Below are 72,089 nucleotides of genomic sequence, written 5' to 3' on the forward strand. Positions count from 1 at the left end.
ATGTCCCGTTGAGTTATTGATAGAGCGCTTTTATATGCCAGAGGCAGTAATCACCACAACTATGCTTTGATTTCAGTCAAAATAATATTTACACAATGATTTAAGCCGTTTCGTTTCACCCACGTACTTTTTTAGTAATTGTCTCAATATTTAATTTGTTTTTCTTTTACCGTTTCGACTTTCGAAGCTACACATGAATAAAACATTGTAATTTTACAATTATTAAATATACCTACGCCTTTCGCAATTCAACAGTACATTTTTTTAAAGTTTTCTTGTCGCAACCCACGATCTGAGAAAAGAAAAACAGTTTGATTGTTACATAAGTCCAACTTTAGCTAAGCCCAACGATTGCCTTAGGCCCATAACATTGCTACCCCACAATTTGGACTCAAATCCGCTACGAACGTAATGTGATTAAGAGCGTTACTATAAGCAAACTACGAGGGAATCGCTAAGGAAAACAAGCTTTCAAATTACGCAGTACCGACGGCATGTCAAGCTTAACATTGTAGCACCTTGGGTAGTTGCAATAGAACCGATTTTGCAATGAAAATGTATAGTCTATGTGCGGCCGAACGGAAAATCCCGTACGAATGAACCTGTTCATAGTTATATCGTTTAGTTCGGGTTCCGTCCGTTTATATTTCGACTATTTAACGTAATCACGATCAGTGATCGGATTCCAAAGGTTGTTTACCTGAATTTCAGACTTGTTAAGGAAAAAATAATATGGACATACCTACAGCGGAGTAAAAAAGATTCTATACAAAACATTTTATATTTTCTAATATACACTACTAGTACAGTAGTACAGTACCTTAACCTTTCATATTATTAATATTTCAAGAAACAAGTAGGTATTACGAATTGATCCGAAAATCAAACTTATGACGGTGAATTTTACTCCGAGCTTTTTAATTTCAAAATTGTAATTAAAACTCCGATTATCCAATCTCTAACCGCGATAAAATCTGTATAATGCGGTCTACCACCGTCAACTTTGGTAACCAACGAAAAGGAATCACCACAAACTTACTGGCAGCACCGTTAATGAAATTATGTCATTTATTTAATAGCCTATCTTCGAGTGACTCTCCAGTATCTTTAGTGCAATCTTAACTACTTCACTTTATGAAGTGACCAACAAAGTTAGTATTAAAATAAACCATAAATTATTTTGCTTTCATTTTGGTACTAAAAATGCGTTTAGTTTTACGTTAATAAGCTTCACTAAAATAAATATTATGTAATCGAAGTGTACACTCAAAATTGAGAGGTATACTAACTAAAGTATGATTGAAAGGTGACTGAGTTTTTCCTCCACTATTCTTCTCAGCACCAGCCCATATTAAGTTATCCCGAAGTGGTGGCAGGCCAAGCTATATTTTTGGGAGGAGTATAAGCGCCCTGTAGGCCTAAGATGCGCGCCGTGATAACTTTTATCGACGTCAAAATGTATGGGCAAAATCGATAAAATGGCGTGATAACCGTTTATCGCGGCGCGCATCTTAGGCCTACAGGAAATGGCCTAAATACTGAATAAGAACCTAATTTTGTGTAATTAACAGAAACTTTACTTTTATTTTCTGAGTAAGTAAGTAATTACGTATTACTAAAGGCAACAAATTAAATTACTATCTCTAGACAAAACCGTATCAAAGCTGCCTAATATTCGTACAGTACTAAACTTGATAAAATATCTGTAACTTACCCGTAACTGAAACCCTCGGTTAACTAATAGCTCCAAGTTTATCTCTAAACTGGATCAGTATTCCGACCTTACTGGAATATTGATCAAGTATTTTATCACAGCCCTTCGAGGGATCAAAGATCACCTGTCTCGGTCTTCGGTCCCCGATTTGTATTGTTCGATGAAGCTATCAATAAGGCGACGGAATTATCATAATATTCTCCGGATTCGTATTGAGGAATTCCCAAACGTTTATCATGGCCGCAAATATTTTCTCTCGTCGGACCTTTTTGGTATTTTAATTTTATACACAAACATCGGGATGGATTTGAAAAATAATGACAAACTTGTGAAATATAAATACATTATTTTGAGATTTTTTGCGAGTGCGATTATTTAAAATTCAGTGATTTGGCGCTGTTGATCAGTACTTACTTATTAATATTCCCGTACAAGGAGAAGATAATAATTTCAAAATAAGCAGGATTTCTTCGAAACATTTTGATGGTTGATATAATCATCACATCAATATTAGATTTATTCATAGCTGCTTGTTACGTTTTTCTGAATAAATTTAGATTGTAGTTTTATTTCTCAAGCGTACTTTGAGCTTTGTATCCAGAGATTTATGTCAAAAACAGTGCTCCTTTATCTTCACATAGGACAGAAAAGGACAGGCTATCTGTAATAGCCTTGAGGAGGCGGGCGCCTATAATTTTCAGGCCATCTGTGACGCAAAGATTTAGTGCCCATCTCCCGACGATAGTGCCGAGGTCAACTATTATAAGGCGGGTCTATTAGCCGTGGTTAATTAAATTATAGCCTCTAGTTAAACATATTGTCAATAGATATGTTGGGCAAGCCTTTAAAGGGTTAGTCATGAGATTGAAAATTTGAAATAACAAACATCAAACAGATCGACTAAAAGAGTAGACTTAGATTTTGAAATATAAATCATCATAATCAATCTTGAAAAATCTGCCGGTATTTCCTTAAACTATGGAATAGATAGGTAAATAGTAATTTCAGGATTAATTTAATTCAAAGATCTCCACAAACTAAAGAACGGGATAGTCAGTAGGTACAACGAGCAGGCGTTGGATTTTTGACAAAACATGATCTCTATGAACTAGATTATTCCACACTTCGTGGGTTCTGTGACAGATTTACCTACTCGTATAGCCGATATTTTCATAGAAAATATTTAATTGAAAATGAGCCTAACTCAGGTGGAAGTGTGAATCATTGCGATATCCCTTATCACGATGAGTCACACTTATAAGGGATACCTGGCAGTGACAGATTATCTGAAAGAAGATCCAGACGACAGCATTTCAAGTTAAACACTGCAGCATCTTATGTAGTTGTGATAAGTGCTATGTTGCAAAAAAAATCTGTTAGTCTGATGTGCTGTTGTCTGTTCATATCTGTAACTGACAGGTTCATACATTTTTTAAATATCTAAACGCTCAATGCTTCAACCACACCAACGCGTGAAGATCGCCATCGCTGACGCGATCACGGCGCGATCATAACTGTCGTGGGTCGCGCGACCTGTCAAGTTGTCAAATATCAAATGTTCACACACAATGAGGTATCTATATGTTCTGCTATTCAATTAAATAATATGGATGGGTCTTGATTCTGTACCAATGTCAGTAATTCAATCACGAACGGGCTTACTTCGAGTGCTTGTTTAGAAACTCGATTCTTTATCGGTATTCCCACTAACTTTCATTTAAACCTCAAAGTCAAAGTCAAAATTTCTTTATTTGTTTAGACTAATAAATAGTTCTTACAAATCGTCATTTTGCTCTTAAGGAGCCTCTACATGTCTCATAATCTTTTTACCCTACCAGAGCGCTTCGAGACCAACATTTGGCAAGCGCCGCAACAAACTCAGTCACCACTGTCTGCCGGTTAATATAAATAAATAGAAATAGCAGTAGTAGGTACATTCGATTCAGGAGCAGTTCACTGAATTTACCATGCATTCTTGTATAGTGTATCTTATAAGAATGGGTATACAAAATTGCGTGGTATCTATATTAAACAAGGTAGTGACGTGCTAATATCTAGACTTACAGATTACTTAAATACCTACTAGTAGAAAAACTCTCTTCCACTGTAGGTAAAGCTAACATTACTCTATAGACAAATGTAATTTTACTACATTATCCGAGCAAAATGCTTTAAACTAAATTACTTTATATTCCCTTGAAATAATACTTAATTTATTCATTGACTTCAATATTCAATTTAATACTAACATTTAAAAACTTCAAAATGACAGATTAGTATCATCCAATAAGCTCACGATAAAATTAATAATTTCTCTCGCTACTTTACTCTTCGAAACATTTTCAATAAAATTGTGACTGACATTTTAGACTTTAGCGTGACTATCAATCAATACTTTTACTTGCCATTTCATTGGTTAACTCTGAAAGTTGTGAAGCCACCATCATTTTTCAAATTAAGGCATAAATTAATGTCCATGTAACAAGAACTAACGCTTTAAAAAATGACTTAGTTTTTGCTTCAAGATGCAAACACGTTTGTCTATTTTATGCCATTGGATATTATGCTATTCGGGTAATGTCTGCATATATTGGTGGGCTCCCACGATCCAAAGGTAGATTTCAAGATGGTGGTTTGGGAGGGTACTTGTGATTTAGTAAGAAGGTAAGTAAACGACAGCACAGCAGACTCAATAATTTTGGCTACGAAACTACAGTACTTTTGGTAGATATGATGACTACAATGTGCCATTGTCCGAACATGCCTACGTATTTGTAACCACTAATTTTACAGACTAAAGCCACCGTGTACCAGGTAGTCACTGCCTAATTGCCCGAATACGCCCAATCCACACGATAAAAGAAGAAGCTATTTGCCTTTGTTTGTTTTTATACTGAAACTCTTCTTTCCACAGCCACGTTTTGTAAAGCAAACAATTCAAAATACACAGATAGTATAATCCCATAGCGTGGTTGAGTGAGAATAACAAAGTTTGGAGTGTTAGACAAACTTGGGCAGAGGGAAGTAGCAAGTACTGGAACCTAGCTAAAACATTTACCAAAATTAGGATTACTGGAATTAATTTCTAACTTTGAAGCGCATTTTGTGAAGCGGCACGTAGTAAATTAAATGAACGAAATGGCACTTAGCAGATATCTTTTGTTAACATTATTTTCAACACGAATATTTCACGGTACACAGGTGTTTTTGTTTGAGTAATTACTGAATAATTTTTACTGTAAAACGTTTTAATTAACGTTATTGAGTGTGTGAAATATTTTACTACATTGTCAGTATCTAGTCATCTAAATTTGTGAATTATCGGAAGAAATAAAATATTTTAAAACAAAAAGGTACGTTACATATTTCAGATAATCCAAACATCTGCAAAACAATCTGTTATTCCTTTATTCAACTTGTAACGTAATCTTATCAACATTTACTTTCTTTCCGGAAAATGAAAAACCATGGGATTATGGATGGCTACAGAAAAAATGCTGGCTTCTAAAACATTGTGAACGAAATTCTCGCGTTTTCGCGCAGCTCATCTTATCGTGTAGGAAGTGACGAGCAATTTTTTATCACGATGACACACAAACTTGGGTGCTTTGGGTATAAGTGTTGTATGTCCTAGCTAAGGGTTTTCGCGTGTAATAAGGTTATCACGAGAGATATTCCAATTTTATAGGCGTCTTTTGGTGACAGGATCTTAAAAATGCTAAGAAAATTTTAAACGCCTGACATAAGTACTTTGTGATCCACGTACTGACTGTTACCATGAAAGCTGCAGTGTTGGGTTTGTGTTACATATTTTGTTTAGTAAGAAGAATAATTTTCTTATCTTGAATAATACATGAATAAACACGTCACCTACGTCATTTCCTTTTCCACCATAATTCGTTTCCTTGTCGAGTTTAATGCTAATCGAATGTACGAAACGCAAGGAAATAAGAAAACTTTATTATATGCCATAATCTTTTATCTTTTATTTGTCCAACTAACTTCAAGTGCATGTAAGCACCTGTTTAATGTTTAAGCTCACTTAAGTTGATATTATAATCAGCCAGTAGTTCAGTTTTCCAAATCATTTTTAAATCGGCTAATTTTGTTCATACATTTAATTTTGTTATAATGACTTATTTCGATTTGATAGAGTCTATATTCCTATGGGAACTAAAATAATATTGTTTCACGTGACGCACTCCCTTGATGCTATTAGTAAAATCGCATAATATAACGCTTCATAAAATACATACAGCACACTATAGAGCGACAAACTGAAAGCGGAAGCTTTGTAAATAGAGTTGACACCGTAGAGTACGAAACCCTAAAAATCAAGTTGTAAATTGAACAGAAAACAGCTTGTGGTTGATAATTTTATCCAGTGTAAGTCTGTGTGGTGAAGGTTTGATTTTGAACATATTTTTACCAAAGTGAATCCGTATCCAGAGAAGTAAATGCAGCTCAAATTTTCTTTTGAGTGAGAGGGTGACAGTCGATGTAAGACGCAGTCTGAGAGACATTGATTCACAGCAATCACTCTGGGAATGCTCGAAAATAGCTTCCACATACTTTGCACCAGTGAAAACTAAGAAAACTCACCTTTAGAGGAATCTCAGCGAATAGCTTTTAAGAAGTTAGCTGTATTATTGCGCTAAGATGCCACTTTCGCTTCGTATTTTGTCTTCGTTTAACCGTTGGGTAAATCGCGTCACGTTTAAAAGTAATCTAGATTGCAGCATGATAGTATATAAAGTAGATATAAACGCGGCGTTTTATGACCCCGCGGGTTCGTCGGATAAGCGGGTCACACACTTTCTGTGTGTTCTAGTAGGTGTGTACTTGCTATAAAGATCACTTTGTTACATTATGTAAACGTTTAAAAGCTAATTAGGTACGCATTTTTATAAAAGAAGGTTGTGAAATGGATTTTGCGAAAATTTTGTGACATTAGACATTACATCTTGATGCAAAATACTTAACAGTTATCACAATAAAGTAATTAAATGTCCCAGTATTTAGCTCATTGAGCACTCCCCGTCAACTGTCACATTTTAAATTACGATTTGAAATTAATAAAATGTAAAAAACAAAGAAAATGCTTTTGCTAGTGAAAAATAATTTGATGCCAAATTCTGAATTAAACCCATTATGCGACAGACGGAGGTCGGATAACAGCAAAACCATATTATTCAAATTAAAGCGGTCCGGTCCAGAAAAGGACCACGAACACATTCAGTTCAAATGGAGCATCCATCAAAATAAATCACTATTGTCGACGGAGGGTCGTAATATCTATTCCACATCTCTACGAGGCGTTCCACTCCTCGTCCCCTAGGGACTCTAACCAACAAAAACGAGTGGCTTCGCCTAACGCTTCCTAGCGACCTTATGGAAATGACACCCGCGACCTCGACTCCGTAATTCGGAATATTGCGGGCAAATGATAATTCAATCACACGGAATTCAATATGATTTCTTCGATCTGACATTAAATACTTTTAGGGCTCCGTACTCTAAGGTGCCAAAGGGAACGGCAGTAGAGTGGGGTCAACAAGCAAACAACAAAATTTTCACAGAATGTAACGCCCACCTTTAATAACATATAAATAGAATAAAAATTTAAGGTAGTAGTATCTTGTACGATGATACGGATTCCCTCGTATGCAAATCTGGCTCGCACTTGCCCAGTTTTTCCTATTAGATTAGCATATCCATTAGGTAATTACACTTTTTTGGCACATTACATAGCATAACTTTATTTGAGCTTTCGTTTTGAAGATTTATTCGAGCGTTGAACTTTAAATGGTTTTACGGAACTTCTCAAAGGTTCCGAGGCAATAAAAACAAAGTGAAAAGTTGACCGCTTTGTTTACAAAAATGTTTGTAATCTCAGCGTTTTATCGGACGATGCCTTTGTTGAATGGCCACTAACTCAGCAAAGTATGTGGCTCAAAAAGTCTTCCACGTTTCCGCCAAGTGCTCGTTTCGGACTTTTTCCACGATTTCTTTCCCTTTCCTTTGGCTAGAAAGGTGCAGCGGCTGACAAAAGCGGAAAGCTATTTCACTCTTGTATTAAACTTTCCAAATTGAGTTTTTATTCTCACCACGGCAGCTTGTTTCCTATTGTACACTGACACTAGCTTGAGGAGGAAAAACTTTGAATAGAAACTGATTCAATGAATTTATACGGAGACCGGAATAAGTAGCTGGTTTATCTTTTTGTTATGCATATAAATTGCTTTGTTTTGTTAACAAAATAAGTTAATTGAGTACCTATATGTAAAAGATAATGTACGAGGATGAAAAATGGGGTTCAAGCACAAAATACAGAGGTTTGTGGACACAGTCATTTACAAATAAAAAAATATATTATCCGGAGATGTCAGATTTAAATTTAAATTTTGACCTAGGTACATACGAAATATCATAAATCGTATTCGAGAAAATTCGCTTGCGTGTTGAAATTCTAATGCTTCAAAAATACGCCTCGAATGTGAGAATCTAGTGGATAAAATCCGATGCGCCTGACATCGGCTTTATGGATTCAGTGTTATTTAAGCTACAGCTAGACTGCCGAATTGGTCGGCCCATTCCGACGTTTGTACCGGCATGTCGACTGCCACCAAAATCGGAACAACATGGCCAAACTAGATTGAGCTACGTCCAGTTCATCGCATCAAATCAATGGAAATATTTTGATGCTCAAATGTTTGTAACAGAGTATTGGAGAGGAATTTCAATATTTCATAGGTATTTTTTTTTGCTATCAGTATTTTATGTCGGCCGTTTGGTGTAGTGGTTCGAAACGGACTACTATTCCGGAGGTAGCGGGTTCGATTCCCGCACAGTACAAACATTTGTGTTCATGAACATATTTGTTTGTATTGGACTGGGTGTTATCTATGTATAATAAGTATGTATTTACAAAAAAAAAGTATTTAAGTAGGTATGTTTATATCCGTTGTCTAGTACCCATAGTACAAGCTTTGCTTAGTTTGGGACTAGAAGCGCAGTGTTAATGTCCAAGGATATTTTGATAAACAATAACTTAATTTTTTCACATCATACGAGCAAGAGTTATGTTGAGCTAATTCCGTCCGTATTAATTGAGCTCAGTATTTCTGCTTTATTAATATTTTTCACACAAATTTTTAAAATCAAACAAAATGAAAAAAAGAATCCTCTTTTAACTTGTCACTGGCTTGGTGAGAGTTAAAAAATTTCTAAGATACAAGTTTGTTTCAACCCAGTTGTCCAAAACTAGCGCCACATGCGAGTAAGGTACACTTCCAAAGTGTCACACCTTATGCCAAATGGGCAGACAAACAAGCCGGATTCTGCGACGCCGTAAATATTTCGACCGGTATTCCTGTGGGGGGCTCAAGTTTGCCCGCCGTAAACCGAGTTGACGCAGTTACGTGAAATAACGCCCTTGTTTTTGTTTCATGTCTAACCCCAATATGCTGGCAACACACTCCACTGGTTTCACTTTGACTGTCTCGTCTCACTCAGGGACGTCACTTCAACTTCAACTTGATAAGCTATCTCTTTTATGGATAAAACTGTTCTGAGAAAGATCCCTCTATCATAGATCGTACAGACCCGTCGAGCTTTTTTTCTGAGATTGAGATCAAGAGTCAACCCATTCAATATAAAAAATCTGCAATAAGATTGTATTTTGTCTGACAATACTTTGTTTAAGAGTTAAAACTTCTGTGTAGGCGTCCTTGCTACACTAGACCATTGGGGTATTATTCCCTAAACCACTTACATAACATACGACGCGAGGTGCGTTTTCCTTATTTTTTTATTATAGTAAAAAAAATGGCTGCATGATTTATGTTATTTTGTCTTTGCCTCCTTGATGTTGATTTTTGAGGGTTGTGGTATATACCTAGTACTACTAATTAGCATCAACGCTGAAATTCTAATGCTTTTTGGTCAACGCTAATACCAAAGTAGAATATTCAAGGGAAAATTTAAAATACCCTTTCCTAGCCTTTCACTTGTATAGCTAAAATGTAAGGATGTAATTTCTAAGGGTATGATGGGTCATTAGGGATAGGAATTACTAATAAGTTTTCACCAAAAATGCGAGAATTTAACAGCTTCAAATGAAATTAAAGGCCGTCGCCTAAAAATTCTTCAGTAATTTTTATAAAGTGACTGTTTTCAAAAGTCCCTTTTATAAATTGGAGACGGATACCTACTTTTTGTTCTTTCCTAACCTTATCTTTTTCAACCCGCTGACTTCAGCACTTAACCAAGTAATTAAAGTGTCCGACGCTACAAAACGTTTTTTGCTCCACAAAACTCAACCCTAATTAATTGTTAGCCTAAGTGTTAATGATGATATGCAATTAGTTGAAGTGTGCCCGCAAATTATGGGGCAAACAAACCCGGATTGAATCATTCACGTCAAGTGCGGGGTTTGACGAAAATGGCTATTCAGCTTTAATTCTAGTCGTTAATTGAGAAATAAATATTGTCCAATGTTTGCCAATATTGACAAGGCCAATGTGGAAGCCAGTGTTCTGGATAATCCAATAACATTAGGTATATCGAAGACGCGGGCATTGTTTTGAGTATCCATTGGAATAGTGCCAAGTTGTGATCTTTAACAGTATTACCTTATGACCTAGACTGGTTTGCATTTACTTTGTTACTAGTAAGAACAGATGATTAATTTTACCACAAAGATAACGTAATCTGTGTTTTTCTTATACGTGATATTCATGACATAACTGCTACATACCTACTCGTAAAATTGAATCCCATGCAATAATATATATTTTTTTTTTTATGTGATAGGAGGCAAACGAGCAGACGGATCACCTGATGGTAAGTGATTACCGTCGCCCATAGTCATATTATAAGACTTATCTTTCAAATGATACTACTTACCTAAGTTCATATCGTTATTACATGCAAATCCATTTCCAAACGGCGATAAGAACTTGAACACAAATGTGAACCTGCTACTTAACCAAGTTTAATCGGGCCTTATCTTAACTCGCTATGTTTAAACATTCCTAATGGCATGTACCTTTCAGAACGACCACGAAAAGAAAGAAAAACAAAATAAGCATGATCGTGCAGCAAGATAAATTATAGGTTAATGATTTTCAGCCGCAATTTTGGAGATGGAGCACACATAAAAAGAGAAGCATTTACGTAATTTGGTGGTGAAGCAGCGATAATTTCACGGGGGAAATACGACTGCGCACTGGCACGTAGCTTTCTATTCTAATTACGTTTTTGCTCCGCATAATCCAAATTAGGCTGAAGATCTGCGGCTCATGAATTCGTTCTTTCTAAGTAACTATGTAACATAGAATATTGTTCCTAACGATGTTGAATATCGTAGCGTAGAGTGTTCCATATTCTTTGACATATATTTTTTTAAGTAGTTGCTACTTTGTACTTGTACTTACTGGTGAATATTATACCTAGCTGAGCTACAAGAATCTCCCTAGAATCTCATACTTACGTTCTCTATTACGAATAGAATTTGTTTAGAAAAGTAATATGAAGTGCGATACGTGCACGGCGAGCGTGTTAGGAATTTTCTTCCTCAGAAAGTACGATTCAAATCTACGATTTTAAATTAAATCGTGATCGTTCCAGACCGACAATATACTCCGCTGGTCCTATTTGATGCACAATATTGTAAAAGTACTACCTGCAGCGATATTTCAAACTTTATTTTTAAAAGAAAAAATCTAGACTTTCACAATCTTCTTCATAAATACTAAGGAACAATGTGCAAGTTTGTACCAAACACTCGACAAACTTTCAACGCTAAACAATAGGAGTTTGGAGGTTGACCAGCATCTGAAAAGATGCGGCGTTATGATAAGGAAAGATTGGTGAATAAAGCTCTACATTTTATGGGGGTTATAAATTTGGGCGTACGCATCTAACTCGATATGTTTGGATTAACCAGACTAGTTTGCGTCCACCCAGCGCACGGCTACTGATTGCGCCCATGTTGCAAAATAGCCGATTCTTTTTTAGGGTTCCGAACCAAGTGGAAAATATCCGACACTTCTTAGGAATCCGTTCCCAAGGACCCCTTTTTCTAACAATCACTGTATGTTAGTCGTTCATCTAACCGCATTTTGCAGGACATTAAACATAATTTCTATCATTACTATGTTGGTAAAAGCATAGCAACAAACATTTTAAGAAATAAGAACAATTTAAGACAGGTCCCGTGGAAGCAAATAGATGTTTAGGCTATTTAATGTCCCCCTTTGCTTGCAAGTATGACTCTCACTTGGCCGGTATTTTGTAATGGCTAGATATTTGTATCATAAAATGCACACGCGCGAAAAATATTGCAAGAATATTTTTAACAACGCTGTTCAGGCACACATGCTTTCAATGAGCACGGTACGATTGCGCGGGACCTATTTAAATCTGCCGCCAACTCCGTCCCGCCAAAACTTACACGGCGAGCGCGCGCGACTACCAGCAGCGCCGCGCTCCACGACGGCAAACGAACGAAAACTATGCAACGCGCTCTCTCGCGTCTGGGCCGGCTTCGCGAGTGCCACGCTTATTGTGTGCTCCAACGGAAATGTGAAATTTGGTGACTTTTTGGAAATTTTGTGTGTGAGGCCTCCACCGTACTTTGCTTGAAGTTAGTGACTCAAGTGAACCACCGAAGACACCGGGCGAAGCCCTAACTACCGGCCGGCGGAGTCCTACAGAGTACCTACCAGCAGCGCGGCGGCAGACAAGGTACCTGTTCGATTGTTTCTGTGTTTTGTTGATTGTGTTGTGCCTGGACGACACTGGGGAACTCATATTCGGATAAGCTATCGAAGTAGTTAACATAATTTGGCCCATCGATCCGGGATTTTTGAGGTTAAGTAGGTACCTATCGGCCTTTTCTATCGGTAATTTTTCGGTTTTACGTAGTAAGTATACATATTTCGGCGGTTATAAACTAATTTTATTTAGTACGGTACGGTTATCGGTTTATTTTCTTGCTTTCTACGTAATTTATAATTTTTACACGGTGTTGTGAAAAGACTTTGTATTTCAATATGGCGGCCAAAGTTCAAGAAATTAAATTTAAAATTGAATTTGAGTGGTTTACACACACGGTTGATATGATCAAAACAAATGAGTACTCATCGGGGGTTTTAACTGCGCGTATTCGTAAATTGGATGATCATTTTAAGGTTTTATCCAACTCCTATGAGAGTCTGTTGAATGTGTTAGAAGACGAGTCGCAAATTTCCAAATATGGCGAGCAATTTAAAACGGCTACAATTTTTTATAACGAGCTCGAGGCAATTTCACTAAGATTCCCACAAAAGGATGGTTCTCATGTAACCACGGAAAGTAGTTCAGTACATACTAGATTACCAGCAATTGATTTACAAAATTTTGACGGAGATACTTTCGAGTGGTACAGTTTTATTAGCATGTTTAACTCCATAGTATTATCACGAAAAGACCTCTCGAAAACCGAGAAATATCACTACCTATTTACACACGTACATAAAGAACCACGATCTTTAATCCAACATTTATCAATGACTGACGAATCTTTAGATACAGCTCTCGAGATATTAAAAGGTAGATTTGACAATAAAAGAATGTTGATCGATCGTTACCTCGGTCGTTTGATTAATTTACCTACTTTGACAAACCCAAAAAACTTGCGCGTAGGCATTTTGAACCCCGTGCTTGAATGTACTCGGTCACTTAAAAACTTGGGTTTATGTGTCGAAGACTATGTACTTTTATTTATTGTTTTGTCAAAGTTACCTTCCGATATAAAAACTCGATATGAACAATTACACGGCGGCTTACGCAATACCTTGCCAGAATTTGATACTTTTATTTCATTTCTTCAAAATGAATGTCATTTTATCGATACCGCTAACTACTCGGACACGGTTGGAACAGCTGATATTAATATTACGAGGTTTCGTAGGACAAACTTTGACTCGGCGGGCTCACGTAAACAAACCGGCGGCGGGTGCCTATTCTGCACGAACTCGAATCATAAAATATTCGATTGTTATAAATTTTCAAACATGGCTTGTGACGAACGACGTGCTTGGGTTAGATCAAAAGGCTGTTGTTTTAGATGTTTCGGTAACCACGCTGCGGCTTCTTGTAACCGTAATATTCCGTGTGCATATTGTGGCAACTCGGGCCACCATAAACTGATTTGCTCAACAATTAATAATAACAAAGAATTTGTCAAAAATGCTCGTCACGTATCGGTAGGAATATGTGAAGACAACTATAGGTATTATGATGACGATTTCGAGCGATCCGTTTCGCGCCCGGTCGAATGTTTTGAGAATAACACCCCGGCGCAGTCGGCGTGCGTCGAGCCGCGCGAGTGTTCATGCCGAGCGGAGCCGAGGGCCGCCCGCTCGCTGCCGGCGGCGGCGCCGCCGGTTACCGCTTCGCCCGCGCCACATCGTCGCTCCGCTTCGCCCGCGCCACTTCGTCGCTCCGCTTCGCCCTGCTACAGACAAACTCGGGAGTCTCGGGATGCTTGCGAATAGCAATTAAGTAACAGTAATGTCGTTTCATCCGAACCTAAGTTAACCGAAAATGTTTTATTACCTACTGTTATTGTTTACGTTAAAACGGCTCACGGTAATTATGTTCCAGCTCGTGTTCTATTAGATTTCGGTTCTCAAATAACAATAATTCGGAGTGACTTTGCTAATTCATTGTGCTTGAAGCGACATTGCTGTTTAATTTCTATTTCGGGTGTAGGTGGTAATAATAAACTTAATAATCAAATGGTAGTATTGAATTTTAAACCTAAAGATAACTTGAATAAAGATTTGTCTTGTTCGGCGGTGGTTATGAAAATACCTACAACTTATGTAGTAAAAAATCAGGAAAATTATGATTTATCGGATATTACGGGTTTGACAAAAATTGATATCATTTTCGGATGTGATATTTTGGGGGAGGTTATTAACGGCGGCAAGTTGACGTTGCGACCTGGGGGTCCGTATGCGTTAGACACTATCTTTGATTATGCGGTTTTCGGTCCGGCAAATAATGACGTCACGGTTTCGGTTTTAAATGATAACACGGCGGTTTCGGCTTTAAATACAAACTCGGCGGTTTCGGTTTTAAATAATAATTCGGCGGTTTCGGTATCAAATGATAATTCGGCGGTTTCGGTATCAAATAATAATTCGGCGGTTTCGGTATCAAATGATAATTCGGCGGTTTCGGTTTCAAATAAAAATTCGGCGGTTTCGGTTTCAAATAAAAATTCGGCGGTTTCGGTTTCAAATGAAAATTCGGCGGTTTCGGTTTCGGCAGGCGATAAGTCTGAAAATATCGGTTTACGGCAAATCTCGGCGGCGGTTAATTATTCGGTTAATACATCTGGTATAACACTTATTGAAGCGGTTGAACGGTTTTGGGCTTCGGAAGAGCCACCTTTGGTTAAAATTATGGATCCCTTGAATGTGGAATGTGAACAGCTGTTTGTTAACACGACAACTCGCGGTGCGGACGGCAAGTACACGGTGCGCTTGCCGCTTATACCTACTCACGATCGGTTGGGTGATTCTAGGCAGATGGCCTATCGGCGGTTTCAAGCTTTAGAGCGACGGTTTAAAATACAACCGGAATTTCGGGAAAAATATGTCAACTTTATAAATGAGTACATAGAACTCGGACATATGGAAAAGGCTAATTTTCATAGTTATTCGGATGAACATTATTTTTTGGCACACCACGGCGTTTTTAAATCTTCGGGAGACACTTCTAAAATACGTGTGGTATTTGACGGCAGCGGGAAGACTTCCAACGGGGTCGCTCTCAATGATTGTTTGTATGCGGGGGAGAAGTTACAAAATGACATAACTAAAATTATTTTGAATTTTAGATATCCCAACTTTGTTTTTACTACGGATATAAGGATGATGTTTAGACAAACGTGGATTCACCCGGATGATCGGAAATATCAATTAATACTCTGGAGAGAGCATAGTACGGATCCCGTAGGTGTTTATAGCCTCACCACGAATACTTACGGTCTTAAGTCAAGTCCATTTGTTGCCATTCGGTGTTTGCAGCAGTTAGCGGCTGATGAAGGTTCGGTTTATCCTAGAGCAGCTAAACTTTTGAAGCATAATAGTTTTGTCGATGACCTAAACGGAGGCGCAGACACTATTGAGGAGGCGATAGGCGTTCGTGACGAACTTATTGCATTAATGTCCACGGCAAATTACGAACTTCGCAAATGGTCTGCGAATGACCCACGGTTGTTACAGGACTTGCCGTCAGATCATTGTGAAGTACCTAGTAGTTTCGATAAAGAAGATCAGTTTGGCTGTATTAAGGTATTGGGAGTTCAGTGGGAACCAAAGACGGATTGTTTTACATATAAGGTAAATGTCCCTACCGAAACACAGGTCACGCGACGTACCATCTTGTCGTCGACAGCTAAGTTATTTGACCCGCTCGGGTGGATATGTCCGGTAATTTTTCGCGCGAAACTAATATTGCAGGAGTTGCTAAGCACGGGAGATAGCAGTAAAAGTGTTGAATGGGATGCACCTGCACCCGAGGCCCTAGTACAGAAGTGGCGCGATCTTCTCTCAGATTTACCTAACTTGACTCGGCTTACAATACCACGACGTTTACGGATACACGGAAGTAAAAATAATACCTACTCCTTACACGGATTTTGTGACGGATCATCGGCGGGCCACGGTGCGGTTGTTTATTTGCGGACAGTAAATGATACCGGTCATGTATCTCTTCATCTTTTATTGGCTAAATCACGCGTATCACCACTTAAGAAAAAGGTTACAATACCTCAGTCGGAACTTAACGGTGCGGTTTTGTTGGTAAATTTAACAAAACATGTTTATGATACACTCGCGAGCGAAGTGGGTATTCGCATTGAGGATGTTTTCGGATGGTGTGATAGTACTATAGTGTTGGCATGGATTCGGACGCAACCACATAAATTACAAGTCTATGAGGGAAATCGGGTAACAAAAATAATAACATCGGAAGTCCCAATCACATGGCGGCACGTACCAACCGACAAGAACTGTGCCGACGCGGCCTCGCGTGGCACATCGGCAGCCGAACTGCTTAACCACTCCTTGTGGTGGAACCCTGACTGGCTCTGTCTTCCTTTTTTTTCGATGTACATACCCGTGTGGGGTATCAATGGAAAGGTCTTTTAAAATGATATAAAGTTTTCTAAAAAACATTTTTCTTAAAGTGAACGGTTTTTGAGATATCAGCTCTCAAAGTCGTAAAAAGTATGTCCCCCCCCCTCTATTTTTATAACTACGGGGTATAAAATTCTAAAAAAAATAGAGGTGATGCATGCTAATTAACTCTTTCAACGATTTTTGGTTTGATCAAAGTATCTCTTATAGTTTTTGAGATAGGTTGATTAAATTGACATAATAAGTTTATTATATTTGCTGCTACGGAACCCTTTGTGCGCGAGCCCGACTCGCACTTGGCCGGTTTTAAAAATTGATTTCATACTCGTATACTTGTTAGATGCGTCATAAGCTCATTTACCTCTGGTGTCAGTGTGACGTGCAAATTTTGGGACACCCTGTATGTACCTAAGTAACAACTTTAGTTTATCTTATTCCTACCAAACTACCTAAATAAATAGTCAATTTCCACAGTTGCGGAGTTGTATCAAGTCGTGAGGTCTCTCCATTGACCTCTTAATTAACCTGACGATAATTGCAGCCATTTGTAAATGACCATTACTAATGGCTAACTGCGTTAACATGTCCTAGGTGATGTTTAGGTGTCCTAGGTTTTAAATATAACTAATCTATACTAGTCTATACTAATATTATAAATACGAAAGTAACTCTGTCTGTCTGTCTCTCTTTCACGCCTAAACCACTGAACCGATTTTGATTAAATTTGGCATAGAGATAGTTTGAGTCCCGGGAAAGGACATAGGATAGTTTAGCTTTAAAGTTTTCCGAAAAGTTAAAAGTGGACTGAACATTTAAGTTTACATGGCTATAAAAAAAAATTAAAAGAGATAGCGATCTTCGGATTTTATCAAAACTTCTCTAGTCTCTCCCCATTCAAACGGTATACTAATCTTGTTTAAATAATAACAACAACTTCACAAATTCCTTAAATTAGTGCATTGACTCTACTCGGACTGATTTGCGAAATTTGTGTTTATAGCCCCTTTTTGTGTGAATAGCACGTTAAACACCTAACAGGTAAAAATTATTTATCTTATGCAATGTAAAAACCTTTTCCCTATCGTTTTTCAAGGTGGATTTCTTGAAATTATAGACGAAAATAATTATTTTGATCGTTTATTAATTATTACAAATTTTGTTCAAAATGTCCGCCTCGTGTTATGGGGGCTGAAAATATAGGAAATGACCCATTCTATACGCCAAATAATTTTGGCACGCGATGCGCCAAACACCCTGTATATTATTTTACTTTGTCTTTACTTTGTCTTGTTTAGGTATGTATGAAATATGAATTTAATAACGCTCAATACGAATCCTCGTTATCATTTCAATAGTTAATTCAGTTATTATTGATTAATTGATTTAATTCTACCAATTGGTTATTGTTTGCAATACTTATTACATAATAAGGAAAATACATTATGTTTTATCGATGATCAATACTTATTGTCTTCCTGTTTCCCTAACCCTTTTTCCCATTATTTGGGGTCGGCATTATTTGTTCTGAGGCGTACCAATACATATTGTTATGAAGTTAAATTAACGTTAATTTATTTTACAATAAACAACCAATATTAACCTATCTGTAGCTGAGTGGCCTGTACCTCTAGTACGAAAAACTTTCGAGTTCGTTTCGTTGCGTATTCAAAGTGTCATCGAAAAATTTTGTATGAAAAATTAAACAGCGCCCCCTAGGGCGGCTACAATATAGGGGGCGCTGTTTAATTTTTCATACAAAATTTTTCGATGACACTTTGAATACGCAACGAAACGAACTCGAAAGTTTTTCCTACTAGAGGTACTGAACCAGTCATCTCGCGCGAAAAGTCAGGCTTCGAGTCCCGTCTGAAGCAGAGTTTTGTCATATAAAAAATCATGGCGTCTCTCTCTTAGGCCCAGAACACACGGTGCACGCAACTGCAACGAAACTGCAACTTCCACAAGACGCGACCATTTCAACCCGGTTTCAAACTAGTCGCGTCATTTGTGGTCTCTCAACGGAACTCAAAAGTAACTAGAAGAACAGTTGCAGTTTCGTTGCAATTGCGTTTCACCGTGTGTTGTGGGCCTTACTGTGATACACTAGGTACATTTATTTAAAAAAGAATTATAAAGATTTCACTTTATCAAGCACAAAATAGACCTCGGCGACAACGCGCTTTTTAATCGAACCTTGAACCGTCCGACCTTGCGGGAGCACAGATTAACCTATCAAGTGTAGGGGGCACTTATTGAGTCGTGTTCAACTATCGTTTAGGTATTTTGCAATAGCTGCTCGGTCGACAAATACTTGACTATTCGTAGATTCCAATCTGTTAAAGTATTAACCTAAATAAAATTAGCAATTCCTTTCTTATTAATGTTACAGACGACAGCACGTCAAGTTAAATATCGTGGTTCTCATGTAAATGTAATAAATGCTATTTTGCGATAAAAATGTAGCTGGCTGATATTGTGCTGTCACCTTTACCTATACATTGTACGAGATAGTTTGGTTTTGGCCAAAGAATTTAAAAAGTGTTGCAGCCTCCTTTGCCTCGCGAAACTGGCCATCAAGAAACTATTTTTTTCTCGATGACCAATTTGACATTCTTTTGTTTTTTCTCTCGCTCTCAATTTATCTGCATTGCCACAGCCCACAGTGAATTTTATTGTTTTGTCAATGTTGGTACAAGAAAGTAGAGTGTAATAATTATTTTCTTTGTTCCAGGTTCGCTAAGATGGAGCTTCGGTGGCGTGTTTTAGCGCTATGGATTATACATTTTACAATAGGTAACATAATATTATATTATTATTGTTTTTCTATTGTTGTTATTCATCTGTTAGTTTTTTACTTTATTATAGCCCCTTGGTGACTTATTATTACATTACTTTACTAAAGTATTAGAGAATAATATTATAGGCATGATTAAGGTTTTGAGTAAAGATGAAAGGCCAATACCTAATGTGTTTTCTGGCAAAGGTATTCAAATGAAACGTGAAAGTGAAACAAAGCGTTTTCTGTTAAAAGAAACGTACAGTTACCTACTCCAAATCTGAGTACTCAATTAGCACATTCGAAATAGACGTACTTACTACTAACTTTGTAAGAAATACCTATGTATATGCCACACGAGAATATAGGTATTTTTGTAGCAAAACAACATCAATTCAATTATAGTTTTACAAATTGGCACAATGATCAGCTTTGTCATTGTGTTTGACTGTATAGAAATTTGTGTTTTTTTTTTAATAAATTCGTTCATAATTTAGTAGTAATACACACTTACAGAGTTTACAAAATAACTGAGTTAGTATAAACTGTAATTTACGAAATATCCGCATGATCAGAGTACATGTTTACATTTTTAAATTTTCCTTTAATTTTTCTTGACGCTCGTCTCTACAATCTTTCTCATCTATACTAATTTGTTTGTTTTTTTGTTTGTTTGTTTGGTTGAACGCGCTAATCTCAGGAACTACTGGACCGATTTGAAAAATTCTTTTTGTGTTGGATAGCCCGTTAGTTCCTGAAGGCTTTAGGCTATTTATCATCACGCTAAGACCAATAGGAGCGGAGCACCAATCAATAATATTTCAAATCGGTGAATTTTTTCCTTTTGAGAGCTGACGCTGCGTAAACGGTTAAAGTTTCGCAAAAATCATGTATGACAGGATTGTTCCCCTTTAAAAGTTCTTTAAAAAAGTCCGCGGTAGCATATGTCTATCTTTTAAGGTTGGCTCATAGTAACCATTTTTATGCAAAAAAAAATCTGTTTTAAAATAATGCATTATTTGCGAAGGTGTTTTTATAAACATGATATTAATCCTTATCCAAATAAATAAATTATTCACCACAAGTATTTAATTTTAAACATTCTTGCCCTTTACACCATTCGATTTCAAAAAATATCTTAGGAGATATCGCAGTTTTAAAATCACATCGCAGCAAAATAATGATCAAGTACTACGCGCGCTACTGATGGATCAATGCACAGCCTAAACCGCTGATCGTAAAGACCTGAAACTTGGACGGTATGTTCTTTGTATGACGTAAGCATCTGATAAGAAAGGATTTTCCAAAATTCTACCCCTAAGGAGGTAAAAAGGAGGGGCAAAGTTTGTATGAAATAACGAGATTCCTTCGTCCAATCTACTTAAAATTTTGCATAAGCATTCTATAACAGAATTAATGGAAGACGTGTTTTGTATTTTAGTGAAATGCACCCCCTAACTATGTTAAAAAGGGGTAGAAAGTTATTTTAGTGGTGATTTGCTTCAAAGTTGATATTAATTACTCATTAGTGCATTTTTTTACAATCATGACGTCATGTTAACGACTACCATACTCTAGGGGCCTCCACTTAACCTCGGAGTGGGTGCCCGCTGCGTGCGCTCGCCCAACAATGCATAGTAATGCATGAAAGTCATGCCGCGGGCACCTGCTTGCGCTGTATACATAAACTCATTTTCGCGCGAGAGTTTTGGCGGAGGCCCGTGAGGTAGTGGGAGTAGTCTTGAGGAAAAGCTCCTTCTCCCACGGCCAGTGGCATGCTGGAAGCTTGGTGATTCTAGCACCCGTAGGAAAATATAAAAAAAAAAGTTTACCAATAATACTGCGGTAGGTGTAGTTTTCGATTTCGTTCACCGGATCAAAGGCCAAGCTGCATATTCATAAAATATAAGAAAAAAATATTTTCACGTTTATTTAACCTGATTTTTATATTTTAAAAGTATTCAAACATTTAGATAATAACGTTAAAACATTTAAAAATAATCGTATGAGAACGTTTTCGACTTCTCCACGGACGAAGTCGCGGGCAAAAGCTATTTGTAAAATAATTAGACTAAATTAATAAAAGTGCCTACCCAAAGTCATTATTCCACGCGGACGAAGTCGCGGGCACAGCTAGTATTTTAATATTAGTGATCTCTAGGTTTTCTGAAAAAGATCGCTTCACACGCCCGTATTCACAAACGATGCTTGCTTAAGTGAAGCAGCAAATCAAACGTACAGCGTTGAATAGAGCTCTGTGATTGGTTCGTGTGTCACCCTGTGCGTCCACGTGCACTGTGAGACCTCATAGTCATGTTTTTTGAATACGGGCGACACTCACAGCGATATTATAAGGCCGGCTAAATTGTGCCATCGCTTTTGCGTATTTCTTTCTTTTCTTGTTGTTTATGGTGTATAATAAAGTATTCTCTCTATTTTTCTACCGCAGTGTCCTGCAACAAACTGCCAGTGTTCACGCAGGACATGAACAACCTGGCGCTGTCGGAGACCACGCCCACCGGCTCCGTCGTCTACACGCTGCAAGGATTGGACCCGGATGGGCTGCCGGTAAGGAAAATACATCTTTTATTTACGTATATTTATTAATCACAACAGGGTTTAAGTAACTAAGAGCCAAAGCACATGATGCGTTGCAACGACTTTGCGATGCCGGAGCAGTCTTCCATAGAAATTATCAGTGGCGGGCTAACGAAAGTCATGCGATTCGGAGGAATCATTGCGGTGCGTGGCTGCAACGCATCGTGTGCTTTGGCTCTAATGCTTCAACCACACCAACGCGTGCAGATCGCCATCGCCATCGTGATCACGGCGCGATCAAAAGCCAATGACAGGTCATGTGAACTGTCATAGGTCGAGTCGGTGAGGTTGAAGCATAGGGAAATTTATGTGAACACCAGGTGAGAGTATAGGATAAATCCTCCTTTTTCCCTTTTGTAAGAAAATAATATCCTGTAGTTGAGACTAATTATGACTTGAAAATGATGATGAACTACAATGGGAAAGCTCTTTGGTTTGCATCTAGCCTTATGAACTGAACTGATGATAAGGAAGCTAACTTCTAAATAATATAATATTATGCAATAGATAGAAATAGCCAGTTCCTCTGTTGTTGAAGGTGCTAACTGCCGAAACATAACAATAGCATTCACATTGTTCTTATAGCGATTAACTAAGATACAACAGGGTAGATCCAAGCGGACTTACAACAGATCTTACCACCAACCAAACCTCAAATGACACGCAGGAAAATAACTGTTGCAAAAACCATTCAAGCAATCAGTTTACACAGAATTTATTTATGTTTCAGATAAAATACAATCTGGTGGGAACTGACAAGTTTACGGTAAACCCGAGTACCGGGGAAGTAACCCTAAACCGCCCGTTAGATAGAGAGGTAAGTCCATTCACACCTGCAATGAGCATTAATACATAACAGTAGTAATACCTAGTACTAAACAAAATAGCGGAACATGACGCTCACTCAACAACTAATTCGTGGGAGGTGCAAGAGACTTACGACCGTATTCACAAACATTACTATGAGGTCTCACAGTGCGCGTGAACGCACAGGGTTACACATGAACCAATCACAGAGCTCTATTCCACGCTGTGCGTTCTGTTTACTGCTTCACTTATGCAAGCATCGTTTGTGAAAACGGGCGTTAACTTCATACGTTCGCTCTTTTTCGGAGAGAGAAGTCTCAACACACGAGGCAGTGTTTCGTAGCAATCAAATTCAATTCAAAATGCCCCGTCTCGTAGCAAATTTCGGGACTGGGTATTTTGAATTGAATTTGATTTTGAAACACGCTGTGTTCCATTGTAATCAAAGCTGATCCGAAAACAGAAAAACCACATCAATATTATTAAAATTTTATATTTTGTTAGTCAACCAAGGCACATTTAACATTTTCCAAAATAAAATTAATTTACCAAGACTTACTAGTTAATGAAAAAAAACTTCTTTTTTTTTCAGACTGAAGATACAATTAAGTTTTTAGTGTCAATAGAAAGCCAAAACGAAGATCCGGCGAAGAATTTGGCTCAGCTGCAGCCGGTGACTGTGATAGTCCTCGATGAAAACGATAATCCGCCTACTTTTAAAAATGTGAGTACCTACTAAAGCCTGGTCCGTAAGCACGTAGAATTTTGTCCAATGACCCCAAGCTACCCATCCTTATCGCTCGCGCGTAATTATATTGCTGTCGCGACTGTGCGACGCGCGCCCGCAGTGAGTGTGCGAGCGCGAGAGCAACATAATTACACGCGAGCGATAAGGATGGGTAGCTGGGGGTCATTGGACAAAATTCTACGTGCTCACGAACCAGGCTTTAATGAGTATTGTTTGAGATTTATCTTCTTAGACAGAGCCTTTGCATGGACAAAACACAGTTACAACAAGCAAAAATACAAAGTTATGCTTTAACAATAATTCAATTATTTGAATAAACTCACATGTCGTAGCTATCACCAAAGTAAACGCTTATCAAAAAACTTTTAGATTTATAATCAACCTAGTTGTGCCCGCAATTTCATTTACCAGTTTGTAGTTCAAATAACTGAGACCTAGCTATGATTTATATTATGGGTTAACCTCCAGTTACATTCCAGTGATCGCATTATAAAACGAAATTGTACCTGACACATTTCGGTACTGAAAGAAATCGTGTCTTAATTAATTAATAAACATTATTTTAAATCCTATTTTTCAGAGTCCTTATGAGGTAGATGTTCCTGAAGACGAGGCGATTGGTACAACCATTCTGACCAACATCCAAGTTGAAGATAAAGATTCTGTGGGAGACAGCCTCGAAGTTGGATGTTTGAGTGAACAAGTAAGTACCTATGAAAAGGGTATTTTAATCTACACTAATGATAAAAAGAGGCAAGATTGAATGTGGTATATGACGATCTCATTTGATAGAACTGTACCTCTAGCATGAACAGCTTTCGTCTTCGAATCGTTTGCGTACTCGATAAAATTCGATACTCAGTCTTCAAATATAACAATAACGTGACAATTTTGATTCTCAAAATAAGTTTCGTGCAACCACATCTCATATTAAGTTCACTTTACGACACGTTCACAAGGGCGCTGTTGTAGTTTTCTTACTAAATCTTTTGATGGCGATTCGAGTACGCAAACGATTTGAACTCGAAAGTTTTTCGTGCTAGCCGTACTGGAGTAACTCAATAGCTCCGAATCACTGATCAAAAACGTAAAGAAGCTCTAGGAAATGTTTTTGATTGTTTGTTTGTATTGAATAAGCTCCAAAACTACACGATGAAAAATTCTCTCACGATTAGAATCCTACATTATCTGTAATGAACATAAGCGGTACGAAATTCGCCGGGTCAGCTAGTAAAGTAAATAAATAATTTAAATGTTTCAGTGGCCCGAAGCATGTGAAGCTTTCGAGGTGGTTGCCCTGAACTCGTCTGCCAACCATTACACTGGAGCTTTGGTGCTGAAGAAAGCTCTGAACTACAACGACAAGCAGTTCTATCAGTTCCAACTATACGCCACCGTAAGTAATCTTCATTACTTTTTATATCTGAAAATATTTATTTGTTTATTTATCTTTATTATAGAAAAAAAAACATACAGCCTTGTTTGATACATGCAACTTTTAGATTTTTCAGAAAATGAATTTTCATCATAACCAAAATAATACTAAATTAACAATACTGTTAAAATCGTAAACCTTTATTAATTATTAAAAAAACATAGGAATTAAATACTTGATAATGTCATTGCATTTATTTCATAAAAGGAAGAACGCTGTTCTGTTTTTAAGCGAGATACAAAATGAGTTCAAACTCAATTTTAAACATCATCATTTCAGCCACAGGACGTCCACTGCTGAACATAGGCCTCCCCCAATGCTTTCCATGTTGATCGATTGGTAGCGGCCTGCGTCCAGCGCTTCCCTGCTACCTTTACGATGTCGTCGGTCCACCTTGTAGGTGGACGTCCCACGCTGCGTTTTCCGGTACGCGGCCTCCATTCCAGAACCTTTCTGCCCCATCGGCCGTCAGAAAAATACTGAACAATAAACATCGAACAGAAAAATACTGGCCATACACAAAATAAACAATATTCGACAACGTATTTTAAATCGAAAAAAAATTCGCGCTCTTCAATTATTTTGTGTGCATGTCTAATCTGTGGTTCAATTCCTTGGTCATTATTATTAATCTGTGATGCGCGGTAATTTTGGCGGAGTTTCGCGCGGGAAGAATAGAGAGAAGGAATTGAATATTAGATGTATTTTTATTTTACCTAATTAGTTTTTCACAGTAGTTATTGTGGTTGTGTGGTGGAATAGTTTTAATAATATGCTATTATTTACGAACAATGAGGAAAAGTGAAAAATAATTATATGAATTCCTATCTGTAAGATCGATATTATTGTCGCGTGCAACTTCCCTGTGCATTAAAATTACATCCTACTGACAAATGTGTCGTATCTTCATTACATTATGTTAAATTAGTGTAGTATTTACCATTTTATTATTTAAAGGTTTGTGTATGGATGAACTCTCCAAAACCATATCTAACCATAACACATACACTTTTAAAAGCATTATAATATAGCAAATTCTAGCGGTAACATCATGTTTGAATTATCTTAATCTTGCCTAAAAACGTAACTGTGTAATTTTATTTTATTTAGAATTTTTCCACCTTTGTTATTCACAACATCATGGATGTTAATTATGAAAGAATTAAGGTAGCTTAATTAGATACATGTATGTGTCTGTAAAAAATATAATGGCGCATGGAATAATAAAATGATGTTTTCATTGCAAATTACAATCAACATGATTCCAAATTTTATTCTTATTCCAGGATGGTACCCTGAACTCCACGGCCCACGTGGAAGTCAAAGTTGTGGACGTGCAGAACTCCCCACCTGTATTCAGTGGGGCTCTTAGCGGGGCGTTGTCTGAAGACGCCCCAGTGGGGACTTTGGCGCTTACGGTGAAGGCAAGAGATGCTGATCGGGCGCAACCTCGAGATGTCATGCTGGAACTTGTTACTAGTAAGTACAGTCTTTAATTTAGTGGGGCTTTTAGTGGAGCGTTGTCTTAGTACGCCCCGCTGGAGATTCTGGCACTCACTGTAAAGGCAAGGAATGCTGACAGGGCGCAACCTAGAGATGTCATGTTGGAATTGGTTACTAGTGAGTACCTACAACTTATAGGTTAGGGGGTTCTCAGTGGGGGCTTGAATTTTTAAAATAACTTGCAAAATCCAATTGCCTAAGGTTCTGTCTGAATGTTCGTGAAGATTTAAATTCACACGTCGTGTCTTATTTTATTTTTCAGATCCTTTGGACTTCTTCGTCCTAGACAGTTCTACGGGAGAGCTGAGGACCGCCAAGCCATTAGACAGAGAAGCTCTGGCTGATCCCTCATCACCACTTAATCTTACTATCAGGGTAAGTACCTACATATTTCTTTGGAGTGTTATTTGTATCTTATTCGGAATGTATTAGTTGGTAATATGCGTACTTACTAAATCGTAAAATACCTAAATCACGTTATTTCACAATAGGTAACTGCTCAAATCACTCGACCGTACTTGGTTACGGACAATCGAAGTCTACAGTTTTTAAATGGCCGTCTACGTAACCGTATACGATTAGATTACGTTATGTTTACGTTTCAGGCAACTGAGATAGTCAACGGATCACCCCTCTACTCCGACCTGACATCCACCACTGCTACCATCACCGTCACCATCAAAGACGTCAACGATGAGCCTCCTCGCTTCAACCGGAGGGAATACAGCGTGGAGATTCCAGAGAGTCTTCCAGTGGGGACACCACTGCCTAACTTGGATATGGTGGTCACTGATACGGACTTGGTAAGTCTTCGTTCGTTTCAGCCAAATGACGACCACTGCTGGACGAAGGCCTCCTCCAAGGATTTCAGCAACGACCGGTCCTGCGTTGCCTGCAACCAGGTATTAATATGTCACAATCAAGGACATCACTAATGAGCCTCCCCGGTTAAACCGGAGAGAGAACTTGGAGATACCAGAGAATCCCCCAATGGGTACGTCACTTAACTTGGATATGATGGTCACTGATACGGACTTGGTAAGTCTTTGTTCGTCATTCGCTTTAGCCAAATGACTCCCACTGCTAGATAAAGACCTCCCCAATGATTTCTATAAATAAATAACCACCGGTCCTGCGCTGTCAACATATTACAGGCACTTAAGGTAAGTCTTATGTCAAAATATAGGACGCCAGTGATGAGCATTCCTAGTTCAACTGAAGGAATACAGCGTGGAGATACCAGATAACCTTCCATTAAGGACACCACTGCCTAACTTGGACATGGTGGACATGGTGGTCACTGATACGGATTTGGTAAGTCTTACAAATGTCACAATTGTCCTTGATTGTGTCAACGACGAGCCTCCTTGGTTCAACCAGCGTGGAAATATGTACTAGAGAGCCTCCTAGTGGATGGGGTACGCCATTGTTGGTAAACATTGGTAAAAACCAATCATGAGCTCGAAACTTTTTTTTTCTTCAAGTTTTGAGCGTCGTTTCAGTTCAGACAAGGAGCTTATTATACAATATTTTCTTGACTGATATTGCCTTCCTTATAAGTAAACTAATTAATACTTTTTTCCAGGGTCTGAACTCAGTGTTCACTCTCCGCCTGTCAGACGAGTTCGGAGCATTCATTGTGGAGCCTTCCACAGCCACCGGCAGCGCATCCGTGACCCTCAGGCTTAACTCCAGCCTAGACTACGAGGATCCGAACCAGAGGAAGTTTATTTTGGAGGTAAATAATATTAGGCTGATGGAAAGACTCCTCATTGTTATCAGCCAGACCTATATTTGGTTGAAAAGTCGGACCTATTACAACACCAGTTCTAATAAGCACACTGAAAACCAGCGCCGCGCCGTGGCCTTCGTCACCGTGGGCCACGGCATATGCTGAGTGGGGTCCCGTTGCAGTGGGCTTGTTGGGGGATGGGTGGCACTGCTCAGTTTACTCTTGTTTTTATTTTTTCTTCTTCCATTATTATGTGCCACTGTCATGTCTATGTGATTGTCTGTATTTGTGTGTTGTCCATTGTTAAATGTATCTTTCTTTCTTTCTTGTTGCACATCAGCCTATAGATTTTTGTTACATAGCCCCACATAGTAGAATTACAATAGATTTCACAGTATGCTTGATTTATCGTTGTCCGAATATCCCCAACCAAATGGCTTTGGTAGTCGTTGTTACATTTTGACTATGGAGCATTCCACGCGAAGCGGGCAGGTAAAAAAAGTCGATGTTTCCGATTTCAGTAATATTTGAGTATGTTCTACCTTTACATATTATTGATACGTGTACCAAATATTTTTGTAATATAATGACTAGTTTAAGAGTTATGGGTCTTCGAAGTTTTCGACAACCGGTTGGCATGCAGTACTTCAAAGCCGATTATGGAGTCATAAAATTTTATATTAAAATAATTAAACCACGGGATTTATTACTTCATTTACTGTGCTTTTTAACTGTATTTTTGGAAACGAAAAAAAAAATATTTTTTCCTAAAAAAAATGCAAATTAATTTTTTTTCCTTGATTTTCACAAAGTTCGACACTTTCGATTTTTTTATTTTTTTTTATTTAAATAGCTAATATTGTGTAGAACATTCATGCCATCTCGCTCGCGCGCGGTTGTCACCAATTTCACGTCTCGTTCACACCTATTCATTAGTGATCGGCTGTACTAAAAGACCGATTTGAACGACCAAGACGGAATAGTTCGTTCTCGTTCACTTAATTAAAGGAATTGCTTCCTATTAGTACATAGTACATGTACTACACAAGCCTAGTTATGGCGTATCCGCACATGCCGGGCGGCACGGCGCGGTTTCGGTTCGGTTCTGGGTATTAGTCCTGACCTAAATTAACTGGTGGATCTATTAATCCGGTCCACNGGCGCGGCACAGATATATTAATTTCTATGTAAGACGATGCAGCGACACCGCTCCGACGACGTCGTATTCCACCCTCAACGCATCGTATGCTTTGGCTTTGAAGCAGCCTCAGAGGTCGTTAAAACAGGATAAAAATATAATATTTTTATGGATTTAACATTTTGCGCTTTTGTCATTATGCGCCTAAACCTAGGGCAGTGGTAACAATACCATATGGTGTTTAAAACGTCTTGTATGACTGAGCAAAATCAATGACAATGCCCTTCTGATATTGTCCTGAGCAATGCAGCTTCGACTGGCTCTAAAGTTACACACCTCAGATTTAGAACTAAACTTCATTAATTTAACTTCCTCCTTTGCTGTCAGGTTTGGCACAGAAGGCATAGTGTACCAGCTATCCGGAAACGGCGCTGAACTATTCAGAGTGGACAACAGAACCGGGCTCATTACTGTGGCGCCCTGTCCCACGCCTGGGCAAGCCCCGTGCCTGGACTTTGAGACTAGGAAGGACTACTTCTTGCAGTATAAGGTAAAGTAAAGTTTTTGTAATAGCTATGATCTCAGACATGCTTTTAAGCAATTCACCCAGTTCACCCACCTTTCTTTTGGAGTTTTCTACCCCATCGACTCCTAGAATTCATTTCGATCAAAAGTTTTGTCGTAAAACAAGATACTACTACCATCTCTACAAGATAACGTGATAACCCAAATTGTTTATCACGTGCCCATTAAATGGTTCCTCCCATCGTTTTTTCTTTCCATTAGTACCTCTACATTCGCGCAGATTATATTTTTTTGTCTCACTATCTAATCGTGACCATTATGGTCTTTTCATCAAGTGGTAGTTAAGCAATGTTTACAATAGTTTTAAAGATTTTGTCATGATTTTCAAAGTTTACCTCATTTATTATTAATATCTGATCATCATTATCATTACTAAAATTAGCAGTTCAATAAACAGGTTTATAAAAAGTTCATTGTATCCCACAGGCAACCGACGACGACGGTTCAGGCCAGAATACAGTCGTGTCGCTGCAGATCTCTCTTACAGACTCCAACGACAACCCGCCAGTATTCTCTACACCAGTCTACAAGGCCTCCATAGATGAAGACGCGGTCAAGTTCGAGCCGGAATTGCAGGTATTTGCTTTAACTTTGACAGTAGGACATCATAGACATTAAGCTGATGTTAAAGACGGTGTGTGATATTAAAATTTATAAATATAAATATATAAATATCCTTGGACATTTTACACTGCGCTTCTAGTCCCAAACTAAGCAAAGCTTGTACTATGGGTACTAGACAACGGATATTAACATACTTAAATACTTTTTTTTGTAAATACATACATATTATACATAGAAAACACCCAGTCCAATACAAACAAATAATGTTCATGCACACAAATGTTTGTACTGTGCGGAAATCGAACCCGCTACCTCCGGAATAGTAGTCCGTTTAGAATCACTTCACCAAACGGCCGACTATTTTAATCCCTCCACCTTCGGCTTGATCATTACTTTTCATTCTATAATATGCAGGTCAAAATGTTCCTTGTTATAGATGAAAAAAGTTAACTCGAAGTCTTACTGGCAATATTTTAGTGACCATGTCCATTTCTAAAAATCGCCAGCTGCACCACAATAGTTTTTGAATTGGCAATCCGATATCCATACCATGTTTTGTTCCAACTTCAAGCATCATTTCATGAACAAGTCATAGTAAAATGATCTCTTCCCCCAGGTCCAAGCACGTGATCTGGACGCATCATCAGAACTCCGCTACTCTATCATTGAGCCAGCCACCCATCCGTTCTGGATCGACCAGCTGTCTGGTCGTATTGCTGTGCGACCAGAAGCAGTCGTATCGCAGAGTGGCGACGATAATAAGATCTACTTGACCATACTGGTAAGTCATCATCATCAACTCGTCATCAGAACTTCGGTGCTCCATCATCGAGTCGGCCACTCATCCCTTCTGGTTCGACCAGCTGTCTCGCAAAGTAGAGACGATAACAAGATACACTTACTTATACTTGTGAGTCATTATCATCAACAAGTTATCGGAACTCCGGTACTCTATTATCGAGCCGGCCACCCATCCGTTCTGGATCGACCAGTTGTCTGGTCGTATTGCCGTGCGACCAGAGGCAGTCGTCTCTCAGAGTGGCGATGATAACAAGATCTACTTGACCATACTGGTAAGTAGCCCGATAGGGTTTGGGGGAGGCCTATGTTCACCAATGGAGTGGGTTAAATGATGACGATACTTCTTCTTCTTGTCGTGTCGACAACAAACCTACACAGTGTCAGCCCAAAACTCCGCCACAAGAGTGGCGTTGTCAGTAGCACTCATCAAATCCTCCTGAGTGCAGTTGCTTGGGCACTCAGGGCATGACATCAGGTGCCTCATCGACTGGGGAACAAAACGATACTGGTAAGTCCTCATCATCAACACGTCATCAGAATTCCGCTACTCCATCATCGAGCCGACCACTCATTCCTTCTGGATCGACCAGCTATCGGGTCGCATTGCCGTGCGACAAGAGGCAGTCGTCTCGCAAAGTGGGGATGACAACAAGATCTACTTGACCATACTGGTAAGTCATCATCATCAACTCGTCATCAGAACTTCGGTGCTCCATCATCGAGTCGGCCACTCATCCCTTCTGGTTCGACCAGCTGTCTCGCAAAGTAGAGACGATAACAAGATACATTTACCTATACTTGTGAGTCATTATCATCAACACATCATCGGAACTCCGCTACTCCATCATGGAACCGGCCACCCATCCGTCCTGGATCGACCAGCTGTCTGGTCGTATCGCTGTGCGACCAGAGGCAGTTGTCTCGCAAAGTGGGGAGATCTACTTGACCATACTGGTAAGTAGCCCGAGGAATTAGCAAGCTGAAGTGGTAATGGGCAGGGCACATAGTACGCAGACCTGAAAGCCGATGGGGCAGCAAGGTTTTGGAGTGGAAGCCACGCAGCAAGCGCAGCGTAAGACCTCTACTTACAAGGTGCACCGATGAACTCATGAAGGTAGAAGGAAGGCGCTGGATGCAGGCCGCTATCAACCGGTCATTATGGAAATCATTGGGGGAGGCCTATGTTCACCAATGGACGTCCTATGGCTGAAATGATGATGATACTGGTAAGTCCTCATCATCAACGCGTCATCGGAACTTCGCTACTCCATCGTCGAGCCTGCCACCCGTCCGTTCTGGATCGACCAGTTGTCTGGTCGTATTGCCGTGCGACCAGAGGCAGTCGTATCGCAGAGTGGGGACGATAACAAGATCTACTTGACCATACTGGTAAGTAGCCCGACCGATTAGCAAGCGGAAGTGGTAATGGGCAGGGCACATAGTACGCAGAACTGAAAGCCGATGGGGCAGCAAGGTTCTGGAGTGGAGGACACGCAGCAAGCGCAGCGTAAGACCTCTACTTACAAAGTGGACCGACGACCTCATAAAGGTAGAAGGAAGGCGCTGGATGCAGGCAGCTATCAACCGGTCATTATGGAAATCATTGGGGGAGGCCTATGTTTACCAATGGACGTCCTATGGCTGAAATGATGATGATACTGGTAAGTCCTTATCATAAACGCGTCATCAGAACTCCGCTACTCTATCATTGAGCCAGCCACCCATCCGTTCTGGATCGACCAGTTGTCTGGTCGTATCGCTGTGCGACCAGAGGCAGTCGTATCGCAGAGTGGCGATGATAACAAGATCTACTTGACTATATTGGTAAGTAGCCAGAAGAATTATCAAGCTAAAGTGGTAATGGGCAGGGCACCTAGGACGATAACAAGATCTACTTGACCATACTGGTAAGTCATCATCAGCATACACACAACATACGAGTACAGTAACAGACAGCCCACTAATGCAGAGGATGCATGGAGGCAGAAGAAACGTCGCGGCACGTGCTCATGGAGTGCAGAAGCGTAGTAGATCAACAGGCATTCTCTAATCACCAGTATTACTGCAAGAAGCCTATCTAGGCCGCTTGCTTTCTGGAGTTATCAGGCGTTGTTGGAGTAGGAAGGTAAACCACAAATTGCATACGACGACCTAATGAAGAGGTTGAGTGCCCCTGCAAAACTATCTAACTAATACTGGTAAGTCATCATCATCAACACGTCATCGGAACTCCGCTACTCTATCATCGAGCCAGCCACCCATCCGTTCTGGATCGACCAGTTGTCGGGTCGCATTGCCGTGCGACCAGAAGCAGTCGTATCGCAGAGTGGGGACGATAACAAGATCTACTTGACCATACTGGTAAGACATCAGGGTATTTATTTATTTATTTATTTTATTACGTATACAAAACAGGACAATGTCCTAAGCAATACAATGATAATATGAAATAAAAAGCAAAACCAGACAATAAATCCCAAAAGATTATTAAGGAGACTTGTCCACTGCAGGAGTACGATCCTTTCAGTCACTAGAGACAAATTGAGGATTTGCAGTCACTCTCCATGCCGCCTGCTTAAAGCGACATCCATACCAAAATTCACTAAAAATTTCGGAAGACAGGAAGGTACTTTTGCATTTATCTAGCCAATTTTTTATGTTGATCTCAAACTTCGCTCGCCCTACCAGGCTTGTTGAGTTACCGTCCCCAATCAAAAACTCATTTACCCCAGCATTAATCAGTTCTTCGACAGATATGATTAGCCAACTGCCTCTTCAGCTTGCTAATCTAGATATGCCTACGTCATTATTCTAAAACAGGCCATAGACGATTTCTAACGTCATCATTCCATTTACAGGCTACAGATGGAGTCCACAACGCGACATGTCGCGTGGAGATAACAGTCAGAGATGTGAACAACCACGCACCTGTGTTCGACATTGACAAATACGACGCCGACGTACCAGAAGATGCGCCTATTGGTATGCTTTGTTATTGAAACTGTGCTAACCACTAGGATAGTGATTCTCAACTTGTGCATCAGAAAGACTTGGGACGTACTGAGTCCATTATTGCCTTTGTCTTTGTCCCTACGTTTCGAAACGAAGGAACATGTATTTAGCAGTGTTTGGATGTGTGAAATCCTTGGGGGAGGTCTGAACCTCCCCCTTAAACACATCCAAGTACTTCGCGCGACCTTCACCAGATCGTCGGTTCACCTAGTGGGGGGGGATTGCCTACAAAATAATAGTTTTATGCCTGTTTCCTAATTTTTAAGTGACCCCTATAGTTACAAATGACAGGAATTTTGTTGTCATAGGGGTCACTTAAAAATAAGGGATTGATGGTGAAAACGGGCATTAGTAGCTATGCTCAAAGTCTATCTCACGTGTCATATGAGCGTACCTAACTACCTATCTAATTGGTTTCCTAATCGCAGATAGTTAACTTAAAATTTTCACACACATAAGTGGTCCAAAGGCCAAGATCTCTGTCCCTTTCACCTTACAGTCATCGCCGTTTTGCAGTTGAAATAACTTTATATTCAAGTTTTATTCTTATAGCCGAACCTTACAACCTTATTCTTCCAAAGGTACTGAGGTGGCAGCAGTGAGGGCCACCGATCTGGACAGTGGCATCAACGCAGAGATCAAGTATGGCATCCAGAAGGGCGCCCTGGATTCATTCGCCATCGACAACGTCACTGGTGTCGTCACCGTGTCTTCCAAGTTGGATTACGACAAGAGAAACACATACAGGATACAGATCATCGCTTCTGATCTTGGTGAGTACAATATTTATCTTATTAGTATGTTGCTATAGGGCAGCTGGCGCGAGCCAAACTGTGATTGTGTCGTGATGCTTGTGTTTTTTTTATTAATGGCTATGGCAATTAGTGCAATATTTTACCGAAACTATTAGCGAGATTTATACTGACCACTGTAAATTATAGAGGCTTGGCTTCTGTATTTGGTTATGTCGTTACTCGAATGGATATTTTTCTGATGTCACAAAAAGGCGATTGAGGGACAATAAATATGGGTAACATTAGACTTCCTTTAGCCGTTTAGCAGGGTGAGACTGATCCAAATCCTTCACAGATAATGTGCTCCTGTACCTGTAACAGACTGGTGGATATGATAAAGATCATGATGATGACTCTGTTACAGGTATGCCCAGCCTAACAGGCACCACCGAACTGACAGTGCACGTCATAAACGTCAACGACAAGAAGCCTTACTTCACTCCAGCCATCCAACGCGCTGAGGTTTCAGCTGATGCTGAGATCGGAACTCAAGTTCACAACCTTATAGCAGTGGATCCGGATATTACTGATAATGGACTGCTGGTCTATGAACTCCTGAAGGATCGGCTGATAAAGGCAGTGGATAAGAATGGAAAAGAGGTAAGTAACTGATTTTGTAGGTAACTTGCTGATCCTGATATTGGTACTCAAGTGCACAACCATAGCAGTGGATCCGGATATCACTGATAACGGACTGTTGGTCTATGAACTGCTGAAGGATCGGCTGATAAAGGCAGTTGACAAGAATGGAAAGGAGGTAAGTTTCTTAAGTAAGAGTATACCTACCTACTTCAGGCCTCACTCCTAGTGGGGTAGTTAACGTTTCCCAAGTTTTCCTCACATAAATAAAAGAGTCCATTACTCTGGTTCTTATTACATTGCACTCTATATTGTTTTTAATTTGTCCACTTGTCACAAAGTACAGTTAAAGCTCGATTCACACATATCAGTGAAGCCACAGTTCCGTCACAGTGTCCGCTCAGTTCAGTATCAGTGCTACAGTGTTGCGTCAGTGAAATATTTTGAATATTTTAAAATGTCAGAGAGCTGTTTCAATATTCTTGTTCAGAAACTATGAAGTAAGTTATTCTGTTTTTAATGATCCGACAAAAAATATCGTCGTAAACGAATACGTCCGTATTGCCGGTGTCGGCACTGACACTGAGAGCACTGTGTCGTCACTGAAACTGACAAGTGGGGATGCGTTCTTCATAGAAACAGTATGAAATAATATTTCGCACTGTGACGGTACTTCACTGATATGTGTGAATCGAGCTTTAATCTTTTAACCTGATCTGCCTGGATGGAAACGATGTTTTAATTTTGGTCCTAGCAGATTTCCACTACATTGAAAAGTACCTACATTTTAATCCTTACCCATATTGTCATAAAGTCCAAAATCATTAAACCCACTTACCTTAAAGTCTAAAATCATTAAAATTTCAACATGCTCTGAAACGTGTAATATCCCCTTCAGGTATCAAACGAAGGCATCTTCGACTCCTGGTTCTCGATCCAGCCAAACGGCACTGTCAGTGTCGCTCAGCGGCTTGACCGCGGCCGCGCGGCTGTACTGACCCTACCTGTAGCTGTCACAGACGCTTCGGCACCTACCCTGCAGCAGACCGAAGGTATGATACAAACCATGGTGTCTTAAAGTTAAAATTGTTCTAAAGATGGACCGTGAATGTCCAGCTCAAGTGAGTTTCATTACAAATATCTTCTTAGCCTTATCATTCCGACACAGTAAACCAAACACTAAGATGTGTCTAAGAAAAAAATACTATGTGAACTTCAAGCCTCCCCAACCAGTCTAGTCAGCGAGGGGAGTATAGGTCAAACCTTCCCTTTTGTCTATGGCAATTTAGAAAGGGCCGTCTTCCTGCCGAATGTTAGGTAGGATCTTTTTGTAAAGATAAATGTTTTGAAAAATCGATGGCTTTAATTTTTTGCTTATTATATTTGCAAAACCGTTTAAAAATCATGAAAGTTTTGACTCTTTTGACTAACGCCCGATTTCCATATTCAATATTTCGTCAAATCCAGATTGAAATATGAAAGTTAATGTCATATTATTTCAATCTGGATTGGTGTTACCTGCTTTCCAATAACGTATCCACGACTAGAGATTGCAATCTGCGCTGGCAATCTATCTATGGGAGGGTCAGATCAGAAAACGGATAGACCCTCTGTATGAAAATGATAGTTTTGTGGTAAAACGACCTGATGATAATAAAGACAATACTTTATCTCCTATTATAGGCGATCATAGTAAATATCAAGAGATTGTCGTCTTCCTGCAGTGGATGTAGACTAAATGACTTGATGATGCTTTATCCCTTATTCCAGGCGAACTAATCATCAACATAGTGGATGTGAACCGCCACGCTCCAGTGTTCTCGGAGCCAGCCTACCACGAGACCCTGGTGGAGGAGCAGCCTCTAGGCACAGTCCTGAATGTCTACACCGCCACGGACAAGGAGTCACCCATCGCTGCCATCATCATCAGCCCGCCTAACCCTTACTTCGAGATCGATAACGTTACTGGTGAGTTGAGGGTAGTATGAAGCTTACTACGAGACCTTGGCGGAGGAGCAGCACCAGACAAGGAGTCACCTACAGCCACCATCGATGTAGAACACAACGAACAGTCACAATCACAAGATCTGAGATGGTACTTTTTATGTTTTTTTTTTATTATTTTTTTTTATCCACAACGAGGAAGCTCTTGGCCTGTATCTCACCTGATGGTAAGTGATGATCATGCCGAAGATAGAAGCGAGCTTCACCCGGAATCCTCACAACCACGGATGAACTGGCTATTGGCTGGCTGGCTATGCTAAAACACTATTGACTTACAGCTACTATACAATTATTATGGAAATGAAGTGTTTCTAACTGCACCACCCGTCTATTCAACAGGCCCTAACATTATAGATTGTTCTCACATCTATTTCCAGAATCATTAATATTCAATTTTGTTCCCAGGAATCGTCAAAATAATCCAGCGCATAGACTACGAAAAGATCCACTCCACAAACTTCACTCTCGTGGCGTTCGATTCAGGCGTCCCCCAGCTATCCACTTCAGCTACTGTCACGGTTGACATCGTGAATGTCAATGATGAAGAACCGGTGTTCGCTGCCACTGCCTATGACGCTGTGGTTGCTGAACACTCTACGGCAGGAACTAAGGTCTTGACTGTCACTGCTGTTGATAAGGATGAAGGTGAGTGAATAGAGTGATCAGCCATCATCGTTATTTTTTAGGCAATGGCAGTCCACTGTTACGTCTCTCCTTAGGAACCCTAAAGTCATCATTCACTACTAGTTACCTTCTTTAAGGTCGTCTGAAAAGACGTGGGTCTGGTCTGGATGTTTGTACCCATACCCTTTAACTGGTATAGAGAAAAATATTTTTCATTAGTTTTGTACCTTTTGTTTTCTCAATAAGGTTCAAAATAATATTATGGTGGCAACAATTCTGCCACTACCAGGTAAAGGTTTAATAACCCATATTTGTAACCATAATACTCCACCGGTTTTCCGAAAGACATTAGCCACCCACAACCATTAACATTCTGGCCAGGGAGGGCCAGCATTAATTTTGTTTCTAGTGTACTAGACAGGCCCGTTCTCCTGCTTTGGAAACTAAACCACATCATCATAAATGAGAATCAGTTTATTTTTTTCAACCTCTTTTTTAGTATAGGTAAACATAATTTGTATGTAAGTGGATTGTAGTGTAATATGTATTTTGCTTATGATAGTTAAATAAAGTATCGTTAAGCCTTTATTTCGCCTGAGATACCTACAGGAATAAAAATCCTAGTTCAGGCACATGTATAATTTTACCTTTTGTTACATAAGATTAGCCTAGAGTTTAAACTGTCAAATAAGTTATTCAATAAAGAATTTATTTATTATTATTTATTTATTATCTTAAATTCAAATTCAAATTCAAATATATTTATTCATAAAACATAGGTACAAAGGGTGATAATTATAATTGCAGTGAGCTCTATGCTTAACCTATTCAGGTACATGAATTATTTTGTGACTTCAGTCAGAATACATAATCAAATTTAAAATTATTATTAATTGTCAATTGAAATTAAATTATAGTTCGTTCGTTCGTTATTAGTCAGTCATTACGTTACATTAAGTTAAATAAAAATATAAATAAATCAGAATGTCAAGATATCATCTAAATAATCGTTAATATTATAATAGCATTTGTCAATTAGTAATTTAGATAGTGCATTTTTAAATTCATTATTACATAACATTCTTAAATTAACAGGCAGATTATTATACAGACGTGGAGCCATAATTATTACACTTTTCTTAAACATGGCAGTTTTACACATTTCAGTACTTATAATCACAACTAATTTTATCTTGTTTTCAGGCGAATTCGGCGAAGTCACCTACAGCCTAACCGGCAACTTATCATCCCTATTCACCATCGACCCATCATCCGGGGTCATCACCGTAGCCGATGGTGCTGTGATCGACCGCGAGACAACCAGCGATGTTTACCTCCATGCTATAGCTAGTGATAACGCACCGAAGCAGACGCGCAAGAGTACTAGTGTGCCTGTAAGTGGATGATTATTTACTCCCCCAGAGTTCCCCAGTGTCGTCCAGGCACGACACAATCAACAAAACACAGAAACAATCGAACAGGTACCTTGTCTGCCGCCGCGCTGCTGGTAGGTACTCTGTAGGACGCCGCCGGCCGGTAGTTAGGGCTTCGCCCGGTGTCTTCGGTGGTTCACTTGAGTCACTAACTTCAAGCAAAGTACTGTGGAGGCCTCACACACAAAACATTTCCGAAAAGTCACCAAATTTCACATTTCCGTTGGAGCACACAATAAGCGTGGCACTCGCGAAGCCGGCCCAAACGCGAGAGGCCGAGAGAGCGCGTTGCGTAGTTTTCGTTGGTTTGCCGTCCGTGGAGCGCGGCGCTGCTGTAGTCGCGCGCGCTCGCCGTGTAAGTTTTGGCGGGACGGAGTTGGCGGCAGATTTAAATAGGTCCCGCGCAATCGTACCGTGCTTATTGAAAGTATGTGTGCCTGAACACCTTTATTGATCAGCAAGGTTTTGAAATTTAAGCCATGTATCAGTAAGCGCAGTATATGACGTCCACCCATAAGGTGGATACATGACGCTGTGTGATCGAAATGATGATGACTAATTTGCTCATCTATCATCAAAGACTGGTTTGATGTGCATTCTTGAAAGGTGCTTTTTTTTTTGTATTAAGCTTTAATTTAATTAGTAGTAGGTAACTCTGGCTTGGTAACTTCTTTTCTATTTTTTTATTGATAAACAAGCATTACTCAGGCTCTAAATGTGAAAACATGTTAATGGTTATAAGTTTTCTAAAATGTTAGTCTACATAGTTTCAACACTGTATTGTTTTCCTTGTAAAATAAAAATAAAATAAATAAATAAAATCGTTGTTCACCACCGACCCATCTTCAGGGGTTATCACTGTAGCCGATAAGGCAGTGATCGACAATGGTAATCAAAAAGTTGTTAGTGTAGGCAGTCAAATTTTTAACTTTCACAAGTGTCTACCTAGTTTCAAGTAAGCAAGAACTATAAATAACCAAGAGAAATTTTCAACCAACCAAGAATAGGATTCATTGATAAAATCCCTCTTTTCAGGTCCACATAAAAGTCCTAGACATCAACGATAATCCACCAATATTCACCCAAAAAGTCTACAAGAGCACCATCGCGGAGAACCTTCGACTGGACCCTCCAGCGGCCATTATGCAAGTATTGGCCGAAGACAAGGATGAGGGCATCAATGGCAAGCTGGAGTATAAGATTGTGGAACAGAGTGAACCTGGTAAGTGACATCATAGCTCTGCAGTTTGTAGTTGAATAAACATTTTGTTAGCCAAAGATAGGACGGGGCATCAATGGCAAGCCAGAGTATAGAATTGTGAAATAGAATGAGTCTGGTGCCCTCAACAGACTGATTATGGTCATAACTCTGTAGGTCGTAGATAAGATTATTCATGTTAGGCGAATAAGGATGAATGAACATTACAGAGTTGAAGTATAAGACTGAGGAGTGGAATAAGCTATGCAAACGACATCGTTACAAGTACGAATTGACGTCATGCGATGATCAATAATCGTACTAAGATAAGGACGCCCGGATGGTAATTGACATCGTCATAGATTTCCAGGTCCTCCGTTCGTTCGTTTCAGCCAAATGACATCCACTGCTTAAACAACATAAATTGACCGACCATTGTCTTCTTTCCCAGGAGTGTTCTCAGTAGACCCCAACAACGGTATCATCTATCCAGCCAAGCCAGTCACCGGCAACACCACCTACCACCTCACCGTAACCGCCACAGATGAGGCAGGCCGTGGCATACACTTTGATACTGCCAAAGTTGACATATCAGTGCTGAGTGTGAACAAGCACAGTCCTGTGTTTGTGCAGCCTCCGCCGGAACAAAGACAGCTGGAGATCCCTGAGGTAAGGTACCTCTTAGAGTTGTAAGAAACCCCTTAGGGTTTCTGGAGCTGTTAACTTGTTACTGACATAGGCAGTAGAACATTATCAGCTGTAGCAATCCACTGCTATACTCTTTTTTCATCATATGGGTCGCTTCCACCTGCCAGCGACCTTTCACTTATCCTTTAGATTTTAGTATTTTGAATCACTCCATGAAATTCATGTGACACATTTTACAGTGAATTGGTTTATGAAGCTTTTATTATTTGTGAGTCTCTGTAGCATAGTGTATTTTACCCAACGAATTTTGAAATCAACCTTGTTATTATTATCTGTTTCAAAATAATAAAGTTCAATTAAAATGTCTTTATCTTCTTCTCAGAATCCCTATTCGTAATTCTGATAACTTTCCCAATCCAGAACGCTGCCCAAGCAGACTTCCTGATCACAACTATCAAAGCCACCGACGAAGACAGCGGCGAGAACGGCCGCGTGTCCTACTACCTTAAGGTGGACAACCAGAATGTGGGAGAAACGCAGGAGTTCAGCTTGGATGCTGACACGGGAGAGCTGAGGACTAAGACCTTCCTGGATAGGGAGCACAAGTCTGAATACCAGGTTAGTTATTGTAGATCGAAAATTTTACAGTCGATAGTAGTGCATCCGACTCCATTTTGTTGAAACTAACAACTATTATAACCCAAAAAATCCACTGTGTTTACCTTGATCCTGCCTGTTTCAATGGATATTGAATTAAAAAGATAATCTTTGGTTATTGTAGCTGGTGATAGTGGCGGTAGACAACGGCACTCCAGCCCAGTTTGAAAGCCTTCGCTTGTTGTCTGTGGTGCTAGCTGATGACGACGACAACGCTCCTCGCTTCCCGCAGACCTTGCACCAGTTCAGTATCAAGGAAAACCTGCCGGCTGGCGTTATTATTGGTAAGCAAACATTTAGAACGGTCATCTGTGACCCAGGCCCGACAGAAACGAGACATACCTCAGTTTTTTTGTCATGTCCTAATTAGTTAAATTATATATTTTTTATATTCCAAATCTATGTATAACACCAAAATATTACCCTTTGTTTTTGTTCAGGCGTTATACAAAAACTAATACAAAATGCCTATTTATCACCAAAATTGGTAAATGTATGTACCTAAATGTCTATTACAGCTGCTATGGAATGTATCTAGTGACCTGGAGATACAGCCGGATTATGCAGGGTGGATTATATAATTTAACTAATTAAGACATGACAAAAAACTGAGGTATGTCTCGTTTCTGTCGGATCTGGGTTTTTTTTTATGGGGCGTGACCGTTCTTCTTTATTGCGGGATCCAAGAGAGTGAACTTTCATCCAGGACTACTCAACCTTCGTACCTCGTAAAGTTATCGACTGGCGATCACGAGCCGGGAAATGTAGAATAAGTAGACCGCCCATTAGGTGGACCGATGATCTGGTGAAGGTTTCGAGAACTATCTTTATGCGGACAGCGTAGAAAATAATGATTGGTCATTGTGGAAATCCTTGGGGGAGGCCTTTATCCAGTAGTGGACGTCATTTGGCTAAACGAATGAAGACAACCATTACTAGTTGGGTTGTATTGGAGGAACAACTGTAGATCCTGGTTTTACAGGAGTTGCATTCCTTACCGTCCTATTCAGGCGACTCATTTTCATATCGAAGATAGTTTTACAAAGAGAGTTTTGCGATTTTCAGGTACCGTGAAAGCCACAGACAAAGATTCCGGTGAACACGGCAAGGTGTACTATCACATTCTGGAAGGCAACCAAGCGGGAGCTTTTACCCTAGATAGGACGCAGGGCATTATCAGGGCTAACATTAGCTTCGACAGGTAAATTAACTTCTAAATGCATGTACTAGGTTCTTTTTATCTTTTCTGACAGCTATTTTATCTCAGAAATTCCAGATCTTGCAAATAAGACATTATCTAATCAAAAAGAATACTGCCTTACTTCAACCATGTCCTTAGTTTTATTCTCTTCATCTCTCTTACAGAGAAAAGCAATCGGAATACTCTCTTACGATATACGCGAGCAACAGCCCCATACTGGAGCATGCAGCAGCAATCCTAAACTCTATCGACAACAGCACGGAAGGCCAGGACCCTGGTGTGGCCATCGTCAGGATCAGAATCCTGGATGTGAATGACAACGAGCCGAAGTTCCAGCAGAAGGTCTATTACGCAGGTGAGATACATCTACAGAGGGAAACACTTTCCCCTGGGCAAACTTGACCTTCACTGGTAGGGTTTTTATGCCAAGCTATACATCCTAGCTACACAGGAGTTGCAGCGGTGGGAACGAGAGGTGGTAATAGTTCCGTACAGAGACAAGCAATAATACTCCCTCACGATATATTATGGAGCAACAGCCCGATACTAGAGCATGCAGCAGCGATCCTTAACTCTATCGACAACAGCACGGAAAGCCAAGATCCGGCTGTGGCCATCGTCAGGATCAGAATCCTGGACGAAAACGACAACGAGCCGAAGTTTCAGCAGAAGGTCTATTACGTCTATTCTATTACATCTACAGAGAGAATCAATTTCCCTCGTGGTAAACTTGACCTTCACTGGTTGGGTTTTTAATGGCGGTTAAACTGTAGATTCTAGCTACAAAGGATTAGCAGCGATGGGAACAAAAGATGCGAATAGTCCCGTACAGAGAGAAGCAACAATATTCTCTCACGATATAGAGGAACAGCTTCATCTCATTCTTGAACCTATCTTGAAAAACATCTTATATTTTACCAGAGGTCATGCCTGAAGCATCCAGATGTGGGCAGCTTAGGACCAGTCGTTGTGGAGAGACTTAAAGCTTCAACCATACCACGTGATGGCGTTCTCAACGCGTTGGTATTTATGGTTGAAGCATGAGGGAAGCCTTTGTCAAGCAGTGGATAGTTATGCGTCTGTTGATTGAAACAAGTGTTTCAAGTTTCATCTATCTCCATACCAAATTTTTAAATAATATTGGTGGAATTGACATTTCGAATATATTGTATAATTTCTAATTTAAATGTAATAATAATTGTATAATTTGTGAATACGCCTGAAAAGGTATAATTTGGAGCGGTTCTATTATTAAGCCATGTATCTGCTATTGTTTACATAAATTCACAGTCACAATTAAGTTCATTTTCAATTCCTCAAAATTTTCTCATCATCATTTAAAATCTCACTCAACTATTTTGTTCAGGTATAAAGCACACAGCGCGAGTCAACGAGCCGGTCATATCAGTAGTGGCTGAAGACCCTGACCTGGACGAGAATGGAACCTTGATCTACATGGTGGCAGCCTCCAACCTGTACAAGTTCGGCGCCTCGCAGTCCAGTGGGAGCGTCGTGCCGTCTCCCTTCAACATCAGCCAGGACGGTAAGAGGCAATAGAAAACACATTAGAGATTATTTATAGCAAAATACCATTTATTACCTACTCTTGAGCAAAATATTGACATTGAAACCGGCCCATTTCTAACTGAAAAATAGAAAAAGTAACATTTGCAATGTGGTTTCTGTATGGTGTTGAGTAGGTATACTGTCATCATGAATTTTGTCTACTAAGTTTTCTCTACAATTAGATTCAAATTACTTGAGTTGAGGTGTTATTTTAAAGAAGGTGGATGTGGTGCTGGTGATGCAAAAACTTAGGACACTCACAATTTTCCCAATTTCTTGTGTAACCATGTTAACGTACTTAGGCTGAGGTGCACCATCTAACTTTGACCGTAACTATTGCGATAACCGATGTATTTTGTATGAAGTTTAACAGATTTTTGACGTTTATTAAAGTAAGATGGTGCAACTGAGCCTTAGTGTTCAGTGTGCCTACCATGAGTTTACGTTAGGTGTGCTCGCTAGCGAGCGACTGCGTAAAAAAATGACATTTAATTGTATGACATATTGTGCAGCGCCCCTAGTGGCTACTTTCAAGAAACAAAATCTTCAATAGAGATTTTTGACGTACTCGCTAGCGAGCGCACCTAACGTAAACTCATGGTAGGTACACAGTTGTCACTGAGAAAAATGTTGCTATTTTTATGGCATTTGATAATGATAATCAAAGGTCTTCTTGAAATTGAGTTAGCTAGAGACTTCGTAAGAGGTCAAAGTCATAATGTCTACCAAACTGACGATGTTCATACTAAGAAAAGGGAGTCATATTTCTCTTCGGGCAATCGCATTATTTACACAGTAATGCAATTAAAATTTAATGTTCATTGACTTTTCGAGCCATTACGGAGGCTAATTCTGGAACTTTCCAGGCGTGCTGATGACGGCGCACTACATGTCGGAGTACAACCAGGACCGCTTTGTGCTGGACATCATCGCGCAGGAGGCCGCGCCGCCGCACAGACAGGCTAAAGCACAGGTTTATGTGAGTACCTACGCAGTAATTTGTAAACTATACAGTAAGAACTATGTGCCCAGCCCACTGCCACTTCAGCTTGCTGATCCGTCGGGCTATGTCAGCGACTTTAGTTCGTTTACGGATCTCCTCATTTCTGATTCGATCTCGTAAAGAAACACCGAGCATAGCCCTCTCCATAGCACGCTGTGCAACTTTGAGCTTCTGTATAAGGCCTATAGTACGCAGAACTGACGGCCGATGGGGCAGCAAGGTTCTGGAATGGAGGCCACGTACCGGAAAACGCAGCGTGGGACGTCCACCCACAAGGTGGACCGACGACCTGATAAAGGTAGCGGGAAGGCGCTGGATGCAGGCCGCTACCAACCGTGCGATGTGGAAGTCATTGGGGGAGGCCTATGTTCAGCAGTAGACGTCCTGTGGCTGAAATGATGATGATGATGATGATGATACAGTAAGAAACCGACGATCTGGTAAAGGTCGCGGGAGGAGCCTGGATGCGGGCAGCGCAGGACCGTGCATTGTGGAAAACCTTGGAGGAGGCCTTTGTCCAGCAGTGGACGTCATTTGGCTGAAACGAACAGTAAGAAAACTTTTCAATTTAGGATCCAACGACCAATGGAGATCAACGATCCTCAAAACGGTTTTCCAACTCAGAAACCATTGGGCTATCCTCGGTTCTTATTTTCAAATCTTTCAGTGTTATTTTAACGCTATGTAGAACCTAGTTCCCACACATACCAGGTTAGGCAGTTGACAAGACTAAAATCGGACTTCTTGGCGGGAATCTGAAGCGTCATGTTAGCGGTTTTGTTTTATTTCCTCAAATTCGTGTTTAGGCGACTATTAATGTGTAATAATGGTGGATTATTAACCATTGAGTGTTCGTGAACGTGCATGAGTGTGGGCAAGTGAAGCAAAACAGTGCATCGTGATTTTTCGGGTTCTCTCAAGTTGTCCATAGGAGGTCTCAGTAAAGCACCACAACTTTACTGAGACTCAAAGGGTGGGAAGGAGTATCATCTATCATCCTTCATTATATCATCCTACTTGATCTCATTTTGTAACTCGTATCACATAAATACTTGAAAATGGCACAAATCAAGTCGACCTTGACGTGTATTGCCAACATCATCAAAAAAGAAGAAGAAGAAGAAGACTACAATCAAACTTTGCCTCCTGTCACATAAAAAAAACTGCAAATATTTTACATGCCAACTGCGTGATGACATAGGCTGCAGATCTCTCTAGCTAGTGTAACCTTACTCTTTGTACCACCTTGTCTCCATAAATAAATAATATCTTTTGTTTATTTATGGAGACAATCTCATTTGTTTTAAATCCACAGGTGTGGATAATCGACCGCTCGTCGCTCATCCGCATGGTGGTATCCCGAAGCTGCAGTGCGCCGGTAGGAGGAGTTCAAAAGCGATTGGCTACTGCTGGGAATGTTCTTTTAGTCCCTGGCAGAAGACTGCCGCTGGTGCAGGCTGACAGGCGATATGATGATTGGTGAGTCTTCTAGCAACTCTTTACACTTAAGACAGTAAATAGATTATTAGTTATAACAATAAAGGCACGGAACCCGCTGGGAATGTTCTGCTGGTACCAGGAAGGGACATGCGTGCTGACAGTCAGTATGATGACTGGTGAGTCTTCAGGAAACTGCACAGTTATTTGGTTGGTGGTGGAAGGAGCTCAGAAGCGGATGGTGACCCTTGGGAATGTTCTCAAAGTTTCCGGCAGGAGGATACCGCTAGTGCAGGCTGACAGGCGGTATGATGTGTGTAAGGAATCTAGCATTGGTCCTTTGAGCCGGATTTTAATGCTTAGTATTTTGTGATAAAAATGCAACATGTTACAAATGTGACAGATAAATCTGATTTTCGATTGCAGGTGCGAAATCCACCTTCTGGCGGTAGACCCCACGACGTACCAGGTGCTTCCAGTGGAAAGGGTGCTAGAGACCATCGACTCCAAGTTCGACGACCTCAAGGACATCTACCAGGAGTTTGGAGTCGAGACGCTTATTGCGGCCAGCGCTACTTCCAAAGGTTTGAAATATATTTAGACTTTTGCAACGAGAGTTCTACCTTTTTTGGAAAATATACACTACTTTTATCGTATACGTTGTAACGTGAGATTACATAAGAAATTATTATTTATCAGCCTTCGCCTTTGAATTGGCCTAGCTGCTAAATAAAGCCATGCTGTCTGTAATAATTATCACAACCAAACTGGAAACAAAGTAATGGAAATCGAGCACTCGATCCATTTTTCTAAAGTTTACCTTCTACCACTGAACACTGATTTTAAAATTATTTTTTTAAACTAGAAAATAATCTCAATCTTTGCATATTGCAGCACCAGACAGCTTTGACCCAGCGTTAGCGGCACTAATAGCTTTGCTGATTGTGCTGTTCACTGGCATCGTCACTTTCATTGTAGTCTGCGCTTGTCTCAAACATTGGTAAGTCCCGAAAATGAAATAATTATTGCACTTTGTCACTACTAAAAAGTGCCTAGTACAACTGCACGCAGGAAGATTTAATGAATGCTGCTGACAACGCCACTTTTGTAGCGGAGTTTTTGGCTGACACTGTATAAGTGGCCACCACGAGCTGGAAGACGTAGCGTGGGCAGGCCTCCCACTAGGTGGACCGACGATCTGGTGAAGGTCGCGGGAGGTACCTGGATGCAAGCGGCGCAGACCTGGATGCCTGGACGTCTTTCGGCTGAAACGAACGAACGAACTGTATAAGTTTGTTGTCCACACGACAAGAAGAAGTGCCTGTATTTCAAAAGCCTTTAGTTTCCTTATTATAGTCAACGCAGCGACGTTAAATCAAATATTTTACCTAGTTCATTACTTTAATTTTATTCCATTTCCAGGGTGATACCTCCCCCATCAATGCAGTCAAGCAAAGGCGACAGCCTCGCCCGGCGCCGGATCCTGGAAGAGCTGAGCACGACGGAGAATCCGCTGTGGCTGGAGACCAAGCTGCGGCCCTACGAGGAGCAGGAGCTCACCATGAACGTGTTTGGGGACCAGGTCGACCAGCCGCCTGATCAGGCGCTGGTGAGTGTCTCTTATAGGCCAGCAGAGGAGACAGTCTAGCTCGGCGCCGGATCCTGGAAGAACTGAACCCGCTGTGGCTGGAGACCAAGCTGCGGCCCTACGAGGAGCAGGAGCTCACCATGAACGTGTTCGGGGACCAGCCCGACCAGCCACCTGATCAGGCGCCGGTGAGTGTCTCTTGTAGGCCAGCAAAGGAGACAGTCTAGCTCGGCGCCGGTGAGTGTCTCTTGTAGGCCAGCAAAGGAGACAGTCTAGCTCGGCGCCGGTGAGTGTCTGAAGTAGGCCAGCAAAGGAGACAGTCTAGCTCGGCGCCGGATCCTGGAAGAACTGAACCCGCTGTGGCTGGAGACCAAGCTGCGGCCCTACGAGGAGCAGGAGCTCACCATGAATGTGTTCGGGGACCAGCCCGACCAGCCGCCTGACCAGGCGCCGGTGAGTCCCTCTCCGATGGAGAATTTGAAGGAGAAGTCCTCATTCCAAAAATAAAATCGGAAATCAGACGAGTAACATCAGTAGTGGTGTCAGCAAATTCTAATTTAACCCTTTCAACCCATTATACGAATTTAATTAGTTTATTTATCAAAATTGGTGGTTGATTCTAGGTGCTCAATGCTATTTATAGCCTGACCAGGAACATAAAAACCCTGGCATAGAGGCGCGTCAATTTCATTTGATAGTGCAACACTGAGTACAGTCGTACCTGTGTTAAATTAATAGGCTAACTTTATGTATCAGAATTCAGGATTACGGGCTAATTTGATATTTTCATAAATTAACGAAAAAATATTATTATAAGTAACCTGGTTTAAATAAATTAAATGAAACCATCAATCGAGCTAGTAGGATTTATTTTATTATTCATCAATAATCAAATTCAGAACTTGAATATTCAACTGCAATGTCTGCTCATGAACGCTTCAAACTCGGTACTTCTTTCCCAATTCCATAAAATTCAACACTTAGAAAGTGACAAAAAACTTTAAAATAGGTAGTTGAAACAAACCACAGCTAATTTTCATAGTGGACTGTACTATACGATAAACATGTCAGTCAATTTGACAACCTTTGTCGGAAACATTATTCAATGAAAATATTGTCCGAACCCTTCTGACGACACGTGCTTATTTTACTCCGGCAGTAATATGACTTCTATTGCCAAAGATGCACAGGATGACCTAGATTTGCTAGTTATTTGGTTTCAATCTAACTTACTAACTTTAAACATAGCTAAGACCAATTTCATTATTTTTAGCGCCAAAAATAAGCCCATATCTGATTTCGAGCCTCTCAGCATAAATAATGAACGTTTGACCCAAGTGGATTCTGAAAAATACCTCGGACTCATACTTGATAGTCGATTAACTTGGAAACCACAGATCGAAAAAACCCGAGCAAAATTATCAAACCTAATGTCTGTCCTGCGCGGTAACGTACACTGTTTTCCTACGTCCGTCCGATATACCATTTACAATGCATTGGTAAAACCCCACCTAGATTACTTAATCGAGCTATACGGTTGTGCTGCTAAAACTAACCTTAAAAAATTACAGACCGCTCAAAATAAAATTATAAAATTGCTGTTTCATTTTGACTTCTTAACTCCAACATCAGAAGTTTATAAAAAAACCGGACTTATGTCTTTGTCCCAAATATATAAATACAATACATGTATACTTGTACGTAAAATACTAGCAAAGTATATTCATACACAAATATCCTTTAATATTAAATCACAATTTTCAAAACGTTCCCTACGAAAACCCAATGACATCCAATTGTTAAGACCCCGAACAAACTATGGTAAGAAAAATGTATTGTATGAAGGGGCGAAACTGTATAACAAATTACCTAATGACATCAAAGGCACAAAATCATTCCTATCGTTCAAAAAAAAGGTTAAACTTTATTTCATGAGCCAATTCTCGGAGTTTAATTAAATCTGTTAAAATGATAATTTAATAATACTAAAAATGGTTGAAGCAAATAAAATCAAAATAACTTTAAAAAAAAAGTGACTTAAGTACAACATTCTCATAGAAACTAGAATACGATACGTAATTGGACCTGTCGTTACGAATTATAACTACTGTTTTCTTAGTGTACCCACGAATGGCCAATATATTAATACTCGAGTGACTGCTATTGTACGCGTCTGCTTCGTGCAAAAAATATTAAAATGTAAACAAATAAAATTGTATAAACTTTAAATAATCTATAGTTTTAAGGTTAATTTTGTATTTCTCTTGTAAGTGAATGTAATTCTTTTAGAGAAATAAATGTCTTAAACCATAAACCATAATGGTCACACTAAAACATAGGCCAAGAGTTCTGCTTACTTATGTTTGTAAAAAAAGTTAGGATTAAAGTTCACTCATTCATTTATCAGTAATGCGCCCGAAAAACATAGTCATCATCGTCATAATAGAAAAATTAATGGTACCTTCTTGTCAACATCGCCTCTCCGAAACGCGTGCTCTCTGTGCCTGCTCATCTGCAGCCGGTACTTGGTGGTCACATTGACCTGCTGCACCTGGTAGGTCTCCGCCCAGGAGTTGAGCAGCTCCTTGTCGCTCTTGGTGAGCGTCAGCGATGCGTTGATGTTCACGTTGTATATTTGTATTAGATTATTCACCTCGTCTACTGAAAACTTCGAATCGGGATTTATTAATTAGTAGGCATTCAAATCGAGAAATGATAATTTATGAGCAATGTATTTTTGAAGTTTTAATGGCAGGTTTATTTATGTGAAATGTAATAATTTAATTTATCTAAATTGATAATCAAAATTAATTCTTGGATGGCTATTCTTTGTACAGAGAATTGAAGGTGCTGGCAGAGTCTAGGGATGACTGAGAATGGATCCGCCGACAAGAACAAAGCTCTTTTACTGTGATCTAGCTGACCCGGCAAACCTCGTCCCGTGTAGGGTAAATTTTTTTAAAATCGATCCAGTAGATTCGGAACCTATTCAATACAAACTATCAAAATATCTTTCTTCTAGTGTAGATGTAAACGTAGAAGTGTATATGATTTATTAATTTATTTCAAAAAGCTGTTTATCAATTCTTTTTCTTACCTCACAACGCAAACACTGGAGAAAAACGGTTGCCACATAAAATAATTTCAACAGATCTAATTTCATATTAATTTAAACTCAAATAAACAACGTTAAAACTGCATCCGATGCACCGATCGACTGCAATATCAAAACCAAGCTGAGATTACCGATAACTCGTGATAACCCTGTATAAGACTAATTATTATGATTGTAAAATAAATTGATAAGTGTAGAGGGTTATCAATGAATGTTTTAATTAGTTTATTTACTAGGAAACACGTAAAATTGATTGTAATCTTGTTTGTTTCCGTCATCATTATGAAAATATAGATGATGACGTAACATGAATTTATTTATTAATGTTTTAATAGGATTTACTACTATTGCTTATATCGATTTATTTATTAACCTTATTGTGATTCATTAAATTGTTATTCATATTTTTATATTTTTTTAAATCGTTTATAGAAATAAAAGCCCAAACATTAGCCTGTCAGGTTAAAATTGAAACAAGCAAATAATGTTAAATTTTTATTACAAAAATATTCATCGCATAATAACATTATCAACAAATTACATTCATTTTATAATTGTTACTCCGTATAAAAAATATTATTAAAACAACAAGAAGTGATTGTACTATTCATATTAAATTACTTAATTATATATAGGGTCCTTCTAAATCAGCTACGTTCCGTTTAATGGGAGCATGTATACGTCACACTGAATACGTTCCCAAAGTTTGAGCCAAAAATTCAGGCTAGTTTCCGAGATAATTAAGGTAACAACTTCATTTCTTATCAACCCAATACAACACCCTGTTCAGCTGATTCACTACTACACTGACAAAAATCCGCACGCACACGAGCTAACGTAATGGCCGCCATTGCGCTTGTGCTGCCGTTGGGCCGTGCCGCCTGACGACGAACCGGGCGCCACACAAGCTATTCTAGGGCTACTACTAGTTATTTAAGGAATTAAATTAAGCAGAAAATTAAAGTTTATTTTTGGTAACATAAAAAAATCTTATGTGGTAAGTACTTATTTAGTGGCCTTAATGGAATGATGTTTATTCAAAAGTTCGTTAAAATACTTTTGCGCTTGTAAAAATCTTTTATTTCAAACGTAGCAACGAAACGAAGCAAAAAAGTTAGTTGCTGAAATCGATGACTTATTTTTATGCCATACACAAATGGGATAGTTATAGTTCCAAAATACTGGACTGTCCTGTCGATGACATTGACAGTGGGGCGCCACCGTCTATACCGGATCGCTGGTTCAGATTTTTGCCATGTTGGAAACCATATAGTTGAACGATGGTAGCGCCCCCCTGTCATTGAGTTTGGTGGGACAGTTCAGCGTGGGTCATCTATATTTAAATAAATTAAATGAAACCATCAATCGAGCTAGTAGGATTTATTTTATTATTCATCAATAATCAAATTCAGAACTTGAATATTCAACTGCAATGTCTGCTCATGAACGCTTCAAACTCGGTACTTCTTTCCCAATTCCATAAAATTCAACACTTAGAAAGTGACAAAAAACTTTAAAATAGGTAGTTGAAACAAACCACAGCTAATTTTCATAGTGGACTGTACTATACGATAAACATGTCAGTCAATTTGACAACCTTTGTCGGAAACATTATTCAATGAAAATATTGTCCGAACCCTTAGTATTTCTCTTCGACAAATACTTTAACACATTGTGAACCACTTTTCTTTCACGACTATAAAAAGATTTTAGCAATTTAATTCACAAAATCAATTCGCACATTTAAAATAAAGTTTGTTTACACTTTGACAGCAATAGACTGACATGTAAGGTGACATGTCAATGAAGTTTTCAGTTACTGTTGCCATTAAAAGAAATTAGTACCATTAGTTTTCCGCAACATGACGAGGGTTTTATGTTCCTGGTCGGGCTATATTTTATTTATTTATAAATCTTTATTGCACACATAAATATACAGTGGTACAGGTGGCTATGTGAGTGAACAATTAATAAAACGTTGTCTGCATATGCTTGGAGGTAGCATCCGGAAGGCAATAGCAGTACATCTAGGATCCATAGGCTGGGCCGCATACTGAACCCTGTATGCAGCCTTTTGTCTTAGTTTTGCTGACACTGCTATTCTGTCATATCGATGTTACCGATGCGACCGGCTGCACCCTTTGGTTTGGTCGAACCCTTAGGCCGTACATACTTTAGAACATACCAATTGTTTTATTTGGACCAAATAGAAACTATTCTATGGTATTAAAGTGATCGTGTCTATTTGCAGCCGGACAACACGTACGCTACTATCCAGACGTCACGCACGGCGGAGCGGTTCGGTGATTACGCCACGCTGGGCGGAGACTCGCCCACGCCGCTCGAGGCTGCCTTAGGATTCCAGGTAATATTCCTTACTTATTCACTACAGTACCTTCTCGTAGTGTAGATAAGCCTTTCCCTTCATGAACCAATGAGTTGATGAATATCACGGGAAGCGTATCATTTCACTTCATTTTACATGGTTAGAGGATTTAGACATGAGTCACATTCGACTTACGGGACAAAAAAGACCGGAAGAGTGAGACCAAGAAATCCGGTATAGAGGCCTTCCACTTCATAGGCCGACAACTTGGAAAATATTGCAGGAAACGTAATCGCACCCTCAGTACGACACTGTCACTTATGCAAATATGTAGTTTTTCTAGAAATTTAAATTTACATCTCACAAAACAATGTTTTAAAATGTAAAATAGATGAGATGAACAGCATTTACTAAAACATAACGAAACTATGCGTAGTACAAAAATAACGTTATCGCTCCAAGTAAAGGGGTGCTCTAGGATCATTATTGGATATTTAACTCAATTTTTTGCAAAAGTGACAGTGTCGCACCGGGGGTGCGGTATAATGAGCTCACTCCCCATGAAGCTCATGGTTTCACAAAAAGACTACAGCAGTATTAAGACAGAATATCAACCTCAATACTGTACAATTTTCGTAGTTGTATAATTAGGTGCGATTTTGTGTGCGTACGAAACTGTGAATCCTTTTGTGCTGTTGACTTTACAATCGTTTAAATTCTAATCTTCATTTCCAGGGCAGCACATTTAAGCCGCCATCCCCAGATACTCCCGAGCCGCCGCCTCGGCCTTCAGCAGGCTTAGGACAACTATGATGATGTATGTAAAGCTACTTGTAAATTATACACGACTTAAATAGTCAGGCTTCAAGTCTGTTAGGTCTACTTTGACCGCTTATAAAGGTTCTGTACCTATTTGATTGTATGTATATTTATCACAGAGATAACTGTGTTGGTCCACTTTATTGTGATGATTCAGAGCAGATTTTTCTTTATAGGGAATAGATGTGTACCCAAAATACTACCTTGTGGAACACCCTCAGTTAATTTGTTCTAAAGAGAAATTTATTAAACTCGGTACGTTCAAAATAACTTATGAGCAAATTATAGATTTAAGGAAATTGTATCCTATTGTCCAACAATATGATTTATGAATTTGTGTTACTATAAAACATTTCTGATTTTAAGTCACATGTTAATGTATTTAGGAAAGCTTTAGCTATTTAATTTTTGTCATGCATGTTGGCAATGTATTATTTAACCTTTGGAGTTTTTTCACAATTTTGACCAAGACTGTCTAAATTATTACTAGGATTGTTACCATTTGAATAATGTAATATTTTTGTTTATTGTAATACATTGTCAACGTCCATTTATTTAGGATTGCTTTTATACTAAGGTATTATTATAAACAAATTATCGATCTGACCTATCAAGAATTTCTATGCGATCTTAGCCAATGTCTTGTTTCTAATGTTGTATTATTTTGTCATGAATCGTGTACAGTACTTGTGTATGTTGAATATTTTGATGCTTAATGTGCATAATATTATTAAAATTATTTAATAATTGATCTTAGAGGTCACCCATTTATGAATCTTAATATTTTTATATTAATTATACACAAAATATTATAATAAACCAGGCGGATAAAACAATGACAATAATAAACATGATTAAAAAAAGAAGAAGATATTAGTATAGTGTAAAACCAATGTCATTTTTGTAGTAATAGTACCATGTAATTGCCATATTTGTAAATTATACAATTAGTGTACAAATTGTTTATACTATTAGTGTAATTCATTGAAAATTATATTTGGAACTAAGGGACCAATAAAGACTTTCCTTCAAGTAAGTTAAATCTATCTTTTGGAATAGATTATTTTATTAACAAAATAATTAATCAATAATAGTCAGTAATATAGACTTTATTCTGTAAATATTGTCAATGAATTTTATACCTAAAAAGTATTATTTAATATTGAAAAATACAAGATGATTTTCATACAAAATATTTGTTTTATTAAATCCAACCTAAAAATTCAAATTAATTAAAAATAGCACACAAGTGACTATCATAGATTTTTGATAAAAATCTTTTAAAAATTTTATATAACGCACTTACAAGAAACTTTTTTATAAATCTCACAATTTTTCATTAAGGCTTAATCAATAACTTTCCATTGCCAGAATTCCAACAAAAAAGTATTCACGCCAAATTAATATCACTGACAGCTGTCAAATTATTTTGCAATTTTTAAACTACCCACTTTTTCTTCAACATTTTTCCGCTACCATCGCTGCCTACTTACTATTACTTATTCTGTGCTTCAGTGTACGACTTAATGTCGATCTCTCCGGCCGTCGTCGCGTCACCGGAGTTACCGTTTCAGTCTAGAACAATCTAGAAGTGTCCATATCGCGGTTTTAGACCACATTTATTTAATTTTGGTCACCGCTAAATACATTACGTGAACCAATATTGTGAAGTGTGTGTTTGTGATGTGTGCCTATTAGCCACTCGTAGATATTAATGTGATTCTTCTATCGAAGGTAGAAGGAGCCATACAAGAAAACGTGGTTCGCGTTACTGAATTCGTGGTGCAGGCGGACTGCAGAACTGGTAAGTACACTGATTGTTTTTAGCATAAAGCAACGTACATGGTGATTTAATTAATATCAACGGGAGTCAACCTATTTAATTTTAAATTGTCTTATTATTGCTAGGTAGGTACACGTAGATTTCTTTCTTACAACAATACATTACTACCCGTTCGCGCTAAGTTTGCCGGTCCGTAGAATTTGCGTCCCCTCTCCCAACCGCGATTAAACGCAAATAGTTAGTGATTAAACGCAATTAATGTGTCTTATTTTACGCAAATACACAATTTTTATCAATAATAATAAATTAAAAATATTTTAAATATAGTTTGTTAAAGTTATAGACGATTCCCTTCGAGTGAGATCCTAGGATAGTACCTACTTAGTGCTGAAGTTGGTTGAGCAATTTTGATCCTAAGAGTTATGAGTATTATGTTTTACCGTTTGGACTTATGCGTTTAAATAAGTAGAATTTTCTTTTCTTCTCCCATTGTAGCACCTGTGTATAGATGTCAACAAGGACCTGGCACTCTCTAGGTACCCAGACAGGGTAATTTTCAGGCACTCTTCTAAATTGTCTATCGATGAGGATAGTTTGATGTACAGCTGACCCATCGCCTCTAGCTTTAGAAGCATCAGCCTTTGTAGGGTGAAGTTGTAGTTGTCTCTTTCAATCTGAAACCAAATCAAATTCAAATTATTTGTTGCTAACTAAGTAACAATGTTTGAGTTTATTCAAATTACTGTGTATCACCGATAATGTACAAAATCTAAATACAATATGAAAATGCAATTTTACTAACATACTCGACTAGACAACTTTTAGCATCCTCTTCGCTATCAGGATGTTCAATTTCACACAAATGAGTAAGGTACTTGAAGCTCTTCCGCCATTTTTTTATCTGCAATTACAAATAAGTTATTTGAATAAAATATTAATTAGGTAGATTCAAAACTAGGCCGAGCATTGTACCCTGCAAGAGTCCATTACCTCCTTTTCTATTTGATCGACTGCTTTCCTGGGTTCTTTATCGTCTCCATTGGCAGTTTTAAGGCATTCACTTTCGTCCTCGTAGTACTTATGATTTGTACTTTTTAAGTTTTCTGAATAAATATCGATGCATTGTGTCCACTGAAAAAATGTAATGCTGAATCATTGCCAATGAACAGTTTCCCTTATATTTCAAGAATTGCTGTAGGGGTAAAGTTAAAGATCCGCCAAAAATTAACCATGTTTTAGGGATAGGATCCAAGCATTCATTTTTTCTTTTGAAATGGTCACACTAAAACATAGGCCAAGAGTTCTGCTTACTTATGTTTGTAAAAAAAAGTTAGCATTAAAGTTCACTCATTCATTTATCAGTAATGCGCCCGAAAAACATAGTCATCATCGTCATAATAGAAAAATGAATGGTACCTTCTTGTCAAAATCGCCTCTCCGAAACGCATGCTCTCTGTGCCGGCTCATCTGCAGCCGGTACTTGGTGGTCACATTGACCTGCTGCACCTGGTGCGTCTCCGCCCAGGAGTTGAGCAGCTCCTTGTCGCTCTTGGTGAGCGTCAGCGATGCGTTGATGTTCACGTTGTATATTTGTATTAGATTATTCACCTCGTCTACTGAAAACTTCGAATCGGGATTTATAAATTAGTAGGCATTCAAATCGAGAAATGATAATAATTTATGAGCAATGTATTTTTGAAGTTTTAATGGCAGGTTTATTTATGTGAAATTTATCTAAATTGATAATCAAAATTAATTCTTGGATGGCTATTCAAATTTGTACAGAGAATTGAAGGTGCTGGCAGAGTCTAGGAATGACTGAGAATAGATCCGCCGACAAGAACAAAGCTCTTTTACTGTGATCTAGCTGACCCGGCAAACCTCGTCCCGTGTACGGTAAAATAATTTTTAAAATCGATCCAGTAGATTCGGAGCCTATTCAATACAAACTATCAAAATATCTTTCTTCTAGTGTAGATGTAAACGTAGAAGTGTATAATTAATTATTAATTTATTTCAAAAAGCTGTTTATCAATTCTTTTTCTTACCTCACAACGCACACACTGGAGAAAAACGGTTGACACATAAAATAATTTCAACAGATCTAATGTCATATTAATTTAAACTCAAATAAACAACGTTAAAACTGCATCCGATGCACCGATCGACTGCGAAGCTGAGATTACTGATAACTCGTGATAACCCTGTATAAGACTAATTATTATGATTGTAAAATAAATTGATAAGTGTAGAGGGTTATCAATGAATGTTTTAATTAGTTTATTTACTAGGAAACACGTAAAATTGATTGTAATCTTGTTTGTTTCCGTCATCATTATGAAAATATAGATGATGACGTAACATGAATTTATTTATTAATGTTTTAATAGGATTTACTACTATTGCTTATATCGATTTATTTATTAACCTTATTGTGATTCATTAAATTGTTATTCATATTTTTATATTTTTTTAAATCGTTTATAGAAATAAAAGCCCAAACATTAGCCTGTCAGGTTAAAATTGAAACAAGCAAATAATGTTAAATTTTTATTACAAAAATATTCATCGCATAATAACATTATCAACAAATTACATTCATTTTATAATTGTTACTCCGTATAAAAATATTATNATGTTCCATTATGTAAGACGAAATGAATTTTTATTTTTGTTAGAAAATGTAACTTTGTAAAATCATTATAAAACACATACTCAAATTTGGTGAACTTGTTCAGTGTACCGTATAGATGCCCCCATTAAAAGGAATGTAGCTAGTTTAGAAGGACCCTGTATATTAATTTAACACAAACACTTAAAGGACCTAGTTCTTATGTTATATTTAATCAGATGCTAAAAACATAATTATGAAAAATAGGTTTCGAGAAAATGTTTAAACGCAAAACAAAATTAAAAAAATAAACTCTACTTTATATAATATTACATTTTATTCGTTACTAAAACATTTTTTGCGAAAATGATTTGAAATTCTAGGCCTCAATACTATCACAGTGTCTACTGTTAACTGTCTAATATAATTTGGTAACGCATCTATTCGTTGACATAAATAATAATAATACGTCTTATTTCTAGCTTAAAAATAATTGTACATTCATAATTTCTCCTGTATTTTTTTAGTTTTACACTTGCCATCACACAATTTCTATTTAATAAATTAAATAATACCATGGCACTCTGAGACCATTTTAAAATAATAAAATTAATTAATTTAATTTTCATGCGATTTTGATTTTTTTGCAAATCTTTGTCACTATCGATTAAGTACATAAACAGTAAGAATGTATCAGCATGCATTCCTAAAATTAGTTAATTGGCTATCACCAACAAATACTGTAAAGGCTAGAAATTATTTTATAAATTGTTTTCAGATTTGGTACTTATTTTCAAAATTTCTTATTTTAAAACCTTTGTCAAGTTCGATAAAATTCTTAGTTCTTGCCTGATACTTATTTCTTAACTACGAGTACTTACACTAATATCATTTTTAGTTTAGTTCGAAATTAGTCAGCATCTTTTCTATTTATGGGCTCTTTTCAATTAGATGTTTTAAGCAGGATTTCTGCCTTGTCGTTTCTGTGTGGTTCTCATCAATTGGAGAGGCACTGAGGCGGTAAGCGTGCGGTTTGGTTAGAAGCAAATGCACTGACCAGAGCGGCGCGATTATCCAGGCTAGGCCTAACTGTAGCTTGTCATACAATTTTCCATGTGTGGTGCTGCAAATGGACGACAAACGTCCTGTTCAAAACGTATTTGAAAGAGCCCTAAAGCCTGCCCCTAAATTGTCAAATCATCCTAACTCTATCAGATTTCGAATTAATTCGAGCATTGCTCAAACATGTCGGTGGCCTCCTTGGCTTTCTTGTTCGCCTGCCGGCGTAGGTGGTTGAGGTGTCGGTGCGAGTGCGTCAACAGGTCGCGGTACGACCGCCGCGAGAATTGTAAGTCGTCGCGCACTCGGTGTAGCTCGTCAGCCGCGTGGCGGCGCCACCGACGCACCCGAGGGGTCGTCTGGGAAATAAGAATAATGTAAATAAGTATGTGATTGTCTTATTATTTCGTCCACTGCTGGACAAAGGCCTCCCCAATGATTTCCATAACGACCACTCCTGTGCCACCTGCATCACGGTTCCTTCGTGGCCTTCACTAGATCGTCAGTCCACTTAATAGGGAGCCTGCCCACAATTCGCGGTCGCCACTTGAGAACTTTTCTGCGCCAGCGGCTATCAGCTCTACGAGCTATGGGCCCCGCCCTCTGCCACTTGATTTTTGGAATTCTACGGGCTATTTCGGTCACTTTCTTTCTTTTAAAAAACGAATTAGGTACTTCTTTGGCCCTCAAAATCACAGAAAACTAAGAGAGTTCAAAGCTGACCTGACTGATACAGAGAATGCTGAGAATCTCTGAGAATCGCTGTCTGGTTTTACAAGAGATCAAGATTTAGTATTTACTCACTTCGCAGGGTGTCCCACAGCTTCTTATGACTTGGTCACATTTCTTTATGTAGTCTTCGCTCTGAAACACATAAAAATATTATTAACTAATAGGTACTTAAACAGTAAATAATAATAAGGGTCAGTCAAATAAAAGCTATCAAATAAACTCTACCGTGGTCAAATTGAGCATTTATTGAACTTTCCCCCGGAACAAACTTGGCCTTCATTTGCTTCATTGGAGCCTGAGCTGCAGTTAGCTCCCCTATGCACCAGTTCCACTTTTTCGTAGGTATTTTAACAGTGGTGCATAGCGGAACTGGTGCCTAGCGAAACTAACCACCGAGCTTAAATCCTGGTGGGAACGAGATGTGGGAGATATAGAGGGATGCCAACTAATGCGCTGAGTTCGCTGTCACGAGCAATACGTTCTGTTTTTGGGCATATTGCTGCGACACCGGCCCCGCCCCCTTGTCACATCTCCTTTAGTTTCTGTGATCTGTGTCCCATACCTTATTCAAATGCATGCGGAAGACGACCATGTGCCCCTGGAGGAATTTGTGGTGGTTGACGCCGCTGAAGCTGGCGGCCAGCTTGGCGTCGTGCTCGATCTTGCGGAGGCTCCTCTCCAGCTCACTCCTGCAGGATTCAGGCTGAAAACATAACAAAACTTGCATGAATCTTCCTGGAGATAGCCTTCATTTTTCTGGTCAGGGGAACAACAAATTTGCTTAAACACGAAGTTGTTAATTAACGTGATTAAGATTTTAAGCTTATTAGTGTAATTGGTTTGGAAATAAACTATTTATTATTTATTATTATTATTATTATTATTTTCTGTCTTGTAAATTAACACACAGCTCTTCAACACCACTATTTCACTATACAGTTCAGGATTTTAGCCACCCTGGTCATAAACTATACATTAAGAGCCGTAGTCTAGGCATCTGACATGGTTTAGCAGATTGCCTCCAAGGAACAGTATCATCATGTGAAGATTCCTGGGCATCATAGAAAATATTTGGTTTTTCATCGAAGAGGAACAAGGGAGATCCGTAAATTGGTTACAATTCGCGTCGCAAAATACTTATTCATAATCATCGCCACAGGACGTCCACTGCACTTATGATGTCTTATTAATCTTTTAATATTTTAATACCCATGTACGTGCGATGTGGAAGTCATTGGGGTTCAGCAGTGGACTTCCGGTAGCTGAAATGATGATGATGATGATTAATACCCATGTACACCAATGCTGTGTTTTTAACATTGTCTCTTTTCTTAACTTCTATGCCATTCTACAAGGCCAGCATCCAATGTCGTGGTCAGTCGGGATGTGTTTGATCGCGTCGCCAATTCTATAATTAGTGCGCCCGCGCACATAATATTAACGCGACGTATATAAAATTAAATTATTTGGAACGCCATTGATGAACGCCGTTGTTATTTAAAACCAATCCGTTCATAGGTGATGTCACTGTAGGGCCATGAAACGAGCGATAGGCCAAAGTCCTTAAAAGAAATAGGCCTAACAGAGCAACATGGGCCTATGACAATTACTAGCGCCTTTAACGGATTTTAATGTATGAGTATAATATGCTCTACATCTGGGTCACATTGCAAAAAATTGCAGTTGCTAGGCAGACTCATTGTTAGTCTATTTGCTTTATGATTGATATTAAACCAGCTGTTTTGTGAAAGAATTTTATTAAATTCTCATTCAATCTTCATTATTATTAGATTCAAGACAATGGCACTGGCAAGTAAATAAGTAGGGACAAATTGTGAAATTTTTCAATAATACAAATAACTACGATCTAAAAACAGGTCATAGACGTATTTTCTATAAATCAGGTATTACTTCATTAGATGGATCAGTGCGCCCTAGTTTTAGCGTTAAATTGGTTAAATCGCTTACGTTATGACCCAACGTTATCTCCGCCATTGCCAAGGTTCTGCTTCAAACGCTCTGACGTCGACCGTAAAATAAATAAATCGATGCACTTGCAGTAGGCGATGTCATCATTTTCAGGCACAATTGTGTGGTTAGTAAATACTGCAGACTTCATACAAGCATCTCTAAATTCAGGGACAAAAACTAGCCCGTATACATTTAAAAGAGTCTTCCAGTGACTTGGCCCACTTTTAGCTTGGTCTACATTCCAAGTCAAGTGCCAAGTCACCAGATTGAATTTTTAAATATTCCTTGGAAGACTCATTTAAAATACTAATAAGCTGATAGGTAGGTAGGTTACATTTATTTTTCATTAAAAATCGGTGATATTCCGAACGACTTATGATTTTTCAGTCAGTGCTCTATTTTACCAAAGCCCTACAGTATTTGCTCTAGTTATACATTTTGTAGGTGTCCCAGTGAAATACTGTATTCACAAACATTACTATGAGGTCTCACAGTGCGCGTGGTCGCACAGGGTGACACACGAACCAATCTCAGAGCTTTATTCAACGCTGTGCGTTCGATTTTCTGCTTCACTTAAGCAAGCATCGTTTGTGAATACGGGTGGTAATCACCTAAAAGTAAATGACATGTCTGAGAACCGTTGTTCTCCATTTCAAATAGTTCCACTATCACAACCAGTCACATGTCCGGTGTCAGATTTATCAGCCGCCATAGACGTCTGACGTCATGAGTCTATCGAAATGACGCCACGACTACTTGACGATGCACGGTATAATATTTCTAATCAGTTAGTAGTACGAAGTTGTTACTACTACCACATGAGTAAAGTTCTTTACTCATGTGCTACTATTTATAAACAAATACCAACCTAGAAAAGGTACCTATATCACATCAATCACACAAAAGCACTTACAGGGCAGATATGTACCTAGACTGCATCCCACTTAACATCAAGTGCGATTGTGGTCCTGCCTTGTTATGCATAAAAAAACATTATAGTGTGCCCCAGATTGGAATTGAATCCACAGCCTCGGAGTCGAGAGACGAGAACTCTATATCATTGCAATGGTCTACAGAGGCTTTGGTAGTGTAAATAATTTATAATGCACTTGATAAACCTATTGACAAAGTAAACCTCCTTATCATTTTAATGTAGGTAGTGTTTTCTTGCAATGATTCAACAAGATGTAATAAGATTTCCTATGTTAAATCATTTCGTAAATACTTACTATGTAAAGCAATGACATTATTTATTATTTTAAACATGAGAAAACTAAGCAGCAAACGAATAATTCTCTTCTTACTCATGTTTGAATATAAAAAGCAGAAGTAGAATTTTATAGAGGATGGAATAGGCAACTAAATGTCGACTCTACATTGAGAGAAATAATGTAAGTAAACCTACAAAGGTGACTTACGCCCGTATTCACAAACATTACTATTAGGTCTCACAGTGCACGTGGACGCACAGGGTGACACACGAACCAATCACAGAGTTCTATTCAACGCTGTGCGTTCGATTTGCTGCTTCACTTAAGCAAGCATCGTTTGTGAATACGGGCGTGAGTTTCTTTCGCCACTTCTTCTCACCAGCCAATATGCAGTCTCGAAGTGCAATTTGAATTTGAATTTATGATTTGAATTAATTTGATCAGACCTAACTTGATTTTAATCGTTTTTGCACACGATAGAATAAATTAATATCAACCAAACATATCCTTAATATCCCTTACTCGTTCGCTTTATTCAAATGAAAGCCAAATGCAAGTTCAAAGGCGATTAACATAACTGTACCTTGGTTGCTGGTACCATAGGAATCCGGTCCCATGGCAATAGTTGCTATTCCATGCCGTGGTTATGCTTAGCAACGCACGCGCATGGGAAGTCCTGGATGCAGGGCCACAATGGAAAAATGTCACTGCAGTAAGCATTTCTCTTGGTATCATAATATTTTTCAAATGTTTAACAGAATCTCTCTCAACATCAGATGTGATAGGGGTCAAATATCTATCTTGTACTGCATTAAAAAAATGGTGTACTTATCAGATTCATTTAACTTTTACCAAACATACAGATTTACTCCATAAGTGAAAAACTAATAACTGTCAGGTTCCTTTAATATCAATTACGTTTTCCGTCAAAAGCATAATTTTTCCGCAATCTTGCAAAGACTGAAAAAAATATACAAACTACTATCACACATCGAAGTCAGGTCCGTTAGCTAGTTGTAAATACATTTATTTACAACTTACAGGTCAAAAGTGTGTATCAAAAGTTTTAAAAATATGTAAAATTGAATGAATATTATGACGTTGATACAAGATCAACATATTAAACAAATCTTGTATTTTTTACTCATATTATAAAGTCCAATAAACGGAGTGGAACAATCGATCAACATAATTTATCGAGTACTAATCGAAAAAACTGGAACGATCTCGTTTGAAATCATGCATTAATTCGGAGTTACGTTACTATCATTTCTTTAACTGTGGCGTGGCTGCACCGCTGTATCGTGATTACGGATATTAATTTGATTCATGGATAAGATGCGATGACTATTAATATCTCGGGGTTAAAGTTTGATGACTTGCATTTATGGATAATGCTTGACAATAATCCTAATAAATAAATATTGAGAGGTTAATATCTTGATACTCAGGCCCCACGAAATCCGGCCAAGAATATTACGTTTTTGGTACAAAATCTTACACGCATTTAGTTACTAATAATTAAACTTTTAACGTAGGTAAGATAATTCAGACCAAAAGACAAAAAATGAGACTCAATGACATAAGTATTTTATTTACAAATGTTTACAGCAACCTGAACTATAATATTGTTTAACATAAAACTATTTTCGAAGTTCAAATATCGACAAGGTTGTTACATTAAAAAGCAATAAAAACTATTCTGACTGCACGGGCAGCCTTGCATTGTTCCTAAATGCTCATGCACTAAATGATTACAATAATGGCTGCTCTAGAGCCTGTGATCTTTTAAACAGGCACTAACCTAGATTTTGATCTAAAAACTACCGGGTTTTATTAATTGTTTATGCAAACGCACTGTTAGAGAGTGTCGGAACATTAAAGATACTATTACAAATAGACTGAAAATAACTTATTTCATTGTCAGATTTACCTAATAAACTAATCTCATTTTCATATTTACGCATTTACAATAAAAAGATGGGGCTACTTTTTGCTTAAAACTGACTCCAAAATGCACTAAACAATAGAAAAATATCACATTATTTATTATGACACATTAATGTCACTTAATACCATCTACACTCGCGAGCAAAAGTATGGAATCACTTACATGAAGTTGTTTCCACGCGATCTTGTGTACTAACGAATTTGTTAGTAACAAAAACAGTGGCACCATTGTAAAGATTAAACTTTTAACTTTAAATTGATACCAAATTCATTTAAATCACACCAGTATTTAAAGAGATATCCCGCCTGATTGGAAGAAGTAAGGAAAAAGACATGTATCAACTGTTTGATACGTCTCGAGTTGCGGCCTATTTACCCCCTATAAAAGCACGTGTTTTCGGATTTTTGCTTTTACACGTTAATCCATACACATCTCTGCTTCTTGTGACACTTTACCTGGGATTCTACACCTTCAGAAACAGCACAAATCGTTGCACTATTGCAAGAAGGGTTCAGCCAGCGGGCTGTTGCACGTCAGCTCCACATAAGCCAGTCCTGGGTTTCGAAAGTTTTAAGACGCTTTCGGGAGACTGGTGGCTTTATCTCGAGACTAAGTTCTGAACAGCGCCAGTGCACATCGCAAAAAGATGACCGTTTTTTCATGGCAACCTCTCTATGAAATCGTCATTTGACTGGTATCGACGTCCAGCAAGAGCTCAGAAATGTTCGTAGGATAGCTGTTAGCGAGTGGACAGTTTGTCTAAGATATAAGCAATAGCATTTGACTCCAAAAAGGCCTGCCACAGGCTCGAAACTGACGGCAGGTCACCGATAAGCACTCTTTCAATTTGCTCGTACACATCTCGATGGGAAGTCGAGCAAGCCACCCCCATAAGCCACTGTTTCAGCGAACCAGCACTGCACAAATCGCTCTCCAGGCCGCCTATAGACCCGACCTTTTCGACTGCTGCACTGCAAACACAGTCTGCATTCATCAGAGAACAAAACTCGCCTCCATTACTCGCCTTCCCATCAAAATATCTGCGAGCTAATTGAAAGCGTGCTTGTCGGTGACCTGCCGTCAGTTTCGAGCCTGTGGCAGGCCTTTTTGGAGTCAAATTCTATTGCTTATATCTTAGACGAACTATCCACTCGCTAACAGCTATCCTACGAACATTTCTGAGCTCTTGCTGGACGTCGATACCAGTCAAATGACGATTTCATAGAGAGGTTGACATGAAAAAACGGTCATCTCCTTGCGATTTGCACCGTCGCTGTTCAGAACTTGGTCTCGGGATAAAGCCACCAGTCTCCCGAAAGCGTCTTAAAACTTTTGAAACCCAGGACTGTCTTATGTGGAGCTGACGTGCGACAGCCCGCTGGCTGAGCCCTTCTTGCAATAGTGCAACGATTTGTGCTGTTTCTGAAGGTGTAGAATCCCAGGTAAAGTGTCACAAGAAGCGGAGATGTGTATGGATCAACGTGTAAAAGCAAAAATGCGAAAACACGTACTTTTATAGGGGGTAAATAGGCCGCAACTCGCGACGTATCAAACAGTTGATACATGTCTTTTTCCTTACTTCTTCACATCAGGCGGGATATCTCTTTAAATACTGGTGTGATTTAAATGAATTTGGTATCAATTTAAAGTTAAAAGTTTAATCTTTACAATGGTGCCACTGTTTTTGTTACTAACAAATTCGTTAGTACACAAGATCGCGTGGAAACAACTTCATGTAAGTGATTCCATACTTTTGCTCGCGAGTGTATACCGTGTTAATATAAGGGTTGGTTCAACCCTGCATTGTCCAAACCACGCTGGTCATGCCCTGCCGTGTTAGTGCAACAACCACCTACTAGATGGCGCTGTGCTTATTTAACTTGCGGTATCATTTGAATTTCTGCAAACAAGGACTAGTAACTTAGTAAGTAGTAAGCATTGCCCATTGATTGATGTAGGTACAAAGTGCAAGTCGAAGGCGAATTGCCTGACTTTCTGTGTCGAACTTGGACGAAGTTTTTTATTCGTCCAAGGTGTCGAACTAATTTTTGTAGAGAGACCCTTCCTTTAGGATCTCTTGATTAAACCGACTAAATACTATTCATGCAAAAATAACTGTATAAATGTCGTAATCACTGTATGTCTGTCTGTTGTCATTTCACGTTCAACTACTGAACTGATTTAGACGAAATGTTGTACATAGAAATGAGATCCAGAGGAAAACGTATGACATTTTTATTCCTGCTTTTTGGAAGGGGGACACATGAGTGTTATTCGTAAATAGGTATTGTCCCTTAATACTAGTATTTTCACATGATAGTTTTATAGAATAAAATTTTATAATTATTGCTGAATTGAATGTGTATAATTCAGGTATTCTATAGAATACCTAGTGTATAATGCCTAGGGCATCTAGGAAATGTATGAAATATTAAAATTATGACTGTCAATTACATATTTTATAAAAATAACTTATTTCCCAATTTCATAATAATATTATTTCATGTGTATATGTTACGGCTAAAGATAGGTGTGAACATAAACTTAAGATTAGCCGGTTAAACTTAAGTTTATCTTGGACGAGGTGTTAATGTTAGTTTCTTCTCTCCTTAGCCGGCTAAACTTAAGTGGCTAAAAATGTGGAAGGATGATGTTTACTATTTTGACACGAAAACTTTATTAAACAATAATCACTTTCATTACACACACTTTTATGTACCTATGTAGGTATTCAAAATTACAATTATTGCAATAGCAAAATATTATTTACCTACTTAAAACAATATAGTCTACCTAATCATTAAAATAAAATAATAAGGAACCATTTGGTCATTACAGAATCTTCTGTAAGTAGGTATTTAAAATTAAAAAATAAAACTTCTCCAGTGTTAATTACTTAAAACAATTGTTAAAGTCACAATTGTTAAATAATATGGCCGGCCTGGCGCGCCCATAGAATACATTTTTAGCCGTTTCGTTTTGGCTAATGTGCACACTAGCCGGCTAAAGATGGAATATCACGACGCAAACTAACATGTTATCGAACTTTAGCTGCTTCTCGAAGATAAACCTAAGTTTAGCCGGCTAATCTTAAGTTTATGTTCATACCTCTCTTTAGCCGTAACATTAAACTAAAGTATCGGGTTACGTTTTGCCCGCGGCTACACTCAGGTGAATTTCCATTTGTCACCGAACGTCTTCATTGTGCCCAAATGTGACCAAGCAATAAAAGCTAAAATAAACCTTCATCCATTGTGTTCTAAAATAAATTCAAGAAATATTAGTTTGCGTAAGGTACACTGTTATTAATTATTATTTCAGCTGCAACAGCTTCTTACCGTATTCTTCTTCATTTGTCTTCTGAAATCTATATCTATACTAATATTATTAATGTAAAAGTAACTCTATCTGTCTGTCTGCCTGTCTGCCTCGTTTTCACGCCTAAACCACTGAACCGATTTTGATGAAAATTGGCAATAGAGATAGTTTGAGTCCCTGGAAAGAACATAAGATAGATTTTATCTCGGTTTTTGAAATAGGGACGCGCGCGATAACGTTTTTCTGTGACATACAAAATTCTAAGCGGGCGAAGCCACGGGCGGAAAGCTAGTATTTATTAAAAGGTAAAATCTATTTCTAGTTGATTACATTACACCTATGTATCTTAATCTTTGACACCCGATCAAGTGAACACCGCCTCTAACATTCACAGAATGTGTGTAGGCACATTATCGTGTTCCTTGAACTGTGTGAGGTCTCACAGGAAGTAACGATAGCTAAGCCTAATAAAATCAGTTATAAGAGTAATAACTTCCTATGTTCAAACAAGATGTTTGCAGATAACGTTCTAACAGAGAGTCTTGGAATAAATGATTATTCAATGATGAAAGAATGTGGTATGAGCTTTTTAAAATAGCTACGAGTATGTTTAAAAACATCCTCATTGCGGTACCAACATAAGACTGCATTTTATCTATTGCATTCAAATTATAAACATAATGTATATGTATGTATGCTACCAACGATTAAAAACATAATGTAGATTGTTAGTTCAGATGTCGTAGTGGGATTCAATCGAAGTGAAAATTACTTAGGTAGGTTCGTTCGTTAGTTTCAGCTGAAAGACGTCCACTGCTGGACAAAGGCCTGCCCTAAGGTTTTCCATAAACTTAGGTCTAATTGAGTCAAATGTTAGTCACTGTGGGTGAGCATAAAAACAGACCTCAGGCTGTCCTCAGCACCATTAGAAATGCATAAATTAGACTAGAATAAATACTTCAAAATAACTAAAGTCTGTTTATTAATAAAAATAAAATGTCTAGATTTGATATTTTACTAAATGACACGAGTGCAGTAGTTTTTAAACTCGTTTGCAAGAATGTAGGTCTACCTACGAGGAATGCCGTTGACTCGGACTTTAGCTGTCTCAGGGAAAATGTAGAATTAAAACGAACTTTGTTTTAAATCTTTATGATAAAAATGGCAAAAATCAAGTTGTCCATCATGACTAAGTAATTATGAGAAGAAATAAAATGAATTGCACGCTAGAGTAAATAGAAGAAGAAGCCTTTAAAAATAGAATACTAGAATAGAAGAATAAGGGGGAATCAGGTCCTGAATAAACGAGTTTTAATGCTACAATAACAACACTAACAACCAATAACAATATGCTCGTAAAGCAAATAACTACTAGTACCTACGTCATAGACTAATCAGTCGAATCAAGAGTAGGCCTTCAATAGGACACACCCTGTACATAGGTCGAATGTCTNAATGTTTGACGTCACCGGTCACCCATCTGGAAATAACCACGGGCAACGTTGGTTAACCACCACTTTGGCATGCACATCTATGTCATTTAGATGAAATACTGTTTGCATGAAGAGTAAATCTGCTGAGCTGAGTTGCACCATCTTATTTTAACTTTGACAAACGTCAAAAATATGTCAAACTCCATACAAAAAGCACCGGTTATCGTTAAATATACTGTCAAAGTTAGGTGGTGCAACTCAGCCTAATAAGTAAAGCTTACTTTTTACGATTTTGATAAAAATAGGATCGCAACTAACCTTCCCACAAACGTAGGGATCTAGCGATGCAATCTCGAAATCAAATAAAAAAGCACACACACACATTGTAAATGTTTTAACTTCAAATTCAATGCACTTT

At 38.7% G+C, this 72,089-nt stretch overlaps 1 protein-coding gene across 1 annotated transcript; it reads left to right on the forward strand.

Moving 5' to 3' along the window:
• The first annotated feature begins 19,646 nt into the window (after positions 1–19,646).
• On the forward strand, positions 19,647–56,631 carry LOC114351612 (cadherin-87A). The gene is given in 35 exon segments (XM_028302892.1): positions 19,647–19,704; positions 22,137–22,255; positions 23,016–23,102; positions 23,685–23,816; positions 24,421–24,543; positions 25,102–25,236; positions 26,562–26,754; positions 27,041–27,153; positions 27,384–27,581; positions 28,364–28,575; positions 29,913–30,198; positions 30,660–30,809; positions 31,414–31,578; positions 34,457–34,580; positions 35,192–35,383; positions 35,769–36,004; positions 36,882–37,035; positions 37,754–37,951; positions 38,393–38,632; positions 39,815–40,005; positions 41,080–41,266; positions 41,694–41,911; positions 42,311–42,508; positions 42,672–42,831; positions 43,613–43,748; positions 43,913–44,103; positions 45,115–45,291; positions 46,181–46,293; positions 47,633–47,796; positions 48,181–48,338; positions 48,649–48,754; positions 49,177–49,336; positions 49,829–49,830; positions 54,690–54,822; positions 55,519–56,631. Coding segments are annotated over 35 exon segments (5,481 nt in total). The 5' UTR covers positions 19,647–19,652; the 3' UTR covers positions 55,597–56,631.
• The last annotated feature ends 15,458 nt before the right edge of the window (positions 56,632–72,089 follow it).

Source organism: Ostrinia furnacalis, unplaced genomic scaffold (assembly GCF_004193835.3).
Source record: "Ostrinia furnacalis isolate ACB-3 unplaced genomic scaffold, ASM419383v2 OfSCF1166, whole genome shotgun sequence".
NCBI lineage: Eukaryota > Metazoa > Arthropoda > Insecta > Lepidoptera > Crambidae > Ostrinia > Ostrinia furnacalis.